The sequence below is a fragment of the Panulirus ornatus genome, chromosome 19 (genome assembly GCF_036320965.1).
Source record: "Panulirus ornatus isolate Po-2019 chromosome 19, ASM3632096v1, whole genome shotgun sequence".
Taxonomy (NCBI): Eukaryota; Metazoa; Arthropoda; class Malacostraca; order Decapoda; family Palinuridae; genus Panulirus; species Panulirus ornatus.
This window is the reverse complement of record NC_092242.1, coordinates 16,086,126-16,147,073: the sequence shown is the minus strand read 5'-3', so window position 1 is coordinate 16,147,073 and position 60,948 is coordinate 16,086,126. Positions and strand designations below refer to the sequence as shown.

Genomic DNA, 60,948 nt, shown 5'->3' with positions numbered 1-60,948 from the left:
GGGGTGGTTAGGGAGGCGATTGCAAAAGTTTTGGAGAGAGGGGCAAATATGCAGTCTGTTGTGGATGAGAGAGCTTGGAAAGTGAGTCATTTGTTGTTTGCTGATGATACATCGTTGGTGGCTGATTCGGGTTAGAAACTGCAGAGGTTGGTGACTGAGTTTGGTAAAATATGTTAAAAAAGAAATTGAGAGTAAATGTGAATAAGAGCAAGGTTGTTAGGTTCAGTAGGGCTGAGGGACAAGTTAATAGGGAGGCAATTTTGAATGGAGAAAAACTGGAGGAAGTGAAGTGTTTTAGATATCCGGGAGTGGACTTAGCAGCGGACGGAACCATGGAAGTGGAAGTGAGTCACAGGGTGGGGAAGGTGTCTAAGGTTCTGGGAGTGTTGAAGAATGTGAGGAAGGCGAGAAAGTTATTTTGGAAAGCAAAAATAGGGGTTCCAGCAATGTTATAGGGTTGCGAGGCATGGCCTATAGATAGGATTGTGCGGAGGAGGGTGAATGTGATGGAAATGAAATGTTTGAGGATAATATGTGGTGTGAGGTGGTTTGATCAAGTAAGTAATGAAAGGGTAAGAGGGATGTGTGGTAATAAAAAAGGTGTGGTTGAGAGAGTAGAAGAGGGTTTGGACACATGAAGAGAATGAGTGAGGAAAGATTGAGCAAGAGGTGGGAGACCAAACTGGAGGGGGAAGGATGGAGTGAAAGAGATTTTGAGCGATCAGGCCTGAACATAAAGGATGGTGAAAGGTGTGCAAACAATAGTGAATTGGAATGATGTGGTATACTGCGGTCGACGTGCTGTCAATGGATTGAACCAGGGAATGTGAAGAATCTGGGGTAAACCATGGAAAGGTCTGTGGGGCCTGGATGTGGAAAGGGAACAGTGGAAATTCGGTGCATCACACATGAGAGTTATAGTGAGTGTGAACGAATGTGGCCTTTTTTGTCTTTTCCTGGCTCTACCTTGAAGGGGAGGGGGGGAGGTGGGGGGTGTGTGTTTCGTGTGTGGTAGGGTGGCGACAAGAATGGATGAAGGCAGCAAGTGTGGTTTCAGAAGTGGTAGAGGATGTGTGGATCAGGTGTTTGCTTTGAAGAATGTATGTGAGAAATACTTAGAAAAGCAAATGGATTTGTATGCAGCATTTATGGATCTGGAGAAGGCATATGATAGAGTTGATAGAGATGCTCTGTGGAAGGTATTAAGAATATATGGTGTGGGAGGCAAGTTGTTAGAAGCAGTGAAAAGTCTTTATCGAGGATGTAAGGCGTGTGTACGTGTAGGAAGAGAGGAAAGTGATTGGTTCTCAGTGAATGTAGGTTTGCGGCAGGGGTGTGTGATGTCTCCATGGTTGTTTAATTTGTTTATGAATGGGGTTGTTAGGGAGGTGAATGCAAGAGTTTTGGAAAGAGGGGCAAGTATGAAGTCTGTTGGGGATGAGAGAGCTTGGGAAGTGAGTCAGTTGTTGTTCGCTGATGATACAGCGCTGGTGGCTGATTCATGTGAGAAACTGCAGAAGCTGGTGACTGAGTTTGGTAAAGTGTGTGAAAGAAGAAAGTTAAGAGTAAATGTGAATAAGAGCAAGGTTATTAGGTACAGTAGGGTTGAGGGTCAAGTCAATTGGGAGGTAAGTTTGAATGGAGAAAAACTGGAGGAAGTGAAGTGTTTTAGATATCTGGGAGTGGATCTGGCAGCGGATGGAACCATGGAAGCGGAAGTGGATCATAGGGTGGGGGAGGGGGCGAAAATCCTGGGAGCCTTGAAGAATGTGTGGAAGTCGAGAACATTATGTCGGAAAGCAAAAATGGGTATGTTTGAAGGAATAGTGGTTCCAACAATGTTGTAGGGTTGCGAGGCGTGGGCTATGGATAGAGTTGTGCGCAGGAGGGTGGATGTGCTGGAAATGAGATGTTTGAGGACAATGTGTGGTGTGAGGTGGTTTGATCGAGTAAGTAACGTAAGGGTAAGAGAGATGTGTGGAAATAAAAAGAGCGTGGTTGAGAGAGCAGAAGAGGGTGTTTTGAAATGGTTTGGGCACATGGAGAGAATGAGTGAGGAAAGATTGACCAAGAGGATATATGTGTCGGAGGTGGAGGGAACGAGGAGAAGTGGGAGACCAAATTGGAGGTGGAAAGATGGAGTGAAAAAGATTTTGTGTGATCGGGGCCTGAACATGCAGGAGGGTGAAAGGAGGGCAAGGAATAGAGTGAATTGAATCGATGTGGTATACCGGGGTTGACGTGCTGTCAGTGGATTGAATCAGGGCATGTGAAGCGTCTGGGGTAAACCATGGAAAGCTGTGTAGGTATGTATATTTGCGTGTGTGGACGTGTATGTATATACATGTGTATGGGGTGGGTTGGGCCATTTCTTTCGTCTGTTTCCTTGCGCTACCTCGCAAACGCGGGAGACAGCGGCAAAATATATATATATATATATATATATATATATATATATATATATATATATATATATATATTCTTTTCTTTCATACTATTCGCCATTTCCCGCGTTAGCGAGGTAGCGTCATATATATATATATATATATATATATATATATATATATATATATATATATATATATATATATATATGACGCTACCTCGCTAACGCGGGAAATGGCGAATAGTATGAAAGACATATATATATATATATATATATATATATATATATATATATATATATATAAAGGTGAAATCCCACTTCAGCAGGAGTTCATACAATTTTATTTAACTTGTATTTTTTCTATACATGTGGCACTACAACCTCTTCCTACCGATAACCATTGGCAAACCTAAAAATGAAGGTCCTTCTGTGTGCAGACGACCTTACCATCTCATAAAACCCTGACACCACAGTTGCATCATCAACAGGTGTAGCACTACATTATACACGTGGAACAGTGGCTCATCCAGAACAGAATAATGTCCATCTCCACGGAAGTCTTCACTTACTATCTTAATCCCACACAGACATGAGTCCAGATCACACCTTCCACTTTAAATGGACAGTCTCTCTCACTAAGCAAAGCAAGCAAAACTCCAATCATTCTAGGCTTCACATATAACACATGACATCCACTCCCCACACCAATAACCTGAACACAAAAGCAACACGCAAATTAAATGCTCTCAGAACTTTAAATGGCTCCAGATATGGACAAGAAAAAAAAGATTCCTCAACACCATATACAAATGATTCATCCACTCCTCTTTGAACTATGTCTCACCTTCCTGGGTTTTCACCCTCTCAAAAGCCAATAAAACACAGCTGAAGACTACTTGAAATAGTGCACTCCAAACACTGACTGGTTGCTTAATAACTATAAACACTCAATGCCTTCACAACGAAACAAATCACCTCCCAGTGCAGCCCCATCTCGACATGCTCGGCACTTAATGCAACAGCAGCACCAGACCCCTCCCACCCAAAACACTGTTGAACAAACCATCAACCTCAAGTAGAAATGAAAAAAAAAAAGCTTACCCCTTCCCAAGGATCCCCTAATCCGCAACAAATATAACACTAACAAAACACGTACTGTAATCATGCATTCCACCAACCTTCAGGCACCTCAACATGATCCATTCATGTATTGAAACTCTTTGACTAATCAATCAACAACGCAAGTAACCCATATTTTAAGAAATTAAACTGACTTACAGTCCACTCCAGCCACCTGTCGCATATCTTCTCATGAAGGCTTTTATCACCTCTCTTCTTGCCATCAAACACTTCCACTGCTAAAATACTACTCAAAGCAACACAAAAGTATGCAGTTCCACTCTCGTCCACATACAAACCCTATTATTCAGGGTAGTCAATACAAACAAACGTTGATGTACAACAAATGAAATGTGATATACCTTAAATACAGATTGTTACATGTAATCAAAAGCTTGTTTCACGAGTAAACTGTGTTCACTGAAAAGGAAATTTCAGCATATCTAGCAAGAGGACATTATGTTCAGCTTGAGCAACTTTTAAACTACCCATTGGTCCCAAGACCTCACTAATCAGGGCCTTGTAAGTTTCATGTATGATTAGGGGTTTACTTGTTTACAACCTTTCCTTCGTTTCGAATACAGAAGCCACACTGCACTAACTGTGCTGGCTTTTCTTATTTTCCGATTTCGTATCCGACATACAGGGCAACTCAACAGACCAATTAACCTGTTTACATGACTCGTAGGGCATATTTTTTTTCACTCGCTGGTGTGGATCATCTTCGATCTTGTTATCCTCTGGTAAGTTGCGTCCTTTAGTCTCTGGCAGGAGGAGGGAGAGGCCAGCAGCTACTAGCGACGCCAGCCCGAATAATGCGGACGGTGCCCAGACCACCACCTCACCCTGGACAGTGACGGTCAGCGTTAGGAGCAGTGGTGATGATATTCTCTCTCTCTCTCTCTCTCTCTCTCTCTCTCTCTCTCTCTCTCTCTCTCTCTCTCTCTCTCTCTCTCTCTCTCTCTCTGATAAAACAGTATATTCATGTTTAACAGGAAAAGTAAATGCAACATTTTCCAGTTTTCAGTCTTATTTGGCAATAGTGTTTAAGGTCTAGGGGAATAGATGAAAGAACGAGTAACTTGTTCTTTATATTTGCAGTGATCTTTAATGACTAAATAAAACACACACACACGCACGTATACACACACGGGCTTCCATGGTGTTATAGGTTAGCGTTTTGTGACTGATTCACACACAGGCGAACCCGAGGTTCACATCTTGGCGCAGCAGCCCAACCACAGGTGGTCCCACCTGTCCACCCTTCCTTCAGAGCTGGTCGAATTATAGGTACCTTCTCTGTATTGGTGCGTGTGTGTGTGTGTGTGTGTGTGTGTGTGTGAGAGAGAGAGAGAGAGAGAGAGAGAGAGAGAGAGAGAGAGAGAGAGAGAGAGAGAGAGAGAGAGAGAGAGAGAGAGAGAGAGAGAGAGAGAGAGAGAGATGGTACTCACTATATACATAGATAGCAGTCGGGGCAACATGAGTGTAAAGCACTCCTTGTAACACACAGAATTATCACAAATAGTAATCACACATACACACACGTATATCAAGGAGAGACATGAAAACCACACACACGCCCAGGACATGAGGACCGTCACATATGACTGTGTAGGTCAAAAGAGATTGCTAAACAAGGGGACATGACTAAATGCAAAGCAAGTAAGGTGCATATAAGCACATTGAGGGTGTATGTCTTCAGCAAAAGAATTGTGAATGCGTAGAACAAGGTAAACGAATAGAAAGATGGTGTAGTAGCGCAAAATTTAAAAGCCTAAAAAAAAATGGTTTTAATTAGAGTGAGTGTTAAATTCTCTCCCCGTGTGTACAAATCGATAATAAAACACACACACACACACACACGCTGCAAAATACAAATCACAGTTACTCATTCATCACAAAAAAAGTAAGTAAGCGATACTTTACCAAGATATCATTGATGTAGGAAGAGGAGAGACTGCCGACCCTGGCCAAGACGCTAGCCTGACCGATGGCCAAGGAGCGGTACTTGGTGGGGAAAAGCTCGGCCGTAAACACCCAGACCAACTGGAAGGCAGCCGTGATGGTTATCTTCCCACACAGGGAGAGGAACATCATCGTTGCTATTGGTGCTAGGGAGAAATAAAGCAAATACGTTAGTCAAATAATCTTTTGATGATTCTACAAATCGATCGGTCAGTCCAGATTTAGACCAATCAATTTACTTGGTCAACCATTCAGCTGGCATCCAAGTGTCCATTCTGTACTATACAAGTAAATTTCAAACAGAAGATCAAAGAAATAAATCGCCGACAGTCACATATAGGTGACCTGAACATCTAACCTTTTGTAAACCACTTACAGATTTCGTATCTATCTCATTCTCACTGTCTATACGATATATCTACCATATATCACAAAGTAAACAAAAAGGATAAGAAGTTATTGGAAAGGTATTATCATCCACCGAAAAAAAACATCCAATCACGAGTAGGGGATGCTATCAAACTACCTACCAAGAGGAATAGCTAATCATAACTCACCTTTGGGGAAGTTGACCTAACACTTACTACTGGATGTAATCAATTTCCTATCCATAAATAGGGAAAGGTGATTCAACACCCACCACTAGAGAAGTTAACTCACTACACATCAGTGGGGCTTGTTGATTAAAAGCCTATCATAAGGATGTTTTTGTGCCACCCTTCATTAAGGAAATCCGAGACAGTCTTCTTAAAAAAGGGGGAAACTGATTCATCTACCTCCTTTAGGGGTAGCTCATCAATACTTACGAAAGAGTAAGTCTACTAAACACCTATCACGTGGAGAAACTGACCCAACACCTACTACAAGGTATGTACTTATCCACCATTAAGGAATGTTGATTCACCAACAGACACCAGAAGCTTACGTATCCCCTTGTCACTAAGAGAAGCTGTCTTACGTAAACCTGCCACTCATCACCTACCACTAAGAGAAGTTGTCTCGCCATCTACTACTTAGAAGAGCTTTCTTATCACCTCCATTAAGAAAAGTTGTCTTGCCACATACCACTTAAGAGGAGCTGCGTCGCCATCTACCACTGCGAGAAACTTTCTCACCACTCACCATTAACAGATGTCTCGTCAGCTACCACTAACAGAAGACCCCCAAAGCCTCCTGCAACGGAAGGCTGACACCTACCCTCAGGAAGGAAGAGGATGACGGTGGTCAGAAGCAGTATGGCGAGGGCGCTGACGAGATACAGGAACGAAAGGGTCTTGACTCGACCCAGGAAGATGATGACTGGCCAAAGGAGCAAGTATGACGGAACTTCCAGAAGCCCTCCAAGGAAGGTGTAGATGTAGGGATCGGCACTGAGGAGCACAGATCACATTTAATGGGTTACCAGCAGACAAACAGCGTACAGGCTTCTCTCTATGCAGAAATCTTCCTATAGATCAACAAATTGTGTTTGCTCGTTTTTTCCTACGGGAGCACATTTAAACTATCATACCTATGATTCAGCGGTGAGGAAAATTTCCTGGCATCTTGTCCTGATGTTCCTTACGTCAGATATCATTCATCTTTTTTCTTACCATACTTTCCTTGTTTGCCTAGCACTAATTTATTAGGGCAACCATTCACAATCTGTCAATGACAAGTAATGAAAAGATAAACGAGGTTGGAGTCAGTACTGTTGTCGTAGGAACTTACCAGGAGATGGCACCTGTACGGTCGTGGTGACGTACCTGAGGTTTGTTGAATTCAGGGCAATGCCATAGTACACCATGGCGACGCTGAACCAGCAGTAGAAGACCACAAGTGTTCCTCTGGCGCAGTTCGCGCGTGGGAGCCACGAACTGCCTAAACACACTCATCGCCCAATTGAGGAGCGTCCCCTGCCCTTCCTTCTTTTGGCTGACACCCTAAAAATGTAAAGAATTAATATTATGATTCCAAGATCACAGCTAGAATCACCAAATTCACTTGCCAAAGTAATGGAATTACATACCCTCCAAATTGCCAAACTGACTCCCCAAAGCACGAAATCAACCTCCAAAAAGTCTCACTATAGTGAACTAAAACATCTAGATACTGCCAAATTCTAAGGAAAGAATTCTTCCTGAAGAATAAAAGCTTGCCATTCTGCAATAGCACAGGCTGTTCGTAATCTGGATGTCTGCTGACATTTACTAATAATCGAAAAGTACAGTCAATATTTCCGAGTTTAAATGACTGCAAACTTCTGGACTGTACAAATTCTATTAGGAGAGACTGCTGGACCCAATACTTTCCATAGCATCCACGTAAGAGATGTTCTCCTATGATTCTCATAGTATCTGTTGAGAGCCAGGACCCCTTCACGTCAGCGAAGCCTAAGGACGACTTACCTATCTTACACAGTTGTCAGGTGAAGCCTGATGACTCACCATCCCGTACATGAGAGCCAAGTGAAGATTGATTTTCCTTGGTTCCCATCCATCCATGGTATCCAGGTGTGGGAGGATTTATGTATACTTCTCCGTCTATAGCTGTAAGATGTGGGACGACCTACCGTGGGTCGCATCTTCTCCATGGCAACTCGAAGTTCGTGGTCGGAGGGTAACGTCCTGCGGTTGATCCTCGCTCCCCACCGAAGGACCTGAAGCGCTTCATCATATCGACCTTGTAGGATCAGCCAACGAGGAGACTCCGGTAGAAGCCTCGGTGGAAAGAAAGGGGATCTGATGAATCTCCGATCAGAAGAGACAATAATAAACTACTAATTATAGGAATGACAATATTTCCTTAGGGTTATTATGATGTTCTTATCAATGTTGCTCCGTTGCTTACATTGGTGCAGCTTGTGTTTGTGCATATGCAAGTAAAATTTCTTAACAGGAAATGTAAGAACATTTCTCCTTCTTATCAGCATCACCGAAAGTAATGTTTGTCCTCTAATTGGATACATGGTGAATTTCGGTGCTCCTCTATACCTTCAGTAAACATTTTACTAATATGGGTATATTAAACTGACACAAACCTGCTTTGCTGAGAAGTAATGCCGTTCACTAAATCTTATAAACTTGCCTTCCGCAAGAGAATACGTTTCTATGTCTACAAACAGCAAAGCAACTGCGGGAATCCTAATGATTATAGATATCTATTCATCATCAGCAACAGCTGCTAGTAATATTTTCCTAAAATGTAAATAGGTTAATAATTGTCCAGCCGATTACAAGTGTAAAGAAGACTGTGACATTACGTTACGGGAGTGCGATTGCATAAAGCTCGCTAGGAATGTGAAAACTGAAGCAGCAGTTACTACGATGCAGGAGCAGAATAGGTGAAGCAGGAGTTCCGTGGTGTAGCTGCATAGACGTGCATTTACCTCACGATGTTTCCAGCTTCATGGCCGAGAATCTTGCAATAAATCAAGACCAAACGACATATGGTTAACAATGCATCTCATGAGGTTGCTTAGGCTATACTGAACACCGGCGAGGATACTCTTTAGATATTTGTTTCTTCGTGAAAGCTAAAAATTCTTACCAGGAAAATCGTTCAAAGACCTCTGCAGCTGCTAATCTTACTCTGAGTTTCCTTAGAGATTAAAGATAATGGTCTGGTGAGTATGATTACTGTCTGGCTTTCTGACTGATTAGATTTACATACGTAACAGACAATGCTCTTTCAAGTACCGTAAGTGTTCGTTGCCTATTTTACGATAGGAGTGCACGAGTTCGCAAGCAAATGTCTACTGGACTGATGGCCACACGTATGCCGTTGCCTCCGGTATAATGCACTATCTTTAAGCTGTTCATACATGTACGTTTAAAAAGATTATGAGCTTCTGTATTGTGATCTTGGTTATTAATTGTAATGTCCACAAAGACATTTTTTTTTTTGTCCTTCCTGTTGGTAACCAAACCACAACACTTTAACAAGCTTCCAACTTTTTGTTCATTAAAACTGCACCCTCATGGATTACTCTTATAATACAATTCTCAAGATGTCTAAAATACTAAAGGAAATTTAGCCAAATCCGATTCTCAATTAATGTACATTGTATGCAGTGCTGAGAGAACTGTACCAGCAATGAGTAGATCAATATATCTATGTCAGCGGTACACAGACATCACGTAAAATGTTACGCGCTGCTTCTGTCATCACAAACCATACATTTCTCGTCTGATTTTTTTTTCATCATATGGCCTATGCATATGACCTAAAGAATCACCAGAGGAATTTGGCACACCTAAAACCAGTTAAGACTACGTGGATGGGTTTGGAATTTCACGCATATGAATCACCTGGTGAGCCTAGACGACTCACTGGACCAAGACTCACCAATAATGAAGAAAGAGGGAGAGGGCCGGGAGGGTAAGAGCAGCCTGAAGCCACTGCCACCTCTTCACCAGGTAGGCGATGCCCGGCAGCGCCATGTACCCGAAGGCCCACGGCAGCAGGAAGAGTGTCCCGGTCTTCGGCCGCTCCTGAGCCGAACAAGTCTCCATCGCTTCCTCGCAAAGAAAGAAAAGGACGAGGTAAGGACATTTTTGAGAGCTCTTGTTCATGAAGGTAAATAAGTGATGAAAACACAACAGCGATAATAAAGTGAATCAAGATTAGTATTAATATCTTAATAACAATCAGTAAATTGACATGAGTGGATTCGCATAATTTAGATGTAAGCACATTCACTTTTACTTCCAAATAGGGTACCACATGTCCTATGTAATCTCTGTGTAGGAAGATTAATCGAGGAATGTGTGCTGTGGATACAGCCACCGCTCATGCACACAGATACAGGCGGAAATGCAGCCTTTTTCTGACGTAATGAAACGCGATTCTGATGCAGCTCGTCTCGTCTAGCCTGTTACTGTCAGAGACCATCCTCACTTCTATACTCTTCTTCATCAGTGAATGGATTTTGCCTATTACAGCCTACTTGAACGTAATGAAATTAAGGTAAAACTCTTGAGGTTTTTCTTTCTATTCAGAAGAGAATTTGTATCAGACTCTACAGGTGAAGAGATAGGCAACGATAACACCAAACGGGTTCCTCTTCCAACCGTTTTTTTGCAAGTCTTTGAGGGTAAAGGAAACCAGACTTTACGACAATACAACACTGTGGATAGTCTCCTTACAGGCTCTGTACATTACATTATCTATTCTAAGTGAACAGGCTCACAACCCTGTTGTAGTTAGCCCAGTTTATGGACGGCTGATGTGGAACACAAGAGGAAGCTGGTGAACTCACTGATCACAAAGCAGCCCAGGTACATGCTAGAGGTCATTGTGAGGGTGACTACTTTCAGGAAGATGTAGACCTCGACGCTGGGCGAGGCGGGGGTGACGAACCCTGACACTGCCAATAGTAGTGAGCTCCAAAGCACCACCGGCCGGCGACCGAACCTGGTAATATGGCACCACTGTAAACCCAAAAGTGTTTGTGTGTGTGTGTGCCTTTGTAAAACAGTTATAGTCTCGTTCTCGTACTGAATCATACATATAGGGTTACATACAAATGACAAAATTCGTTTGCTTTTATGGAAGATTTAGACACACAGCTAAGATGACAAGCTGTGTATAACAAAAACGAAGGAGAGGGGCAACTGAGGGGCAACTGGCAGTGATTTAGAAAAAATATCATACATGAGCAGCACTCAGTCAAAATATGAAATAAAACTGACGGAAGTGACTGCAGGAAACTATCATGTCGAACGGAGGAAACATGATATTACGAAAAAGTATTCTTTGGCGATTTAGCTCAAACAACTTCAAACAGGAAAAACTACACTTTCATTAGGGATGAGTTACATCGAAACTAAATGGAAGGACACCGGGGGAAGACTCACCTGTCGAGGAGGTACCCAGAGATGAAGTAGCCTAGAAGTTTGCCCACCTGCACTGCCGCCTGCGTGGTGGAGTACAGCACGCGACGCTCACACACGAGGTCCCACTGACAGTCCCCATGGGTCACCAGGGAATCGAAGAGGTCAAGGGTCACCAGGAACGTCACATGCAAACAAAAGGCTTCTCTATAAACCAACAAGAGTGGCACAGGTTAACGACCGTCACAGGTTACCGTAGGGCTAATGAACCGTCCAAGACATTGCACGTCACCAAGGGCGTTACAGATCACAAGCATAAGTGAGCACAGCTCATGAGGTTTGTCAGAGTTCAGCAAAAAATGCGACATTTACCTAGGAATGTCCCCGGTCACAGACTGGCATGCTCCATAAGAGATGCTAAAGGCCACCAGACATGTCAATAGGTTTCCAGGAGCGTATTGATTGGTTCATGGAGATGGTCATAGATCGGCCAGAAGAGAGGCAATATTTCCAAGTCAAGTTTAAAGACCTATAATTCAGTCGAATATCCTAACAAAACATACATCTAAACTATACAGTTTTACTCTATCTTATCAAAGCTTATCTGAAAACATAACTTGGTTGATACCTCAAGGTTACTTATGTTTGGGCTTGTTCCCGTAGGACAGAAGGGACTCCAGTAGTAAAGGACTGCTGTTGGATAAATTACCGGCCAGCACAGATAAGGCACGCTGCCGACATTGGGGGTAGTCAAGTGCCGTATTGCTCAGAATGGCTGCTTGGCGATTCATAATGATCGCCCAAGGTGTTCATGGACGTGCGTCCTGAGGTTTCATCAGTCTCACCAATGCACAAGGCATTACAAGAGCTGCACTTATATTGGTAAGCAAGTGACGACCGCAACCTCAAAGGTGTAACATCCGTGAACAGGAATGATGAATCGTATTTTTTTTTTTTTTTGCGTAAACTACTCATGCTCGTCTATGGATAAATCTCAAGTAATAAAACAGTATCTTATCGGTTGTATAACAGCCCTTACTGGTGAACACGAATGAAAAATATACAATAACCTGAAGTACAGGTGGTGGTTTCACTGAAGGACATGACACCTTGTTTTGTGTTCTAACAATATACACAATGGAATTTAAAAGGAAACCGCTTATACATAAAAGTTATTTTTCAACGATTTTATTTCAGCGTGGAATTCATCAAAAACAAATCGTTTGAAATGCTCGTTTGGTTACTGTTACCACTGAGGCTTCCTTTATAATCGATAGGGATACAAAAGAGTGAATTTCGTGCAAATATCACTAAATGTAGGTTTCTTATATGGAAACGTCATGAAGGAATCCCACAAGTCCTGATGTTAATATCACGAAAGGGGAGAATATCATTTTTCTCATCACTTCCGAGGTAATTTCAACATGTTGAATATATATATATATATATATATATATATATATATATATATATATATATATATATATATATATAAAGACTAGTGTCTGCAGACTTAAAAGTAAACATGTAACGTCTGTAAAAGGTTTAAAATGTGATGGACACTTTCAGCATCCTGACTTCTGGGTGTCAGAAAAATGTATTGGCTAGTGTTGTACTAAGTGGGGAGCCCATCATTACACTACCCGTTTGCTTACACAAAAAGAAATAATCACACGATGACAGAGATGGTAATTCCTTGAACTGAAACTTAACCCATGAACTATGCTTGTATCACTGAATAGGTTGTCAACTCAGATATAGATGGTTTCCTCGCGTGCAATGTTTGTAAACAAAGATTTTACGTCTAATCTTGCCTTCATTCGTCTTCAGTCACTTTACGCTTTGAAAAGAAATTCATATGAAGATACTGCATGCACAATATTTCTTCAAAGGCTCTGATGATGGTACAAGTTACACGGAAACGTAAGCCAATAAAACCACAGATGTTCATCTAAGCCCCTGATGATTCTTTTCCTGTTACAATTGCGTTTTCCAAGCAGCTGATCAACTGCTGATATATATATATATATATATATATATATATATATATATATATATATATATATATATATATATATATATATATATATGGTTTGGTCACATGGAGAGAATGAGTGAGGAAAGATTGACCAAGAGGATATATGTGTCAGAGGTGGAGGGAACGAGAAGTGGGAGACCAAATTGGAGGTGGAAAGATGGAGTGAAAAAGATTTTGAGTGATCGGGGCCTGAACATGCAGGAGGGTGAAAGGCGTGCAAGGAATAGAGTGAACTGGAACGATGTGGTATACCGGGGTCGACGTGCTGTCAATGGATTGAACCAGGGCATGTGAAGCGTCTGGGGTAAACCATGGAAAGTTCTGTGGGGCCTGGATGTGGAAAGGGAACTGTGGTTTCGGTGCATTATTACATGACAGCTAGAGACTGAGTGTGAACGAATAAGGCCTTTGTTGTCTTTTCCTAGCGCTACCTCGCACACATGAGGGGGGGAGGGGGTTGTTATTCCATGTGTGGCGAGGTGGCGATGGGAATAAATAAAAGGCAGACAGTATGAATTATGTACATGTGTATATATGTATATGTCTGTGGGTGTATATATATATGTGTACATTGAGGTGTATAGGTATGTATATTTGCGTGAGTGGACGTGTATGTATATACATGTGTATGTGGGTGGGTTGGGACATTCTTTCGTCTGTTTCCTTGCGCTACCTCGCTAACGCGGGAAACAGCGACAAAGCAAAATAAATAAATATATATATATATATAAAATATATATATATATATATATATAATATATATATATATATATATATATATATATATATATATATATATATAATACAATCCCATGGTCCGTTTCACGAAGGGGGATACAACACGAAGATCCCGACCCCCCCACCTAACCCAGGGTCTCCTGCAGCTTCAGGGTTACGCTACGCTCAGAAACAGGGAAAGGATGGGCGGACTCCTTTATGGTGAATAATTCTTTAACGAGACTGAATTGTCATATGACGGTGATACAGCCTCGCTAAACACGACTTTTCCATTCGGTGTGCAACCTCAAGCGGAAGTAGTTCAGTGGGAAAGTAATGAACTGCAGGTATCTTGGTAACGACTGGGAACCAGACTAACTATGGACTTCAGTAATTAGTGCGTTAATCTCACTTTGTAATGATATACCACTAGATATCGCGTCGTATTATAACTGAATAATAATGAGGGAATATGATACCTTAAAGAGCTCCCGGAACGAGTAATATTTGAAATTCGAGCACTAAACGTCTTCACCATATGGCTATCACCGTTGGGCAGAGCAGTGAACCAGTGTATTTAATTCCAAATAGAAAATTCACCTTCCACACACACTATGCGAATGACAGTGATATACGGGAACATGTTTACCTGTGTGGTGACGGTGGATTCATACTGGCTGAGGTTGAAATCCCTGGAGTAGCACTGTACAACGGAGGTAATGTTTGGCAGAGGCGTCAATCCTGCTTCCACGGCAGCATCGTGACCCAACTCCGCTGCCAGACTGTAGTCGTACTCGTACATCTGGCAATTATCGTGCTCACCCGTCTTGCTGCTGGTAGAAGAGAAAAAGGTAAATGAACACTAGAAAAAGTTTAAAGTTTCTTAAGAAAATAGGTATAAAAAACGCCAAACTCGTAAACTGTTGCTAGGAGAAACTTGTACTTCATAAAAACAAGCGTTTTTCAAAGACTTTGGCAAATGCGCTGTCTCGTCTGTTCAGACGTTACACACTAAATACGTTAATAAATACTACTCATGTATTCAAATAAACCCTAAGTAATGATTGAAATAAGGAATATGAATAATGAAACATGAGATAAAAAAAAGAATAGAAAAAACTAACAAACAGATATAGCTGGTAACTACACGAAACAAATGAGCCGTCTTGTAAAAGGTGAAAAAACCAACTCGAAAAGAGGTTTTGATAAGTCGGGATACTTATTACAGCATGATAACATGGCTGCACATCCGTCGTAGGGAAGGGCTATTACTGAGTTTAATCTCATCTAATGTTCTTCCTGGTGTTCAGTAAAACGAGGACCCATTCAGGATTTTAATCACAAGCTTTTTAGAAAATTTTAATGTTGATTAGTCATACTGGCTCTTTCACTTTTGATGCAAGTTCGTCTGTAAAACGTCTTGTATTTTTGACACTTTTGACTAAGGAGATGTAACCCACTCATGTGCTTATTCAAAGCGTAGACGTATTCACTCCTTCCATTCCCGTCTTAAAATCGATCCCACCAGATACAAGCCATCAGAAATTACACATCTGAAGCATCTGTGAGAGGTACTTTCTTGTTCGCGTTCACGATAACATTCGTCTCCACAACACAACAAACACTGCTTGATTATATCACGTGACTCATCATGTACATTCAATCACGAAAACACTTTACACCTACTTCTTAATACACCTGCACTCACCTCACACTGGCAAACGCATCAATACATCTCTTGACCTGTGATCTCTCCTGGTGGACGTGGCAGGCTTCCTGTGAGATACAGGAGCCCCGCAGAAGGGGTCTCTGGGTCAGGAGAGTAAGTATGTATGAACTCGTGTTCTAACATTTACATATAATTCCAAAATACTTCATGACATGTCAGCGGGATGTAAGGTTTGCAGAGGGGTGAACTGACTTGCACGGTATGGCGAAGCTGAGGATCTGCTCCTCGGTCCAGTTGGCTTCCACCAGGGGCGCTACGTGGCACCAGTGGTCAGGCGTCGCCCCCAGGAACTGATACGACAACGTCTGAAGCGGCGAAATGAAGCTGCCTGTCAAGAAGGAAGGAGCAATGCTATAGGGCAGAACTGGATAGTCATACCGTGCAACAACAATGTAATACATATTATGTTCATTTCTATGAAACTACAAACTATCTTGAAGATTATACGTAAAACTGTTTTAAGGTATTGAGTTACTAACAGGAGACTGATCGTAACAGAAACTCTTTTTCTTTCCTTTTAACCATTTTTCTTTTGTGTCTCATGTAGCATCTCATCCAAAGCTTTCTCAGCCTTCTGAAAGGACGAATATGCTTACTGTGCGCTTCTGCACAACCGACGTCACACATCATAAGCTTATTCTCACGTTCCCGATTTGTCTTCGCACATCTTTTCAAGTACAGATTTTTTTTTTTTTGTCTTTTTCCTGACTGTTTTTGATGATTAAGTTTTACGTTGCAGCACCCACCGATAAGTGCCACAAAATTTATATATAAAATAAATGAATGTCTTGAAATCAGTTGAGCTGAAGGAACGTATTATTAACCCACTTAAACCTCAAGAAACTCGGCCAGTGGTCATAAGGTCGAAGGTCGAGAGCCCACTAGTCCAGGTCGTATATAAAGTCATACTTTCGTTAACACAGAGTCTCTATTTCTTCAGCATGTCAATAGGTCACCGATTATATTCACGTTATGGGAAGTTTGACCTTCAGGTTCCTTTTTCAGTATTCTCATTAATTCTTTACACTGCAGGATGTGCTGGGACAGACGGGTCCTGTAGGAACAGCTGGGGACAGTGTTTGTGAAACAAATGTTCCAATCCACAGGTAGGACGGACGTGCATCAGGGGTTCACTGAAACCACCTTGCCGGGTGTGTCGGCAGGAAAAGCCTTTGATGTCAAGAAGTAGTTCTGGAGAGTGTGTGTGTGTGTGTGAGAGAGAGAGAGAGAGAGAGAGAGAGAGAGAGAGAGAGAGAGAGAGAGAGAGAGAGAGAGAGAGAGAGAGAGAGAGAGAGAGAGAGAGTTTTACACTCGTGTTCTTCCGTCTCTTCAACCTTGTATTGTACCATTTCTTTCCTGTGTGTACGCACATACACAGTGGGAACACCCAGCCCATAATTGCTTATAAAGGTTGCATGGATGCCCATAGCTGCATATAATAAAATCTCAGTAGATATGCTCAACTACTTTGTAGATGATCCTTCCACAAATGTTTTTACGATAAAAAAAAAAGAAAAAGATAAAGCGAATCCACATTTTCATAGGAATATGGGAGGCTGGGGTCTCCTCCTGCCGCCGCTTACGGTTAACTGATGTATGATGAGAGCAACACGTTTGTGCTACCAAACAAGTACGTTATCGTCCCACCTTGTTTACCCAGCCAGTTCAAAGCATGATAATTCATTCCCGAACCAGCGTGCTAACAAGCTTATGTACGACGAGGCCAGTCTAATGCCCCTGGGGTGTATAATAGGCCATAGTACTAATAATCAACGTATAGCCAAATCCTGTTGTTTTTACAAAGTATTCCGAGTAATTCAGCACTTAAGGAAATGCACTATTGAGCCAATGCACTACTAATGTACTCCACTACCAGACCAGCATACAAGTCAGTGCATTAGTGCACCAGTGTAGTCACCAAGTGAGTATACTAACACAAGAAACAGACGGTGAGGATGAGTGCGTTCCATCGGCCTCGTGTGCCCACCAAATGCAGCAGGTCCTCGAAAGTGGCCTCGTTCCCGAGGTCATCCACTGACTCAGGGCTTCCTCTTCCTCCTCCTCTTTCTCCAAGTAACATCGTATTCTCATTCACTTCATCTTCGATTTCTTTCTTACATTCTCTTACTTCACTGACAGTCTCTCTCTCGCCTCCTTCCTTTTCCTCCTTCGCCGATGTCTTCCACCAGGTTTGCGCTGGTGTCACCATCGTGGACTGGTTAGCGGTACAGTGACGGGACACGTGATGAATTGCACTGGAAATAACAAATTACAAGAAGAGATTACATTAATCAACCACTGATGCAAAATTACAGGAATTAAAGAAAAAAAAATGGTAAGAAAGCTTTACCTTTATGTTGTCCTTAGTCTTAAATTCCCCAGGGGTTCTGTCTGATACAAGGTTTCGCCTTATGACTACCTGTCCTCTAATTCCTTGGATCCTGGATGATAAACGATCATAATTACAAATTTCTTTCTCACAAAACGTTCATCAAGAAATCTAGGTACCTTTTACACTGCCAAGGTTTGGCACGTTTGTCTTTTTAAGTGCTTTTTTTTAAAAGACAAGGTTTTTCTACTTAAAACAAACATATAGATTCTTCTTCTTATCCTACTTCTTCACATCTCTAGCCTTTCCTTATGGCCTGGCTCCCCATTACAGATTAATTTAGACCGTGACAAAATAAAACGAGAGTGGAGGGAGGAGACGCCTTGAAAATGTCTGCAATTTCTTGTCGAGAAAGAGACGGAATGGAAGAAAGATCACCTCCACGAGAGGTGTACTTGCTCAGGGTTAGGAAATGTTAGCCGCCTATGAGGGCCCCACAAGTGTTGGTTTAGTTTGGTGTCCGCCGATGTTGTTGTTGATCTAAGACATCGATCGATCTCCTTGCGGGGATGACATCTTATCTACAGAAGTTTGTGGATGATACCAAAGTCATGTTTAGAGTAAACAGCCTCTAGGGAAAGCAGCGACTGGAAGTGGGACCTGGATAAACTGCAACGGTATTCGAACCAATCAAATAGATACAAATACCTGACTATGGAGAGAAAAACAGGATATAATATGTCGAATTGGTTATGTTTACAGGGAGCAGAAATGATGGTATATATGAAAAAATAACAACTAAAGCAAAAGTGTTATGAAAGACTATCACATCTGACTTGTTAGCACTCAGGGGCACGTCAGCAGGGGTTGTAACGACAGTTTATCTGTATGTCAGCATTAGGATAGCATTCAAGTGTGTGTAGACAAGGATATGATTCAGATTTCCATATTGTGCTGTACATAAGCACCCGAATAGAAAACTCTGGTGCGTTTGTCTTATCTCCTCAACTTATACGACGTAAGGGAGAGTGCATCTTAATGCTACAGAGGTAGATACTGAGACGGAGAGATGTAAAGAAAGACCTGAATCTGCCATCCATAAAGAAAATGAGGGATTTGTGATGATATAGTAATTACTTCTAAGGTTGTGAATGGTTTCAATGCTGATCAAAAAAGGAAAAATACCAAATCAAGTAAGAATGCATGATGAAGATCTGAGATTAAGACATGGGGCTTAATAATTTCTATATCACTCTTACTAATTACAATAGGTAATTACCAAATAGATACAGATATACAAAACACACACACACACACATACACACACACATATGCGAGCGTAAAATTCCCTTCCCCCCCTACAGTACAGATATAGACACCAAATCGTAACGTACACCCACCAACAACAAACACACACACACAGACACACTCAAAAACAACAACAACAAAAAACGCAAACAGAAAACAGAGTTTGTCGCATACTCCAAAACTCTGATCAATGCCAATGTTTTCAGAACATATTAAACCTCTGCATGCTGTCCAAAACACAATCTCATAAGTCACTTTATTCCAATCAGTCACTGCTCTCACACCACACATCTTGACTAACCAAAGTCTTGCTTCATTTCATGCTATGGTTTCTAAACGTTCTGGTTTTGTGTTTGTGAAAAAAGTATCCGAATATCTACGTCATCCAACTGGTTTAAAAAAATCTGTTTTGAGTTTGTGAAAAAAGTATCCGAATATCTACGTCATCCAACTGGTTTAAAAAAAATCTGTTTTGTGTTTGTGAAAAAAGTATCCGAATATCTACGTCATCCAACTGGTTTAAAAACTCTAAGTTTTAAGATCAGTTCACGCTTTAATCTTCTCTTTTCCATGTGGGACAAATCCAAGGCCTCTATCCTTTCTCCTAATTCTAGTACCATCTTTTTTGGCCTCCTGGTATCTTGTCTTGTCATTTCTCTGTGCTTCCTCAAGTGCCATGACCGAGCTTCAGCAACCTATTCTAGTATTAGCCTAATGTGGGATAATGATCAGCTTGCTGAGTACTGCCTCCTACCGAATTTTGATGATTCTAGAGAAGGTAATATTAATTTCTTGTTATATTTCTTTTTTCTTCCTAGCAATGAAGAATTCTTGAGGCTCATCTTTCGAGTGCTTGAACTAGACGTCAGTAAGCATATGCCTTGGTTTGGTGCACTCATACACGCGCCCTGTATTCATTCCTCAACTTAAATTTGTACTGTATTCATTCCTCAACTTAAATTTGTAAAGAATATTACGAGGTTAGAGACAGAACAACTCACGAACGTATAGATATCTTGGGATACTGCCTTCTTATCATATTCTCTGCCTCCAGTCCTTCCCATGATGATTAGGTTATCTAAAGTTAACTAAATTCAATCTCAACTGTTAGTATAGTCCTCACTACATCCTTCTCTCTCTCTCTCTCTCTCTCTCTCTCTCTCTCTCTCTCTCTCTCTCTCTCTCTCTCTCTCTCTCTCTCTCTCCCGTGTCCTTTCAAAAAGCTTGAAAATAAGTTTACAAAATGTAATACCAGGAGAAACATGGAACACTCCCGGACTGACCATGATTGGAGTCAGTCCCAGATGAAACTCAGATAGTTTAGCAACACGAGAGGGTGTGGCGGCAGGGTAAAACCATGATGATTAACGAGCCAGACACGCGATGAGCGCCTTGCGTTAGTCTTCACCTTATGGCAAGATCCCGCCTTTGCTACTCGTAGGTAGTCTCTCTCTCTCTCTCTCTCTCTCTCTCTCTCTCTGGATGTCTCTCTTCTTATTTTCCTTTCTTGAAATTTGATTTAGGAAAAACCGGTTGAGGGATACTGAATGAACTATCGTGTTTGCGAAGGACATTCAAGTATGGTAGTGACTGGGGTGTATAGTGTTCGCTACCCTGAGTTAGTTTATCTAATGCCTAGTCGAAAATCGATGACTTCCAGTTTCCTTCCTTGTAGGTATGAAACTGTAGCGACGCTGGGAAAGCGTCGCTCCAATGTCCTTACGACAGAAAATATAGTTTACGCGGGCTTCCGTCATATCAAACTGGCGCGAAGGACCCGGGTGCCTTGTGCAGCCACACTCCATAGACTCCTTGCAAAGCCTCTTTAGCTTCATAGGTCAAGATGGTGTGATCAACACGTCGCCGAACAGCCCCCTTCTTCTACTAACCGATAACTCACAACTCACAAGATATCAGTCGATGGGCTACAGGCATCAAAAGGGCACACATCGGCCTAAAGATATTCTGAACTATGAGACAGACAGAGAGAGGCCAGGCTTCGTTTTTCTCTGGAACAACATCAGTGTGGAACTTCGACAACGCGTCATCCCTCCTGCAAAAGACCCATGCGACCTAGGCAACGACTCGTCACTCCCTCAGAAGCAATACCATATGACCTCGGAATCACAATTTACGGGACCTCGTCAGCATCTTCTTCCTCCTGTAACATACCACGAGACCAGCCACCCACCCTATGGCAGCACAACAGGGGATTCCTACCTTCCTTCTACCTCTGCTCCTGCACAAGCAATAGCTGTTCCCTCATGTGCTGCACTTCCTCGTCCCCATGAATACTATTGTGTTATCCGTGTTGCTGCATCCCTCTCTCAATTCTCATGTTCCAGTGGAGATTAGACAAACACTTCTGAAATTATTACCCGGCTTGTCCAGCAAGAAGGAAAAGTTAAGTCCGCAGATGTAGGCTTGGATAACCTCCGTCTTCACAAGGGCAGAGGAAGGTAATGAAAGAACTCACTAATATCTTACGTTCATATAGTGAAGGTAACGCAAGAAAGATTCATCTTTCTCGCATATGGCGAGCATCTGCTTCCAGAGAAGAAGAGAGACATGAGCTCCTTTCTCCGATGGAGGCACCCAATTAGCGAATCGATGGGGAAGGGCTTCTTAAGAGTGGAAGAAATTCTACGTTTTTTGGTTTGGTGAGCCATCATGGATCCATGATTTAAGAATAGAATCTCCACCTCTACCCTGCCAGTGACAGCCATGATCATCCTGTACTACCATAGACAAGAAATACAGCAATATCTGGTAGGACTAAGCCCAAACAACTAACCAATCAACGAATCAATTTGTCTGCAGAGTATTTTGGTTTTCCGTATAGAAATGATAAAGCCAAGACGATCACAAAATGTGTTTATCATGCTATGTAGAATGGCCTACGTTCCACGAAAGGTTTTGATGTGTACAAGGATGATGTCAACGTAATTGACTGCGATATTCCTCGAGACTTTCTTATATCGAGCTTGAGAGGCATCAACTGGCGCATTAAACAAAGTGGTACTCAGTATTCTACGCTGAGGAATGCCAACGTGCACAGATATCACTTCCAACCTTCAGCTCTGAAACAATGCAGTGCACTTTCTCTGTGTGATAACGAAGTATATCATGCAAAACCTATCTCTATTCTAGCTTCATTTAATATGATTTGCATAGTACCAATAACAAATACAGCTTACACCATGTGTATCTATTCCCCCCCCGAGTCCCCATTTACTGGTAGCTGAACTGTGGCACAGTTGTGTATACGTTTACCACATCTGAAACCATTCGGATCAGGAGACGTTTCTGACTTTATGTAATAATCTGATGATTCTCAGCCTCGCATGAGTTTTCCTCACACAAATAAACAAATAAGTAAATAATAGATAAAGTAGAAATCAGTTTGATATTATTTCTAGTTAAACATACCTCTCAAAGACTTAAAAGTCAAAATACAGTAATGGATTAAAACACATAGAGTAATGGATGAGAGCTTGCAAACACAGATAACTCAATTATGAAATGGACTCAAAGCGAAAGACAGTGTTACATATATATCAGTGTTATGTGTACCTGTACTGTCGATCTGTTGGATGGTTGGCTGTTTGACTGTTGTAGGGAGGAGTCGCCCGCCTTTCATCAACACTATCTGGATTCCGTCGTCCTATCCAAAGCCACCTTAACTGGTGCTTACTGAGATAGGAATACTCGTGGCTCCCAAACATTCATATGGCTATCTCCCTTACTCCAACCTTTTGGGAAAACATTTCGTACGGTGTGATCCGTGAGACTGCCGTAAGGTGTATAAATTAACCGAATATACATTCCAGTGTTATATAAATGTTTCGATTTATATACTAAACTATAGCTATCTGATATTCATAGCTGAGAGATGAACACATATCATGATCGGAAAACAATGTGTTTGGCACCTCTATAACTGTCTGATCAATGAATCATTTAATGTTTCTTAATTGTATCTGAAGAATATTTGCCCTATCTAGGTTTTGACGTATTTGGCAGAATGACCCTTTAACTGTTGACAGCCATAAGAATTCGATCGTTGACACGACTGTGCAACCCTCGAACAATAAGGTCCATGAGCACAGTGGCAAGACCCTTGACTCGACGGTATCGCTCTCAGAGAATGATGGTTCGACCTTGAGGTGTAATAGCCCATCATACCTCTGAGTCGAACTGCTGCGCTCATGAAAGGTACACCTCGTACTCGAGGTACCGTACCGTCGTGTTCACGGGGGTTAACCGCTAAAATAATCAATCGCTAGATATCGAAAGAATGTAATCTGAGAACAACTGAGTAAGAATATCTATCGAGGCAATATTACATCGCTGACGGGAACTCCAGCTGAGCCAACGGGAGCTTTTGGGGGGTCGTTCATACGTAAACATCACAGACGCACGCGACAATTGCCTCGAAAATTGCTTCGCAGTGGATCAATGCTATTACCGTGTTCTCTGAAAAGTTCAGACTCGTGCGGTGTAATTTGTGGTGAGGGTGTGGTAGGTACTGGCTTATTACTTCAATTTGGCTTGAGTGAATCCCTGATAACCATCACGCCATGAGGGCTGCTGTAAGGGGATAATGTCTGTAGCTGGGGCATACTTATACCAGCGACCGTCATTCGCAGCTCACTGAGTGACAGCTTCCTCTCCCTGTCTAGGGCCGCGGTCTTCTGAGCTCCCTTGTGTCTGCTGCTTGTCTTTGATCACCACTGTTTGTTGAGCTGTGGTGTCTGTTGCTTATCCTCTGACCGAAGCTACGAACTGGTGAACTGCTATGGCTTGCGATTATCTATGGCTTTAGCCTCACTCTGGTAAGATGCCGTGTCTGCTGTTTATCTTCTAACCCAATCCACAGTCTAGTGAGCCGGGAAGTTGGTTCTATTCGCTAGGGTGTGTGGTTATATGTCAAGGTGTAGGTGGTCTGGTTCTTGGGTGAGAACTAGATTGTTATTGCCTGTAGAATGTCTAGTATCAAAATGGGGGTTATTAAAATACACACATACATTCGTACATATTTCATATATATATATATATATATATATATATATATATATATATATATATATATATATGCAGTGTATACGTCTACGCATAGACTGTACAGCCCGACAGCATTCACGTGGTGGGTGCCCGTCGTTAGCCTAAAAGCTATGAGCATTTTATGAGAATTCATGATATTTCTTTGAAATCTCACAAACGCCCTGAAATATTCTGACAGAAAACTGTTTCAAATCGTCAGCTCACTGGAATACGTGTGGAGGTCAACTACCAAGTGCACAAGGCCTCCGTAGGCGGGAAACACACGACGATGGTCACACATGGTTCCTTCTGGCTACTCACGGCTGCCGTTCTTCTGTCCTATGCCAGCCCCTCTTTTGTACCGAAAGGTCTGTGAAGAGCCATTCTTGTGTTACTGATATGACGTTTAGGAAGGAAGTATATTTGACAAATAAGATAGTCTGGGTGCAACTGTGGCACGTTTTCTTCCCTGGTAAGGCCTCTCCCTCGCTCCATTAACCATTTGAACATGTGGTACGACCCATGAGCATAACGGTATGACCCTTGGGCACGGTGGTACGACCCGTGAGCATAGCGTTACGACCCTTGAGCACGGTGGTACGACCCGTGGATACGACTGTTTCGTCTCTGACCTGGTTCTTCAGGGTGAAATCCAAATCCAAGGTGTTTCATAACCAAGGGTGGTGCCATCTTGCTCATGAGGCTGCGGCATGAGGAACCAGCACTGGTAGGTAGGTAGGTAGGTAGCAGTAGTGTAGGTACATATCATTCTCTGTCATCCAATAATTTTTAAGTGTACTTCTACAGATGCCAGTAAGGTTTCTCGTGAAGGAGTCATTGCACACTCCATGCTCAGTGAACGGACCAGTGTAAAAAAAACTTTTAAGACACTGATACTTACAATATCTGGTTGGGATAGATTCATATTTTTCCTTCCGTAAGACTTTATCAGTTGATCGCATCATAGAGTCATCTGGACCGTTCCAGGGATAATGGCAGCGTATTCCGGAGAATTATCCACGCATTCGCTGTCCACCAAGCTGGATCACTGCCACTGATCTCGAAACTTCTAACCAACGATTGCTCTCAAGCTCGATGTGCTGTTCTCTCCACTGTACAGTGAACTGTGTCAGGAGCTCTCTGGTGCCACGGCGACGACCCCTCCCGCACCAGACGCACCTGGTGGCGATCTTCGCACTACGTGGTTCCTCCCAGTGCTCATTCTCACTTTAACGTAGACGAATCATGTGAGCAACTCAGTATCCTAATTACTATTTAGATTTATGAGTATTCATTTATATTTTGCGGTGTTACTTGCAGGGAACGATGAGACGTCGCTGGGGATCTGGCGGGCAGTGCGTGAGGTGTTGGGAGGTTCTCAGCCTGATGGTACCATCATCACCATCACAGATAACACCTTGTCCAACACCATCCCCAAGGTACAGGATGTGTGTGTGTGTGTGTGTGTGTGTGTGTGTGTGTGTGTGTGTGTGTGTGTGACTACCGATTTCCTTTTGATCTGAGGCAATCCCAGTCACTCTTCCCCCTTGACCTTAGCCTCATCCGCTAACATCTTCAAGTATGAGTCTAATCCTTGTGGCAAGTCATAAGGAACACTTAAGCCAGGACTGAGTCCGGCTGCACGCCACTAGTGACCCCCCCCCCCTCCCACCACTAACCTACTTCGAAAGAGCCTCTGTAACATGCGTCCTTCGTTCACTTCCCCAGAGGTAATTTTCCATCCGTCGAAGAAGCCTCCTGCCTGAAGATGTAGCCTCTTTTTACCAGCTTCCACTGTGGCATTTTGTCAGATCCTTTCTGGCGTCGAGATACACGCAATCTATCCAATTTTCTCACATTCACAACCGAAACTCTTCTCTCTTGCACGTCTACCAATCTAGTGCATGATTCAGCAATGCCTGCTTACCATCTACCCTATTCACCTACGTAAATATATACCTGTGTATATCCCTCTTTACCAGACTCCCACCTGCATGAAGTTACAACTCGAGTGGAAAGCCACCGCTGGCGAGGCTGTACCACCACTACAAATACAGTCTCGTTAAAAAAAAAAATTCTCACTGCAAAGGAGTATAACATCTCCCTTTCAGTGGAGGTAGCGCAGCCTTGAGAACTGCAGGAGCATCTGGAAATGAGATCCAGTAGTACTAGTATATACTTCAAATACAAGAACGTCATACCATTGTATCTTTCTCCAGGACGAGCTGATGGAGGCGCGGCGGCGGGGCGCGGCAGTGGTGGAGGCAGTAGTGGAAGATGACCAGCAGAGTAATAACAGTGCGGCTGGGAGCCTGCTGGCCCCTCTGGTCGGCGTGGCCAGGCAGGTATGGGCGTCTCTGGCGCTGGGCCAGAGAGGCTGGATTTTTCTCTAGTCAGGAGGAAACACCTTCATTAATTCTCACTCTCTTTGTTATAGTGACAGTGTTTTTTGATAGCACAGGAAGACAGGAAAATTACCTTAAGGACAATAATTAATTCTTAGAGGATGCCCATTCCTATCACCCCGTTATTTTTTTCATTACAAATTAAGCCGTTTATTTCTTCAGCTGCCTTGGAAAGTGTACTTGATACTGTTTGATGTCAATGAAGAACTCTTCTGGGTGCTCTTGGTTCTCAAAAGCCAGTCATCCCTTTTTAACTCGTAAAGAAAACCTGGTAGAGAATTTCGCTTTACTTTTTTTTTATACATTCCACCTTAGCGAGTGAAATGGCTACTACGTCTTGACTGTCAGGTGCGACGGTCTTCGTGGGAGACGACGGTAGTTGTCGTGAGCGACGACCCGGCTTTTTTAGCTGCCATGGGAAAGTCGGCCCTCAGGAGCCGCCTGCTGGTGTGGTCCACGAGGGTCCTAGCCGTCACCCGCCTCCCTCTTCCTCAGCTCCAGCGCCTCCTCACCGACCACTGGTCCTTCTCGATGATGAATACGGTGGTGATGAACCTTGAGGACTCGAGTGATCCACTTAGGTAATTCGTTCCCACGGTAGAGTCACCAGGACATTTAGTCTTCCACTCAGTGTTGGGGTCAACAGTTCTTGCCAGTGGCAGCTGTGACACCAACCAGTGCAGATGATGATAAGAGCTATTCTTCTACAGCAGCCTTAAGTCAAATATCATATTCCCTCGTCCTTCACACAGATACTCCACTTTGGTAGAACCGAGTGTGTCATGAGCATGTATTGTGCCTTTCTTGGATTGTCCCTTGAAACATCGTATTTTGGTTTGTATATTTTCCTTAAATTCAGTTTGATAATACTGCATTTCGTTTTCTCATTCTATACGTTTTCCATGCATCATCCAGATTTTTCCTTTTTCTTTGAATGTTTAGCTACAGTAATTCTAAAACTGATCTTGTCTAAGACAAGGTTGGTATGGCGCGTTATGTAGCATTTCTTTAATCAGAAAGACAGCCTGAGGATACAGCTCGTCAAGTAACAGTAATATTCTTTTAACTAAAAGAATATTACTGTTACTTGACGAGCTGTATCCTCAGGCTGTCTTTCTGATTAAAGAAATGCTACATAATGCGCCATACCAACCTTGTCTTAGACTAGTTAATGTAAGGATATCTGATATGATATCTTATCACCGTCACTTGTTTTGGTTTTCTTTCGTAAATGTGAAAAATCCATTTCCCGTCTAATCTAAAAGGGATATGCATTGAATATAGAACTCATGTCATACCTATTGAACGACACAGACATCTAACATTAGTAGTGTTCCACCTTTTATGGTGGTCTACGTTGTATTCTATGATTAACCTCTTCTTTCCCAGTAAGCAGCGATATTTCTCAGGGGTCTACAATGTCTCTTGCCTTCTTCCCTACTCATATAAACGACGTTCTTTCCTCAGAAGAATACAACCCAGTTAACTCATCGTCTTTAGCGCTATCTACGTCACACCCTATCAGATCCTGATTGGATTTTCTAATGTGATGCCTTTGATCTAAACCCACTTTTTTTCTAACTCCTTTTCTGCAACTCCAGAGGACTTCCCAATCTCCTTTAAAGACTCTTTTTAAATCAAGCAATCAACACTAAGCACATACCCGGCCTCACCGTGATGTCTGGTTAGTAGTCCAAACTCCCACAGTACACAGCTATGTCTGCCACCGAAAAAAAAATAGTTTTGTGTGGCTACTGTGTGTATTCGTCTCCTCTGAACAGGTACTACGATCATCCCAAAGATATAACCGTTCCTGTATGGCGGGCTGCTCTCACATCATCTCGAACCACTAGCTTTCCCAATGTAAGACGAGCGCTTAACTTAATCTCCTTAAGTCAAGGTTTCGGCCTTCGTTTCCATATCTTATCCATGTTATATCCGTTTCTCATCTTAAGAATTAACTGTCTGCCACTGCAGAGATGGGCCGCTGTCGTAGCTATTTTTTACGCTCATATATTTTCCTACTAATTGCAACCATCGACATTTAAAAATGGTAAGCTTTCCACGTCCTTAAAAAAATAATTCTTCTTTTTATTCCATTTCCTATTTTTATCCACTAACCTCTTTTTTTTTTTATTCAAGAAATGGCTTCGACAGGAGCTTCCATTCATGACCGGAACCTTTGGTATAGTAAAGAAATCGGTCGTCTTTTAGGTGCGGCCTGTACGTGCACCTACCGTACAGTGCTGGAGGAGCTCGGGTGGTGAGGGTGGCTACCTGGACGCCAGGAGGAGGCCTCATGCTCATCTCTGGCCTGACGCTCTTCCCCGAGAAGTTCTCCAAGTGAGTACGTTCCCTCCTCCAGTCATCGTGAATCCCTGAAAAAAATATAACTTGTGAGACAGAGACAATCAGCCCTGCCTGAAACATATGAAGAATTGGAGATTATTGCAATGTGTAAGGAACAATGCTACACACACACACACACACACACACACACACACACACACACACACACACACACACACACACACATTTCACACAAGTCTGTACAGAAAGTGGATTTTTAGGCGGGCATAAGAAAGAAACTACTTCAAAGGAACGAAAACTAATTGAGGATAGGGGAAGAAAGCCAACGTCAAAGCCGCCCTGAGAAGGACTTACTGGTGGGATACTGCATGGCTCAGTCTTAGGGCTGCTGTTATTCATGAACTATAGCATAGCCTTACCAAACGGGATAAAGTTATATCTCAATATGTTTGCTGATGATGCACAATTCTTGAGAGGAATTAGGAATGACAAGGATTACTGTCATCTACACAAGCCTCGGAGTTGGTCTGATTCATGACTGGCAAAGGATAGCTATAGAATATGCGAAGTAATGAAGGTACGAAACAGCGTATAGGGAGGGGGTCTTATCATGACTATCACCTAGCAGGAGTGTGTGGTTGAGAGGAACTGCAGGATCGGTAATTACAAACAACCTCACCAGAACACTATATAAGGAGAAAGTTGAAAACAAAAAGGCAAACACCTTCTTCACTGATTTTATAATTGCATTCAACGGTCAGATCAAACAGCCATGGGGGACATCACACATCCTTAACACAGACCCACCTTCATCTGAAACAGCACATACGCCTTACTACCTGTGAGAGCTCTTTATCAACTTCTGGCAACTTTCCTCCCACATTACCATATATTCAAAGCCTCATGTTCTCTTGCTGGATGCGACAGCTTCTACGGGGCGAGGGTGAACGTCACGGCCCTGCCTTTCCCGCCATACTGGAACGTGGTAGAGGAGGCCGACCCTGCGCAGGATGCCACGGCCACCACCAGGTACTCCGGCACGGACTACCTCATGATCGAGGCTATCGCCCACGCCCTCAACTTTACCATCAACGTCCTGCCCACGGCCAACTGGGGAGAGGTAGGTACGTCACTAGGTTTGTACTGCAATCATGCATCAGTTAGTGGGAAATGGAGTGAGTCGTATACATATACAAGAATACATATGTGTACATAAGCATTCCGAATGTTGAGGAATTAGGGAAAAAACTTTATCTGATTTAATAAGGAATATGTAAAGTTATTATTGACTTACGTATCCATTAATTGCCCTAGACAAAAGATATAAAGTTCATGAGACACATGGGATAAGGTAACAGAGGATCAGCTGCCCTATCATGAAGGAATTGAGTACCTTCCTTATCTCTGTCTAATCTCCCTGAGTGAGTCTTTTACTTTGCCATCCGTGATAACAGACAGCTTATGGTAGTGTTCAGTAACCCTGCTTGTAAAGAAAATACTTTTCTGTATCGGTGTGAAACATTTTTGCTTCTGTGTACTGGATCCCTGTGAACTTTGACCAACGTATATTTGTCTATATTTTTCACTTCTCGTTTTCTATTATGATGTCAGGTGACGGAGCGAGTGGAGGAGCGTCTCTCGTTCGTGGCCACCGTGATCTACGCAGTGTTCCCGCAGCGCCTGGAGCACTACGACTACTCATACATGTTCGAGTACGCCTTCCACGCCTTCAGCATGGCCAGGCCCGCACTCAAGCCCCGCTGGCAGAGTCTCTACTATCCGCTGGCGGACCAAGTGTGGGTCACCATTCTGGTGGTGCTGTGTCTGCTGCCTCTACCGTTCATCTTGGTATGACACACACACACACACACACACACACACACACACACACTCATACAGTCTCTCCAAGAAAACAAAATGTTTCGAACGCATTCCTGTCTTAATTCTCGTAAAGCTACCTTCGGAAGCATAATGGTAGGCTGTTATGTAACGGTTTAGACTTGTGAGGTACGTGTGTTATAAGTTGTTAGGCGTGTGGACGGTACGCAAGTGTAGCTTATCTCTCTCTCTCTCCTTCCCTCCGTCCTGTTGGTGTAACTTTCTCTGTTCTGTATAATTTCGTAGGTAACACTAGTATATGATTTACTATATGTTTGACGATGATTAATGTACCTTTGAATAATCTGTACGCCTTTCTGTATCTCCACATTAATCTGAGAGTTACTGATATCATCCACTATTCTAAAACAGCCTCGAGAGGACCCGGCGATCCGTTGCTGTCTGAGTTCCTTTATATTTCTTCGTGTTTGTAAATCAATATATCTCATTAATCTTAAAGTTTTTCCCGATTGCATCCACGGCAGCGGGTACTGCTCTGACACAGCCTTTCTTTGCCGCAGGTGAGGCGTGTCAGGAGAGACCAAGACACTGGCGGAACTCACAGGTCCAGGGCGGTCTTTCTGGAGATCTTCGGCACGCTGCTGGGGCAGGAGCTCTCCCGTCATCTGTCTCGCGATAGTTCAGAGCGACTGCTCATGGCGACGTGGTTGGTATTCGCCTTCATCGTGGGGACGGCTTACCGCGGCAACCTCACCGCATCCTTGACCGCGCCTAAGTATCCTGCGAGGGTGGAGACCCTGCGGGAGCTCGTAGGGGCAAGAGCAAGGTTAGGTCCTCTGGAAGAACACCGTGAGGCAGGAGAGAATCACACACACACACACACACACACACACACACACACACACACACACACGCGCGCGCGCGCGCGCGCACGAAACATCTCACTCGTCTACCTACTCTCTTACTGACACTCGGTAACACACACACTAGTTCAAAGACTCAGCTGGATAATGTTTAGCATTACCACCCACCATTCTAGCGTACCAGGGATCAAATCCCACGAGCAGCTAAGTCAACTATGTGTCTTCCCCTCTGGGGCTGGTGGATAAGCGATTACCTCGGGGTAAATTAGGGTGTGTGTACATAAATCTATGATCATGGTTCAGACAGATGGGGCAACACGAGTGTAAAATTACATCCACCTTACCTACAGGCAGTATTCACATACAGACACGAGGGATGTAAGAAAATACTGAAGAAAATAATAAGAAAGCAGACAGCATTGTGCAGACATCAGTGCAGGCTCGATTCTTAACAGCAGAAACGAAAACCTAAACAGCTGCTAGAGTCCCTCCACGACCTTGAGGCATCCAAGTGACTGTACGCTTCCATAGACAAGTCTATGTGTCCTTAGCCTCCGGCCACAACACTCACCATACGACTTACAGTACCATAGAGTTGGATCCTTGGACGATAACGTGGCTAACAAGATAACGGGAGATCGTACACCCCAAGATCTGTTGTCCATCTGCCGAGGATACTCGGATATCAATCTAACAAACATATAAACAGTCATAAAAACATACGGAAGGAGATCTACACGTTTGCACAAACTTAACATATGTTCCAATGATATTTCTTCTAGACGGTTGATTGTCGGTCGCCTATGGGCTGTGTGAAGGGGTAATGTCTTACAAACTTTAAGAAAGACAATATCTATCCTTAGAAATTCTGTTATATGATATCCACAAATAATATGATGACGCTGTGGTTAGGGTTTACATAAATCTATCTATCTATACCACATTTCAACGAGTTTGATTTTGGGTTATACCAATACGGATATAGAAATCCTTGAATGTATAATATGCTAAAAGTTACATAGAGTCCGGGTAACTCAGATATGGCCGTGAGAGAAGTTACCAAGCTGTAGGTCGATTTTCCTAACCCAAAGTCTCAATGTATTGGCGACATAGTGGTGTGGAGAACAGACAATGTCCCCCCTGATGGCAGAATGAAATACTAAACCTCATTCTATGGTCTTAAGTGTATTACATTAATGTCATACTACATCTGTATACCTTTAGGGTGACGATGCCTCCGTATGGAGCTCAGTTCCGAGATTTTTTCGAGGAGTCGGAGTCAGCCGACTTCAAGAAGCTGGGCGAACGGGTGGACATCGTCCCTACCACTGTAGATGGACTTAGACAAACCGTCACGAAAAAGTAATTACACGAATACGTACATCTATAGCTGCATCGTGCACTGGCAAATCATACCAATGTACCTTATCACGAATACTAAATATCAAAAGGCATTACATTACCAAAGGTTGAAACCGTGGCTTAATTACGCTTAGTGTGTAATGCTATTAATATATACACTTCATACAGTAAATACGTATCTTGACCACCACCAGGCAGGCACACATGGAAGCGCGCAGATACCTGGAGCTGATGATCGCGGAGAAGTTCACGCGGGCGGACGGCAGCAGCGAACTGTACGTGGCGCGGGAGAGCGTCTTCCCTGGCCTTTCGGCGTGGCCCGTGCCGCATGACGCCCCGTACAAGCACACACTCGACCGCTGCATCATGGCAGTCATGGAGGTCAGTCACAGAAGTACACAGATGCACCAACAAAGGTGCTTGGTGATATGTGATACCAGAGGTCGTAAAAAGTTCGAACTCACACGCAGAGTCTACTATCAACCCATCAACCTTTGAACATTTGTTGAACTTAAAGGTAGATTGTGAACTCTGCAGGTGGGTCCGCTCTTTTGAGACACTTGCTATAACATACAGATATGCGAAATGGCTACTGTGCTTTACAGTCAGTTTTCAGTCAGCCAAAGAAAGAAGAATTGCCGTAGTTAAAGAATAATAAGATAATAACTATATTACAAGATATGTGCATAAAGTGAAAGTGAGAACTAAGGTGCCGTATGACATATAACGAATTTCACGTTGGTGATTTTTTCCATAAAGGGAACTGAAACTAACTTCATCAAAGGAATATTAAAAATAGTTTCGCATATGAATTTGATACGACAAAAGAATGTGGGAGCAAACATACATTACAATGACTGTATGTCGAGTTATCGAGTTATTATGAAAAACTTTGGGTGTTCAATGTTAATTTTTTCACCATGTGTGCCGATGAAAGAGGCCACGCAAGTAGTAAAACAGACGCTTCATAACATTCAAGATGAGGAAATGCTAATATAAAATAACGAACTCTGTGAAACTGGTGTCTGTGCTCAAGATCTTAGGCATTCAAGTTAAACTAGGAAGAGTACGTACAATATATGCCTAATTTCTCTTCCCGTTTAACTGAGGTAGGATCTGCACGAACGTGTTACTTAAACATTTTCTTTGAATGGTATGAAGAAAAAGAAAACGAATACTTTTACAGGGGAAACTCCTCAAAACTTCAAGTAGACCAGTAATTAGACATTCAAAGTGCGATGTCCGTTTCCATTCTGACTAAGTGTATTGGCTATTAATCATAGACACAAGATAATCTTTTTGGTTAAGAACAAACTTAATGATGGGGAACCGGAACAGGTAATTAATGTTAGGAAATATATGAAGGAGTGGAGATTTAAACGGTTACGAGGTTAAGGGGAAAAATTATCCAATCGTCCTACTGATAGTTGCCAACGGCCACACAATGATTATGTGAAACAGTAGCTTACCGATTAACAGTAATGACAGGGCACGCCAAGCAGCTACCACTTGTACACAAAAAATAATGTAATACCTATTGAAGAGGTAAAGTAAACCAACATTACGATGTAGGGAAAGTGACTTGATATTTGGACTATTTTCGATTTAAGTCTCTCAAGTAAGTATGTAGAGATAGAACCTCCCTAGATGTGTTATCAGTAAATCGTATAAGGGCGGATAAATCATTTGCATAAACAGAGCAACTGTCTAGATGAAAGGTGTTTACGGAACCTAAACAGAACTAGTTTCTTAAAGGCAGACTTACTAATTTGTATAACGAACTAGTTTCTTTGAGGTAGACTTATCTATCTGTATACCGTAAGGTTACCAACAGATCTCAGACGTTACAGTGATAACAAGTACGTTCACAGTGTGATGTGGTGGAATTAAAGATACATAACAACAGACAGCACAGTTGTGAGGTGGGTTTAGAGAAGTATAGCTTTTGGAAGCATGTAACTACACGAGGTTCCGTCTATCCCACTGAGATATAGTGTTCAAGTCTTATTCTGTAGATGATATTGTGTCGAGACGAGATGCAGATCGAGCGAGAGAGGGTAAAGAGATTTGAAGAAAGAGAAGGAATGCAATTTTACGTGTTTAGCATACAGGTGTATTTGGTCTTCTGTTGAAGATAGGAAATCGTTTATGAAAGGAAAGATTTTTAATGACTCTCACGGCCTTTCACCTTCATTGTCTTTTCGTAAAGGTACAGGAATGTGTGCTTCCTAATCAAGTCAATGTACGATGGCGTGCTTTGAGGCAAGCGCTGTGCGTCAATGGCCACTCAGTAGCAAGTCACGAAGTAATCATTTTCCTTTTTCTCGTCGTTAGTCTCCGGTCACTGATCAAAGCCCTCTGTATGACCAGACTTTAAATGAAGTATAAGTAAAAAAAAAGTTAACAAAGAGGAAAGTATATTTATCTATCTAAGTTTTGGTGGATGTGGAAAACCTGTCTTTTCACAGAGGGTCAGATCGTACACACAGTACTCAAGATATGTCGTGTCTGGGCAGGAGGATAATGATAAAAAGCGGTTTCAAAAACCTAAACTGATCCGTCAATGTAAGATGCTATTGAAACGAGCCTTCACGGATATCCAAATGATGCCTGTGTATTATTTTCTTGCCTCACCTCTAGGGTGGCTTGTATGAGAAGTGGAGTAGCGACCTGCTGAGTGAGGCACGGCAGGAGAGCCGCATCAGGCAACGGCAGCACCAGCAGCAGCAGGACAGGCTTGGCGAGACGACCGTAGACACACTCTTGTCGGACAACATCGCCAAGGCTCTCACCATTACCCACATGCAAGGTCCACTGCTTCTGCTACTCTTCGGTTTGATTCTAGCGTCGTTCTCCTTCGCCTCTGAAATTCTGGCGTCTCGGTGTCTACTCTCCAAGAAATTCTGACTCAGTCTTTGCGACAACGACCTTCCTACATGATTATGGCACCTGGGCCAACGCTCTGCTCCTACAACAACGCCCAGTACATCGTCAGTCACTCAAGCCGTCCTCACTCGTGGATCAGAGAAGCATCGTCCTGACCTCCTCTTTACTGCTGGTGCAGGCTCGTTGCCACCGCCTGCCTCTCCGGCTTCGTCTCTCTTTCCCTGGATCTTCACCCTCCTCGCCACCAGCACCACTAGCTCTTACACGCTTCATCACCCTACCCTGTAATGTCAGTCAGTCCATACTATACCGAAAGGAATAGAACGCTGTGGCCACAGTCCCCCTATTTTTGATCGTCAGCCTGACCAATGGCATGTTGATTAACCCCCTGCAACATCAACTGAAGCACCGAACCCTTACCATATACATGACGAATTATCCCCGAAGAAGATCACTGAGGACTAGGCTCCTGAGTGAAGTCATGACATTTGTCCCCTGATATATCTCTTGCCCTACCCTTGCCGAATTCACCTTACCCCACGCCCTCCTTAAAACACACACACACACACACACACACACGCACACCTTATCAGTTACAGCTTATTACCGACACTACAGTTGCAGCCTCACCTCCCTGCGATGGCGACTGTACACTGTCTATTTTGTGTACTTGTATTAAACTTTCACTTGAAAAGCTAAACGCAGAGTGTAAATGCCTAATCAATTATGTATAGCTATGGAAACGTTGCCTTCGCTCCCGAAATAAGAAAAGCCGCGTGACATATAAAATATGTGTCAAGAAATGTGAAGAGTTGTGAGAGTGCGACTTTCATTCAAGAAAAAGTAACAACCCTGGTCCTCGAAGGAACCCAGAGGCTATTCATGATTTGAGAAAGAATCTAATATCTAAATTATAAAAGCCTACAAGTCCAAAGCTTTTTAGTTTCACCAACAAGATCGATAACAAGAAAATCCTACTCCTGTTGAGTGGTCATGATATATGTAGAGAGCTCTGATCATATCCAACAGATACAGATGACAAAGAGTTCAGCAAACAACTGAAATTATTACTAGGAGGAAGTGAAGACCTCATCAAACAGATCACTATTCAAAAATCAGTCAACTTTCTTTATCGTTCACTTATAACGCATATGCCAGACCAATTACAAGTTCAATAGGATCAGTAACATACGAATTTTCAAAAGGGTTTTTCAGGATATCATCATCCTTTATAAACACAGTCTCACAGTCATCCGTAATGTTGTAGATCTTGATAACAAACTAAGACCCTTACAAGTTGACTGTGAGATTCAATTTGAGCGTTTCGATCTGAAGTCTCTTTTCACCAGTGTTCCCACTGCCGATACAAAGAATATTCTCCTAGAGGTTATTGGTTCAGGTATTGACGGAATTAGAGAGAGAGAGAGAGAGAGAGAGAGAGAGAGAGAGAGAGAGAGAGAGAGAGAGAGAGAGAGAGAGAGAGAGAGAGAGAGAGAGAGAGAGAGAGAGAGAGAGAGAGAGACAGACAGAGAGAGAGAGAGAGAGAGAGAGACAGACAGAGAGAGAGAGAGAGAGAGAGAGAGAGAGAGAGAGAGAGAGAGAGAGAGAGAGAGAGAGAGAGAGAGAGAGAGAGAGAGAGAGAGAGAGAGAGAGAGAGAGAGAGAGACTGTACACCCACAGTTATGTCTCGAGAATCAACTGGAAGTCCCACAAAAAAGTAAGTCACTGGACATGTGCAGCGGTGATAACAGCCTCAGCCACCACAAACTCGAGGTAACAAGCAGCTGCTGACACTGGAAGACAAATTCATGAAAAAAAAGAAGGGGAGCGAGTCTGTTACGTTAGGGATAATGTTGTGTATTAGTATGCATGGTTGGACTACCTGGGGAACACTGCGATACGCTAAAGTCCTGATGCTGCAGGAACGTATGAGCATCTTTGTCTTGCTAAAATGTCTAAAAGGAATCCTTGGAATTAGAGGAAATATTCAGGAAAAGATTATCTGAGATCCCCAAAGTTCGTTGATCTATCAGAGACGTGAGGAAGACCAGATGAAGAGTGGGGATGAAAGAATCAACAAGGGTAACGTAAGAATTCAATCCACCTCTTTCCTATGGCTAGACTTTGGGAACTTGGTCAGAATGACGACATTCGTCTCCCGTGAGAGGAGGAGCCAAGGAGGTGGAAGGCTTTGAGGCAAAGTGACGGCCCGAGGAAGGCGAAAGGGACGTGTTTACGACTATCGTTTGGGAACGCCGAAGTAGAGGATTCTCAGCTATGAACATCGACTGAGGGGATTTTGATAGTATGCCTGGCAATGCTGTGTCACCGTGGGTAATTGGTGGAGAACACTAGTATTAATAAGAAAAGCAGGCAGCACACAGTTTGTGGAGGTTATCACCCGCGGGTGAAACTCAAACCCACGGGTGTTATGCAAGATTTTCCTCGGTAAACCAGAGGAAGGTATCCAGCCATTTTTGTCTTTAAGTTCCCCACTCTCTCTTTTTCTGATCTCGTTTTCTTCCTCGCTACCACTTAATATTTGGGTTTCTAGTTTCTACTCACTGATCGCAATAAGATATTCTTAAAACCTTACAACAGTGACACTGAAAGACAACCACAGCAAAAACGCTTTCCGCATAATTGCTCTCTATTTCTTTTCCTCAAACAATTAGATAAATTTCGCCCCGAGAGGAGTAAACTTGGAAGCACGAAGGATATTTTCAAGTCACGATCATTATGTCTCAGGAAACATTGTTATACTCGGGGGCAAGAGAATTATGTTACTTCCATTCTCGTGGTTTCTCTTTAAATAATCAATACAGAAATAATTGGCTGATCTGTTCAGGTAAAAGCTTTGTGTATTCTCCCCCACACAAGAGTCCAAGAAAGACCCCGGAAGGTCCGCTGCCATCCCATCTGTAGCACTACTGAGTCCTCGAAACTGGGAAGGTGTTATTCATGGCGATGGCTTTCGTATTGGTAGCAGTCAGTGTCTTTGGTGTTCGTTTTTTTATGCTGAAGGCTCCAGTCACGGACGAAAGTCCACATCAAGGCCTGGCCTTCACTAAAATGAAGAGAGAATTATCACTGAAGCGGATACAGAACAAACAAGGGAAAATATTTACCAATTTCTGAGGACGAGAAAAAACGAGCCTTCTGAAATGTGCTTGGTCAAAGTTATTGGGAAAGACATGAGAAGGTAGAGAATTCCAAAGCTCCGACGTGTGGGGAAAGAAGCAGGTATCAAAACGGCCTATCCTTGAGTTGCCGGTGGCCACACAATAATGTGACGCGGCAGCTTACCGAGTATTGGGTGGTCTAACTAGTACATTCAGACCACCAGTACATTCTGAGCCCTTCGCAATCATGATACACGAGGGCTACTAAGCTGTGGGTAGGAAAACTGTCCTTCATACATACTGTATGAAAATCTACTTGTTCTTAGCGATCTGTTTCCAGGCGCCGTGAATATACCCACTGTGACAGACGTGGCTCAGGGACGGTAACAATAACTCATCGTCTCCGCTACGTGGACACCACACTCACTGTCAGCCACCTCTGTGTTCCTAGTTATAGTCATTTTTAGATTCAACCGCTGATTTTTTTTTTCTCTTCACCTTCCAGTTTGGCTCTTGGGGCAATTATTCTTATTTCTGGCCAACAACAAGACTTGAGGGACGATAACTGTGAATCAGGTGCTATCACAACATGTTCCAAGTCATCGAATAATTCAGTTTACAATCACTTCTTAATTGCCTCCCACTTCTTGTTTTTTCCCTTCAAGTGTATGAGAATAATCTCGCATGAATACAATCTACTTTCCAGGGCCTTATATGGCACATGCCTTTCGATGTAAAAAAAAGAGAGGAAAAAAAATATTCAGTGAATGTGGACCTCTGAGAAATACCTGACTTAAAGGAATCACGGTCCTAGATAGACTATCACAAGGCGGCTGGTAATATAATTCATAACAAAACTGATTACTTTTCCTGTCTTCAGTGTCTATTGCAATGACCATGGACTGTTGTGAAGTTTCAGGATGTGTCGTTTTCTGTTCTGTGAGAAACTAGTTAGAGTGTATGTATAATCAATTGATGAAAAGAAAAATCCAATATTTTCGTATTCTATTGATAAGTTTAACATTATCTGAATAACTGTAATGAAGTCAGTTACTTATATTCGATCGAACTATTAAACCTAAGCTCGAAAAGTCACTTCGGATCTTAGAGAAACAGAAATAAGTTATTTAAGAGTGGAAAGAGTTATACTGAAGGGTGAAGCAAACTTACAATAGAGCATGAAGAAGTATTATAGAACCTAGGAAATCATATCCTATAGTTACGAAAAAAAAAGAGTTTTATTCGTGCCCTGAGAATTATATTAAAAATTCAAGGCAGACTGAATAAAGCTCGGTGTTACAATAGCCTCATAAAAGCTATAATGACACCAAAGGAGTCATATAATACCCTAAAAGGATATACTAAAACCAGCAGAACTCTGGTAATCAGGCACAGGGGAATTACTGTTCAGAAAATTCGAAGACTTAATGATATTTTGAACGAGGAAAGTTATCATTGTCTTTTTGTGAATGTCTGAACCATGAAATCTGTGACCCTACAAGCCTTGGCAGTAGAATTACAACACCTATGTTGTTCTAAGCCTTAATAACAGAGGAGAGCTATAATATTCATAACCAGTAGAGCTATAGTATTCCGAGTCAAGAGAGCTATGATATTCAGAGCTAGGAGAGCTATGATATGCTAAGCCTTGAAAGGTATGATATTCAGAGCTAGGAGTGCTACAATATTCAGAGCCAGGAGACTACGATATTCACAGCCAGGAGAGCTATGATATTCAGCGTCATGAGAGGTATGATATTCAGAGCTTGGAGAGCTACAATATTCAGTCAGGAGACTACGATATTCACAGCCAGGAGAGCTATGATATTCATAGCCATGAAAGGTATGATATTCAGAGCTAGGAGAGCTACAATATTCAGAGCTAGGAGAGCTACGATATTCAGAGCCAGGAGAGCTATGATATTGACAGCCATGAGAGGTATGATGTTCAAAGTTACGATATTCAGAGCCAGGAGAGCTACGATATTCAGAGCCAGGAGAACTATGATATTCAGGTCTCGACCCTCACAAGAGGAGGCGCGGCAGATGGCCGTGTTGACCCAAGGAGCCGCGGACAATGCCACTGTGTGTGTGTGTGTCGACGTGAAGAACGGAGCGTCGCCTCAATAGGCAAGCGGGGGTCTTCGAAAGCTTGATGATGTTGGCTCTTCTGACATCACCTTTGATAAGTAGAAAACCAACAGGCAAACATCGGGCGCGTTCGGAAAGGGAATTCCTGAATAGGCGGGCGGTCCAGGTTGGCCAATAGAGACCTGGGGTTAAAATATTTTCCCCACTGGGCTGACGTGGTGGCTTGGGCTCGTAAACCAGACAGAGTGAAGTGGCTCGGACGAGTAAGGTCTAGCTAACAATACTGATATATTCTTCATCAGTTCAACAAACGATGGACATATGTGATTCAATGTCTTGGGAAAAAAATCTACTTGAGGCATGTGTCATTCAAAGCCATTTCCTACTTCCACACACCATCAGTTCGTCATAATACACTACAGGAAGAGTCGTAGATAACTTATCACTCAACGAATGGTCGGTCTGTGGACCGTACTATGTATACAGCGTCTGAAGCTGTGGGAAAGATAATGAGGAGGCTCTGTGACAGGAATGACTCTCAAACACGTAAGGTCTGATGAAACTATTCCCGGTAAAAGCGAACGAAACGACTAACCATTGCATCAAGCTTATCACATCTTCTCTTCAATGAAATGAAGGTCAGGGTAATTCATTTACATATTTCTTTTTTCAAAACTTAAATGAATAATAATGTTAAACAAACATCCACGCAGTAAGCATCTCACGATTTCAATTATCCAAAATCCGCCAGCCCGTCTCCCTTACACTGCTCTGTCTCAAGTCACCTCGATCTTGGGAGAAAATGAAGCCATTGGATTACGTTCTGAAAGTGTGACGGCGGATCAGAGACTTAATTTATTGCTCGCAAAAATCGTCTCGAAGCTGAGGTTTTCTGCCACTCTCCGATGAGGTGGCGGGAGTACAGGTGAAGGTCGTCTACGCCTCCGTCAGTCACTGGGAGCTAATTGCTGAAGCAGGTTGTTCACCACTAGTCGCCAAAAGGCGTCAGTACCCGCCAAGACTCGACATTAGACATTAGTCGTCGCCACCTTGCGCCGTAAGTCCCCGGTAGTCGCCAGTAGTCGCCAGTTGTCCCCGGTAGTCGCCAAAAAGTCATCTGGGAGTCAACAGAAGCGGCCATTACACGCTTGGCTGAGCTTGCTCGCCGAGAGACACGGGTGACGCTGTGGGGTGGCCGCTGAGTGCACGGGGCGGGGTCGGTACGACGGACAGAGACACTGGCCTAGCAAGGACAGGGACAGTGGCTCAGCAAAGACAGAGGCACTGGCCTAGCAAGGACAGGGGCAGTGGCTCAGCAGAGACAGAGACACTGGCTCAGCAAGGACAGGAAAAGTGGCTTAGCAAGGACGCAGACAGTGGCTCAGCAAGGACGGAGACATTGGCTTAGAAAGGACGGAGACAGCGGCTTAGAAAGGACAGAGATAATGGCTCAGCATTAATATAGATAATGGACCAGCAAGGACGGGGACGGTGGCTCGGTACGGACATAGACAGTGGCTAGACAGCGGCTTAGAAAGGACAGAGATAATGGCTCAGCATTAATATAAATAATGGACCAGCAAGGACGGGGACGGTGGCTCGGTACGGACATAGACAGTGGCTCAACAATGACAAGCAGACGCTTTGCAGTGACAGAGACTGGCTCAGGGCTGACAGACAATAGCTCTGTACGGATAGAGACAGACAGTGACTCAGCACGGAAATATACAGTAAGGCGTTCAAGACGGAGCAGATACAACAACTTTAGCGTAAGCAAAAACAGTAGCTCAGTACAGGAGGGTACAGCACTTAAACAAGGCCCTAAAACACTAACTTTGGCAACGGACGATACAGTAGTTCAGCTAAGGCAGACGCAATAGCTCTGTGCGGGATGAAACAATAGCTACAACGGTGGCACCTACAGTAGCTCTTAACGGGATGAAGCAAAAGCTAATGCAGTGACAGATACAATAGCTCAAAAAGATATATGGCTGATACAACAGTTCAGCAATGGGTGGAAATAAGAGAATCAAATATGGCAGACAGATACAACTGCTCAACCAAGGGAGCATTAGATTTGCAAGAGTTTAAACAACAGTCAGGAAATAGAGACAACAATGTAGCTCGTGGCAGAAACAATGCCTCAGTGACGTTTATACTGATTTAGAGCGGGAGGAGAAACAATAGCTCAACCGTGCGCAGGAACAATAGCTCAGTACGAGGCAGATAACAACAGCTCGACATTAGACATAAAACAATAGCTCAGCATGAGGCAGATAACAGTAGCTCGACCGTGGGCAGAAACAATAACTCAGCACGAGGCACGCACTACAATAGCTCAGCACGAGGCAGAAACAATAGCTGAGAACGGGATGGAAACAATAGCTGAGTGCGGCGATGGGGGAGAGGGGAGTCGGGGTCGTCGTGTCACAATGGAGTAGTGTAGATTAATCATTCGTTAATCTCTGTCTCCGCTTCCCTCTGAAGGTCAGGCCCCCGCGCGCGTGAAAGTTAAGGGATGCGCACGAGAGAACGGTCATTGCTGGACGATTTCTTAAATGGAGACAGAGAGAGAGATAGATAGATAGATAGATAGAGAGAGAGAGAGAGAGAGAGAGAGAGAGAGAGAGAGAGAGAGAGAGAGAGAGAGAGAGAGAGAGAGAGAGAGAGAGAGAGAGAGAGAGATACCCACACATTACAAATTACCACCACAGAAATGAACAGATAAACGAATAAAATCAATCTGAAAAGAACAATAAGAACAACGATCTAGATTCATTATGACCGCATAGGTACAACCGAAGGGTCTTTGCATCACTGGGTCTCGTGTGGGTTTACACAGATCCACATTGCTCAGAAGGCCCAACCCTCGCCCTATCCAGTGAACGAGTCACTCTCCAATCATCTCTATCTATTCATGACATATATATATATATATATATATATATATATATATATATATATATATATATATATATATATATATATATATATATATATATATATACAGAGTAATATTGTGGTAGGTGTGAGGAGCAGAAGGCTCCTAGCTGGAGAACAAACACTGTGGACACTAACTGCACGATTTATGATCTCGATGGATTTATGCTCACCCGGGCGGCACACCGGCGGCGCTGCCAGCCACACCTCGGTCAGGGATGCTGCTGCCTGCGCTCCGACTAATCCCGCTCACCTTGCTCTTCTGCTCACAGTTGTATCTTGCTTACTGTCTTTCTTCTCGGCCACGTAGGGGTCGTCTCAATGTATCTGATGACGAACTTGAGCCACGATGTTCCCTGGAGCACCACTTGTTAGTCAGGGGAGCGTGATGACGCCAGTTGTGGCCACAGTTATTGTGAAGTCTTGGGAAGGCCAGGGTAGAGTTTGCCCCCATCGGTCACCTCCTGCCATCTGTCGATCACCGAGGGAACTCCTCCTTCAGGTGGGCCAAGGACTTGTAGTTGTCCAGCCTGGCAAAGTGACGCGTCGTCTGAGCAGATCTCTTGTTCATCATCCGCGTTTGATGATCTTTTTTTCTTTTTTGAAAAGACCAATTTATTATTTCGTTTCTGTCTTGCCTCCGCTCATCCTAAATGTTTTCAGAACATGGTTCTACTTTCCCTGGAACCTCTATCTAATCAGATCTCCCACTATCTTTTGTTCGTAGACAAATCAGCGCAACAAAATCCTGCATACCTGATCTAGAGGTGGTTGTTTATCGTACAATAACACCAACGAACACTTGCTCCGGAGAACTGACAAGGTTTTAATGCACGCTCCCTTATCCATTACTGCACTTTCTGAGACACGTAGGCAGTCTAAATACTGGAGAAACACTTTCCGATTATCCACCTTCAGGGTTGTGCAATCATCCCATTTGGATTTTCTTCAGTCTTCAAGCTGTTCATTTGGTTCATATACAACGACATGGCTTGAAGCGTCAGGTTAATGTGGGAGAGGAAATGAGGTGCAAGGTAGAGAAGTGAGGAATGGAACCAGCGGGACGACAAATGGGGAAGAGACAGGTATTCAGAAGGAATTTATAGAAAGTTGTCGTGTGGATCACATGGTAAGCAGGAGAATATTCAGCGTGCCTGTCTGCCACCTGTAGCTTGTCTCTCACCGTGAGTTATTAAACTTGGTGAAGACAACTTCGCCAAGTAAACATAATTTACTTTCAAACAAACGGCTTTGAAGTGCCTGACGTACAAATGGCACAGGTACTTCAAAACTTTCTCCCTCAACATCTGATTTTAATTTTAGATCTCTGTGTATCTGTGGTACCTAGGACGCATGCATGAGCAGGTAGGTGGCAGCGCCACGGGTCAATGTGGTGGTGGTGGTGGTGGTGCTCTGTTTACAAATATAACGCTGGGGATCCTTGAGTTTTGACGAAGGCCACCGAAAGTACTGTTTCGCAAGGGGAGGATGATTCACTCTCCAGTGCGCGCGCACCTCCCTGGATTAACCTCTATTGACGAAAAGATATAACATAACTCTTATGATGGATAGTGAAGTCTCTAGACCTTTTATATCAACTGAAAATTCCATATGTTGAGTTCCCGTGAGAACTTTTACCACCAGATGTGCCAGAAGGATTCTGAGGACAGAGATAAATGCCGAGAGGGAGGCACTTGGCTGGTCATCTCCTCATGCAAGTCGTTCCCTAATGGAATATTCAGCGCTATTCAAGTCCTCTTGTTCGCTGCTGTGCCTGCTAAATCGTGTCTGGGAGTCGGATCTGGGAGGCTCACTGAGAACAAGGTGTCGGAGACATATCAGGCAGTGGCCAACCAACCATTACGCAGCAACGTGGAGTCGTGGTGGTGGGAGCGGTGGTGCGACTCGAGGGTTAAGTTCATACGAGGCTGTCGCAGACTGTGCATTCAACTCTCGACTTCAGCAGACGCAGGTACAAGCGGCCACCGTCACCAGTCCGTACCCTGAGGTACTACACTCAGGTGTAGATATGAGTGGCTGCTGTCGGTATCTTGTACCACGAGGTACGGGTACAGTCCAATAGCAGATGGTGAGAGGCTAATTATGCCGCTTGCATGCTCGTGTACCGAAGTGAAGGTACGAATAGTTACCGACTCGAGAACAAGTACGAATACCTACTACCGCGTGCCTGCTTGTACCCAGCAAAAATGTTCGCTACTCTGTGTCATGGCTGGGGAATGCACGCACCATCTCGGCACCTGAATGTAAATTTATCCGAATGAAGTTTATTCTCACTGGAAAATGTTTCGACTATGTTCATTATCTATACGCATGGTTAATAATATTCCTTAATCTGTCATCTATTTAACTACGACAGATGTGAAATAAGAAACATTAGCTTAAATGTACCTAAATTGCCGGCTCAGTCGACATGATCATTTATAAGCTCATACGATAATATTCTAAGTACATCTTATCTTATTTTCTTGCTTAAGAGAAACAAATTTTCAGACGTTCTGATATTCTTCGTATGAATTTTATAACAACGGTTTCAATACTACTGCTACAACTACTACTGCTGCTGCTACTACTACTACTAATAATAATAATTGTAACAATAATGCTACAAAGGAATAAAAAAGGAATACAAAGGAATTCACACAGTAAAAGATCACTGGGTCCTTTCGAGCTGGTTTGTGAGAGAGATCAGAAACATGTACATTAGTATGATGTGAGGAGAGAGGCATACAGGCGACTGAAAGACGAATACCAGTAGGTTTTACAGTCAACTAAAGAGGCTTAAAATAATGACAGTCGTGGACACGAAGCGAAGTTTGTATCAAGTGTATCCTTACACGTGCTGCTTACAGACTACTCTAGTTGGTAAAACCTTTCCACGTGTGGACGATTCTGCTGAGGAGGACTTCGCCTCATACAATGCAAAAGGACTGCCCACGAGCGTGCATCTATCACTTCGAGTGAAAATCAAATATATTACTCTGCAGTAGCTGCTTAACCGAGATTGTCAGAGCCCTTGATTTATTTTAGTTTCCTTCACTGAATAAACTCTAAACTTTCTCTTTTTCTGACTCTCTCTCTCTCTCTCTCTCTCTCTCTCTCTCTCACACACACACACACATTTTATATATATATATATATATATATATATATATATATATATATATATATATATATATATATATATATATATATTCTTTCTTTTCCAATCTTAACGAGGTAGCGTCGGGAACAAACGACTGAGCCTTAGAGAATAAACCCATGCCTGACATTTTTTCCTTCTATTTCTGCATTTAGAAAGAGACGATACAGGAGGGAAGGATTTCCAGACCCTCTTTCCCGGCCGTGTTAGTCGCCTTGTACGCTACGCAGTAGATACGTGGGCAGAATTCTTTCTCCCTTGTTGTAAATCAGGCTGTGGAGATTTGACGCTGGTTCCTTCACGAGATGAATAGCAAATACAAACCAAGCACGAGGATTACTCTACGTGTCTTTATCGATTTTTGTACCGTTTGGGTATAACGAAAATCAACCGTTCCTTCGAGGTTTCGATCTCAGAAGGTAAAACAGGTGGTCAGCTGTGAATGATGTTATGTTCTGAAGCAAAAAACGAGATATCAATTCTAATCAGAATAAGAAGAGGAAGAGGAAGAAGGAGAAGAAGAAGAAGATGATGAAGAAGAAGAAGAAGAAGAAGAGGATGGTGGGGTGGCAAGATACTTGTTAAGTGTACTGAGGAACCATTAGAGTGTAGTAAAATTGTAAATGCTTCGTCAAACTAAAGGTACGTAAATTTATCCAATTCTCATTCGTTGGTTCGTAACTGCTTAGATTTACATTTTAGAAAGACATAAAAACGTACCTGAGTTTAATATTTGTAAACATGAAACTGATTGAAAGACGCACAAATAATTTTGCATCACATTTTGACGATTATTTATTTTTTTTTCTTTGCTCTCACTCCACCAATCTTGCAAGTACCTACGAAATCTGCGCAGATCTGACCACTGAAAAAAAGAAGTCTTAAAGATTGAGAAACTAACGAACGACACATTACGGAAAAGGATGCTTTTACAAACTGTTCACGGAAGGTGTTGCTGGTTCATCTCAAATCAGTAGAGACTACCAAGTCCTCAACTATAATTCATGGGTTCGACTCCAACAAAGGAGGATGTTAGCACACTCCAACACTGCGTCTATAGAATGTAATGGTTGACAGACATTCATATCAGTGGGTTACTCACACGTGCGCGGTTATGTGGTGTGCAGTCGTGCTACAAGCGCAGAGGTAGAAGGAGACGCATGTTAAGGGATGAAATTAAGGTGTGACAAAACGCAAAGTCGTCAGAAAATATAAGGCGACTGGTATGTCCTATAACCATTAGTATTGCTGTCACTAGAGAGCCGTCCAGACATATGTACTTAAGTAATCTGATGCAATGGACAGATCGCTTCTCAGCCTTTTGGCTGAGATCAAAGTGAATTTCTTCTCATTTTTTTCTTCACAGTTGTTTAATTCATGCATTACTGTATACATAAGATAGTTTATATATATCCCCCCCCCCCCCCGTCATGTTCTCTGTCTGACATCGCCCCACAAGGGCGGAGGTGAGGCGTGGCTCCTGCAGGTGAGTATATGATCAGGCTGGTTGCGATGGAGACCAACCTGCTTGGGGACGGCCGCCCATGTTATTGACAGTCTACTCCTCCTGTTGCCTTCACACCTCACGTCATGCTCACCAGATCTGATGTCTCTTGAGACCACATCGTAAACCTTGATGGACCCGTCCACAACTCTCAGCTTTAGTTGGCTCTAATACACCAACAGTTGCAATAATTTACTGTTAAACAGGAAAGAAAAAAAAAATACATGATAAAGATTTCCCGTATCTACAACAAATGCGATTTGTTCACGATCATTTATCTATTTATTTTTTTTTTTCCAGACCAATAATTTCAAGGAGCCGAAGAGTCTGGTTAGTATTTATGAGACGTCTCACTCCTGCAGGAAAAGAGCGGGGTCAGAGGGCAGAGTCGGTGAGGCAATAACCAGACGACCTATCACGAACGTCACGTGACGTGCTGTTCAGTGTCACTCATATGAAGGACTCCCTTCAGACACCTGAGGACAACGTTAAGACAGGAATAATGGCTCAGGTGCAGACGCCGAGGTCCCAGTTCACACACACACACACACACACGTCACGATCTAGAGTCGTGATGACATTGTTATGGAACAACTGAGGACTGAATGCCTTCAAGACCAATGGCAGAGCTGAGCGAGGGGTCTCTTACTAGAAACCTCTCAACACTGTACATGGTGCACCTTCCTTCTCGTGCATGAGGCGTACTTCCCTCCTCTCGCATGGGGGCACCCTTCTGGAGTATGAAGCACCTTACTCCATATTCACGAGGCTTCTCCCTCCCTGGTGTGCAAGGCAACCCTCCTTCCTTGCAACACAGACCACTTCCCACTCTTGTGCTTGGGGCACCTCCGTCCCTGTGTGCAGGGCAACCTTCCCTCCCAATTCACGGAGCACTTCCCTCTCCTTGTGCACGGGGCACCTGAACTCACTCACCGCATCCCTTGTATTATCTTTGAACTGCTCCCAAGACATTCTCTTTGTTCTGGGTTTTCTATCCCGACTATCAGAGAGAAGAGATGGGTGGATAAAATGAAAAAAAAAAAAAGACAATGACTGGTGACAGGTTTACAACAGTACCCCCTGCCAGTGGTACCTCTTAGACTCGATTTACCCCTTTACCAGGCAGTACCCCCTACCTGTGGTCACTCATACCGGCGAAACCAGTTATCTTGGCCATTTAAAAGCGCTATGTGCAAGAGGTGGGGCGGTAGATGCAATGCAGTAAGTAAAACAATATCAGCGTCCCTCTCAATGGCTCTCTATTAGGCAATCCGATCCGATTTATAAAGGGGATTCCATTTTCTTTTTTTCTTTCCTTAACGGAAATTCATTACAACAGATAAAGAGGCAACACAGATGTACGATACTTATCTGGAGGCGTGTGTCCCCGCACAGAGAAATTTACCAGCAATAACTGCGACTTGTTTGACATGAGCGAAATTGAATTAAAAACAATGTGAAGAACACGTTAGACAAGGATAGCGTATAAAGATGAGGAAGAAGAAGAAGGGGAAGACAAATAATATATACATATATATATATATATATATATATATATATATATATATATATATATATATATATATATATATATATATATATATATATATATATGTATGTGTGTGTGTGTGTGTGTGTGTGTGTGTGTGTACAAAATCTCAACAGACACGTGATCTTATAAATGCTAAAAAAAAATCCACATGGAAGATGTGTTAATACACGAAAGCGCTTAGGACCTCGTGTTTCCTTTTCCATGTGCTTTTTCAGTATATATATATATATATATATATATATATATATATATATATATATATATATATATATATATATATATATATATATATATATATATACTAAGACGACCAGTGGGCTGGAATCTCATCTGCAAAGTCGTTTCCTAGTCGAGGCATGGTCCTGGAACCGAATGGTTTCCTCCTTTAGCTCTGTCTCGTCTAATACGACTCTCAGCAGTCTCAGGGTAACGTACCACGAAGCATCGCGTCTATGGAGAGGTTTAGCCTCGCATGCAAAAGGCTCTTCTCTATACCTCAAGCAGCCCACCTTCCTAAACGGCCAACTAGTCTGTTCTACAACATCTTGTTCGTACACGTCAGTGAGTGCTTTCATCCCAGGTTGGGGAACTGATGAAGAGTAATGGCTGGAGTAGTCGTCGAACACTCCAGTAGAGATCAAGCAAATACCGATTTCGTTTCATGTTTCGTCGCTTGCTCTCAAGAGTGTCGTCGCCCATGTCAGAGAGGAGAACAACGGATGCCAGAGAGAGAGAGAGAGAGAGAGAGAGAGAGAGAGAGAGAGAGAGAGAGAGAGAGAGAGAGAGAGAGAGAGAGAGAGAGAGAGTCTATATCGTGATCACAGGCATGAATCAGAAGATTTGTCCATCCCGACGCCAACCCAACGATAATAATAATAATTAGCAAACAGAACGCTGGGAATTCGACGATGACTTCCCTATGACATGACGTGCCGTCTATGAACGATGCAACGACTCACGGTCGTCCCATTTAGACCTGCGACCCTGACACCCGAGCAGCGTCGTTGAGATAGCAGGTGGGTAGAGAATATAAGACAAGATGGTCTGAGATACGAGGGAGAGATATGGATCCATCGCCTCGCCTGACATTATAATTGGGGATGAGTCTGTCTGACAGAGCACTTCCTGGTGAAGGCTTTTAAATGGACGGATTCGTCTGCGATATGAAATAAAGCTGACTCTTTTTGTTGTCCTGGGGTATCCCACTCTCTTACGCTTCTATCATCCCTTTATCTTCATGTATCACTATCCCCCTCTCTCTCTCTCCCTCCCTCACCTTCCTTGGTTAAGGCCCTCTCACTGTAGAAGTGATCGGACTACCTTTTAAACTCCTTCCCTCGAGGTCATGGCAACGGTAGTTCTCTTGTCATTTTCTGCCTCCTGAAAGGAGGGCCATCTTCCAGTTATTTCCACTCTGCTATCGGCGAGGAGAGCCATCATACCATGCCCCAGAGGAGAGCAGGGTGGGTGGGTTAAATCTTCATTTAATTTGCAACGAGAGTGCTTCATTGCTCCTCTTGTTATATATTCATACCTCGATTATAGGAGAGGGTGTTCACGGCTCAATCTCTATGCATTCATTATCTTTCAGAGTGCAGTCAATGACCTGATTCTTCTTTCTTTTTTTTTTCTTCTTTTCATGCTCTATAATTCTCTGTGTTCTGATGATGCCTATATCATCGAACTCTTTCTCTGAGGCAATAACTCTTTTTAGAGTTCAACTGGTGATGTGGTATTTCATAAGGTATGCAATCTGTCAGAGGAAATTGTAGCAGCATGATATCCTCTTACATTTCTAATTCAATGTTTCGCAATCTAAACGATGTAAAGATTAAGAAAACATATAAAAAATTGTTGAAACATTACAATTAGGATAAGTTCGATATTAGAGGAGCATAGAGACATAAATCATGGAATCGATCAAGATTTGGACAGATTATGGAGTGTTTATAGAAACATATGTAAACATGTTGATCAATGAGAGACCAGATGGCCTGGACTTTGACCTGACCCTTAAAAGTCAAGCTAAAGGCCACACCATCATGCCAAATGGTCGTACTGTTGTGCTCAAGTGTCGCACAATACTCAAAGGTCGTACCGTCGTGCTCAAGGGTTTAAAGGTGTATGCATAGGGTAAATGGGTCATGAGTCAGCTGACTAGAGGAACACAGATGAAGTTCATTATTCTGATGATCAACGACCTGGAGGTTGTGTGTCTGCTTGTGACATGACCTTAAAGAGCCATCTTCAACGCCTGTGGGGTTAATCAGCGGCTGGACACAAACGGATAATAAATGGAGAAAATGCACACGGCCACAAGTCCGTGGGACTAGGTGGACTGGGGTAGGTCTTCGACACTGGTTCACGGTGATGCAAGGGAACTGTTAATTGAGACGTGTTGATAACACAGGATAGGGACGATCGTTCGTGATGATACACAAGGCACGGATGCTACTGATACGTGGCGATACACGGAGCTTGGAAGCTGTCACATGGTCATACATCCAGTGTGGAGACTTACGTGGTGATACAGAGGGTGTTGACGCTAGAGCGTGGTGATATAAGGGACACGGGCAGTGATGTGTGGCTTTGCACTGGACACATTCAATGCTACGTGGCAGTGCAATGGGTAGAATCAATGCTACGTGGCAGTGCAAAAGACATAGCGAATACTATGTGGCAGTGCAAAGGGCACAGTCATTGCTACGAGGCACAGTCATTGCTAAGAGGCAGTGCAAAGGGCACAGTCATTGCTACGAGGCAATGCAAAGGGCACAGTCATTGCTAAGAGGCAGTGCAAAGGGCACAGTCATTGCTACGAGGCACAGTCATTGCTACGAGGCACAGTCATTGCTACGAGGCACAGTCATTGCTACGAGGCACAGTCATTGCTACGAGGCACAGTCATTGCTACGAGGCACAGTCATTGCTACGAGGCACAGTCATTGCTACGAGGCACAGTCATTGCTACGAGGCACAGTCATTGCTACGAGGCACAGTCATTGCTACGAGGCACAGTCATTGCTACGAGGCACAGTCATTGCTACGAGGCACAGTCATTGCTAAGAGGCAGTGCAAAGGGCACAGTCATTGCTAAGAGGCAGTGCAAAGGGCACAGTCATTGCTAAGAGGCAGTGCAAAGGGCACAGTCATTGCTACGAGGCACAGTCATTGCTACGAGGCACAGTCATTGCTAAGAGGCAGTGCAAAGGGCACAGTCATTGCTACGAGGCACAGTCATTGCTAAGAGGCAGTGCAAAGGGCACAGTCATTGCTAAGAGGCAGTGCAAAGGGCACAGTCATTGCTACGAGGCACAGTCATTGCTACGAGGCACAGTCATTGCTAAGAGGCAGTGCAAAGGGCACAGTCATTGCTAAGAGGCAGTGCAAAGGGCACAGTCATTGCTAAGAGGCAGTGCAAAGGGCACAGTCATTGCTACGAGGCACAGTCATTGCTACGAGGCACAGTCATTGCTAAGAGGCAGTGCAAAGGGCACAGTCATTGCTAAGAGGCAGTGCAAAGGGCACAGTCATTGCTACGAGGCACAGTCATTGCTACGAGGCACAGTCATTGCTACGAGGCACAGTCATTGCTACGAGGCACAGTCATTGCTACGAGGCACAGTCATTGCTAAGAGGCAGTGCAAAGGGCACAGTCATTGCTACGAGGCACAGTCATTGCTACGAGGCACAGTCATTGCTACGAGGCACAGTCATTGCTACGAGGCACAGTCATTGCTACGAGGCACAGTCATTGCTACGAGGCACAGTCATTGCTACGAGGCACAGTCATTGCTACGAGGCACAGTCATTGCTACGAGGCACAGTCATTGCTACGAGGCACAGTCATTGCTAAGAGGCAGTGCAAAGGGCACAGTCATTGCTACGAGGCACAGTCATTGCTACGAGGCACAGTCATTGCTACGAGGCACAGTCATTGCTACGAGGCACAGTCATTGCTACGAGGCACAGTCATTGCTACGAGGCACAGTCATTGCTACGAGGCACAGTCATTGCTACGAGGCACAGTCATTGCTAAGAGGCAGTGCAAAGGGCACAGTCATTGCTACGAGGCACAGTCATTGCTACGAGGCACAGTCATTGCTACGAGGCACAGTCATTGCTACGAGGCACAGTCATTGCTACGAGGCACAGTCATTGCTACGAGGCACAGTCATTGCTACGAGGCACAGTCATTGCTACGAGGCACAGTCATTGCTACGAGGCACAGTCATTGCTACGAGGCACAGTCATTGCTACGAGGCACAGTCATTGCTACGAGGCACAGTCATTGCTACGAGGCACAGTCATTGCTACGAGGCACAGTCATTGCTACGAGGCACAGTCATTGCTACGAGGCACAGTCATTGCTACGAGGCACAGTCATTGCTACGAGGCACAGTCATTGCTACGAGGCACAGTCATTGCTACGAGGCACAGTCATTGCTAAGAGGCAGTGCAAAGGGCACAGTCATTGCTACGAGGCACAGTCATTGCTACGAGGCACAGTCATTGCTAAGAGGCACAGTCATTGCTACGAGGCACAGTCATTGCTACGAGGCACAGTCATTGCTACGAGGCACAGTCATTGCTACGAGGCACAGTCATTGCTAAGAGGCAGTGCAAAGGGCACAGTCATTGCTAAGAGGCAGTGCAAAGGGCACAGTCATTGCTAAGAGGCAGTGCAAAGGGCACAGTCATTGCTACGAGGCACAGTCATTGCTAAGAGGCAGTGCAAAGGGCACAGTCATTGCTACGAGGCACAGTCATTGCTAAGAGGCAGTGCAAAGGGCACAGTCATTGCTACGAGGCACAGTCATTGCTAAGAGGCAGTGCAAAGGGCACAGTCATTGCTACGAGGCACAGTCATTGCTACGAGGCACAGTCATTGCTACGAGGCACAGTCATTGCTACGAGGCACAGTCATTGCTACGAGGCACAGTCATTGCTACGAGGCACAGTCATTGCTACGAGGCACAGTCATTGCTACGAGGCACAGTCATTGCTACGAGGCACAGTCATTGCTACGAGGCACAGTCATTGCTACGAGGCACAGTCATTGCTACGAGGCACAGTCATTGCTAAGAGGCAGTGCAAAGGGCACAGTCATTGCTACGAGGCACAGTCATTGCTAAGAGGCAGTGCAAAGGGCACAGTCATTGCTAAGAGGCAGTGCAAAGGGCACAGTCATTGCTACGAGGCACAGTCATTGCTACGAGGCACAGTCATTGCTACGAGGCACAGTCATTGCTACGAGGCACAGTCATTGCTACGAGGCACAGTCATTGCTACGAGGCACAGTCATTGCTACGAGGCACAGTCATTGCTACGAGGCACAGTCATTGCTACGAGGCACAGTCATTGCTACGAGGCACAGTCATTGCTACGAGGCACAGTCATTGCTAAGAGGCAGTGCAAAGGGCACAGTCATTGCTACGAGGCACAGTCATTGCTACGAGGCACAGTCATTGCTACGAGGCACAGTCATTGCTACGAGGCACAGTCATTGCTACGAGGCACAGTCATTGCTACGAGGCACAGTCATTGCTACGAGGCACAGTCATTGCTACGAGGCACAGTCATTGCTACGAGGCACAGTCATTGCTACGAGGCACAGTCATTGCTACGAGGCACAGTCATTGCTACGAGGCACAGTCATTGCTACGAGGCACAGTCATTGCTACGAGGCACAGTCATTGCTACGAGGCACAGTCATTGCTACGAGGCACAGTCATTGCTACGAGGCACAGTCATTGCTACGAGGCACAGTCATTGCTACGAGGCACAGTCATTGCTACGAGGCACAGTCATTGCTACGAGGCACAGTCATTGCTAAGAGGCAGTGCAAAGGGCACAGTCATTGCTACGAGGCACAGTCATTGCTACGAGGCACAGTCATTGCTACGAGGCACAGTCATTGCTACGAGGCACAGTCATTGCTACGAGGCACAGTCATTGCTACGAGGCACAGTCATTGCTACGAGGCACAGTCATTGCTACGAGGCACAGTCATTGCTACGAGGCACAGTCATTGCTACGAGACCTTCTGTCTATCCTCTCTAATTATTCTTTTCCATTATTCTCTCTCTCTCTCTCTCTCTCTCTCTCTCTCTCTCTCTCTCTCTCTCTCTCTCTCTCTGGAGACTAATTTCCATGTGGAAGTGTGTGCAGAGGGTTAGCCCATCGATGAACACTTGAAACATAAAACGAAGAAGTACTAAATCAACTCAAAAAAAAAGAAGAAAGCAAAAGAAGACACGAGACAATAACACATTAGGATTCACTTTTTTTTTTCACAAATAATTTGGATTTGGAAGTACATAAAACTAGAATTTCAGATCCTAATATCCTATAAGTTACTAAATATCAGACAAGATGGAAACACTTTACTAAGAGACTAAAAATTCTAAAGGTCACTCGTGAAGAACACAGAGCTAATAATTTAGGAGTAATTCTAAAATGGAAAGTTAAAATAAGAGGAACACAAAGAAGAAATAACGTTACTTGTGGAATGACGAAAAGAACATTTAACTACGAGAGATAAAAAATATTGAGGATGAAGCTAAACAATACATTCACAAAGACACAAACTTCGATGCACCACTGTATTATGTGGTCATCACCAAGACCAGGAGACTCGTAACAAACGAGTTAAAGAAAAACACCTCACGAGCAAAATCGAGGGAACGCAGGATTTAGGTCATACTGAGAGGTCAAAAGAACTCGAACTTCACGACGCAAAGAGAGGAGAACGTTATGTCATAATCTTTACATGGCAACAAACTAAGGACATAAAAAGCGATGTCCTTGCTTTAAGAGCGTCCCATCACGGAATAAACATAGCAGAAATGAAGTAACAACTTAGGATATACGTAAAGAATATAACGGAAAAGCAAGAGATCACATCCATAAAGATGAAAAGGTTACTCAACGCAATACTAAGTAACATCAGAAATCTCCAAAGGATTAAAACACAGAAACTTTTCAAGAAAGCCTTATTAAATGATCGAAGACGGTTCCAGAGGAGCCCCAAACTAATGATCATACAGTGTATGTGCCAGCATAGAAAAGTGAAGCTAATCAAGTACGATCTCGTCGTAAGCCTCTCTCTCTCTCTCTCTCTCTCTCTCTCTCTCTCTCTCTCTCTCTCTCTCTCTCTCCTTTGTCTTTCCTTTTACCTCCCTGGCTCTCTTTTCTTCTCTTCAGATAAACCAGCTATAACCTCCACCATACAAGTTCAACAGGGAACACCCTACGCGGGGAACAGCTCTCCCGCACCTTGGCTAATGCAGCCCCCGACTCGACTCGCAGACGTGAAGGTATTGTCTTGTGAGACGACCTTCCTCCTCCGTCACTTCACCGATGGTTTACGGTCGCCTACCCTCTCATTATCGGCCAGGGGAAACTGCCCCTAACACTGTCTTCCATTTATGATTATAATAAGTATATTACTTTAAACTTAAACGTTCATTATATACGAGGATTTTCCCTCGGATGATAGATTGCCTGCAACCCAACCCTCGCGGCATAATGAAAGCTAGTTTTGCCAGAGTTGTCAGGTAGATCCATGGTCAGATTACTCCTTTTTTTTTGGTCATCCCACGAGGATCAACGAGGATCTCACACGATACCGGACGGATGAGTGTGGAGAATTAACCAGTTTTAGGTCTAACGTAATCAGGAATTAACGAGAAGTGGTTTGATATTCTACTATTGTGCTTAAGGTGACCCAAGTTGGGTCGTGTGTCATTAATCTGGTCAACGTCGTCGCAAAGAAAATGTTTTTGTTTATAAGACGAACGTGTTGCCGAGCTCTCTTCAGCCGTCGCCCCAGTAATTCCAGGTTACAGACCTTGCCCTCCCCGACACCTCTGATGACTGAGTACTTACCGACGCGATAAATGGAGCGACGGATGCACCCTACAGACCAACTGATTGATCGTGAGCTCATGTTTCACTCACCGATTTCACAGGTTGAGTCGAAATTATGGTTAATTATTATCGAATTATGATCCATAGCCTCAAGCTGGTCTTCTTGGTTGTCTCGGGTTGTTTACTGGGGAGCTTACTAATGCTGGCATTAATGGGATCGAGGCTGAGGGTCTATGGAACGGCCAGGTGTGACATGATGACACTAGTTTGAGACTAATGAATCATGAGGTCCCAGTCAATCCAATGGATAATGATAATATATTCATTTTCTTTCAATTACGTTATTCTTCTTTTTTTTCTGAAGATTACTTAAAAGGGAGTTTATTTCCATCTGATTCAACCTAAACCTTCAAACCTATTTGAAATTAAGAACGAAAGAGATCTTCATGATCCAAATAAATCTTGGGACCCAAATGGAGTTCCGGATCGAAGTGGACTTTGAGATGCAATGAAACTCGGGTCGTATTCAAACCTCACGATCCATTCGAACATCGAGATCCAGTTTCGGGACGCTTCTGAACCTGAATATTCAGACTGAGCCTGACTGAGAATCCTAGAAGCGCCGGAATCCAGTTGACCTTCACATCTGACGAAATCCAGTCGGTACTGATGCGGAAGAGAGACAGAAGAGAGAATAATTGATGAAATAAGGAATCGTTATAAAAGCTTTGCTTCTACAACAAGGAATTTTGTTTCCATAATCCAATACATCGTCAAGCGAACGGTAACTAATGTTCAATTTCGAGTTGACAGTGAAATGTTTATACCCGGGAGTTTTATTAGAATAACATACAGTTTACCAGTGAACTCTACCCAAGGTCTTTGTGCATGTGTGTGTGTGTGTGTGTGTGTGTGTGTGTGTGTGTGTGTGTGTGTGTGTGTGTGTGTGTGTGTGTGTGTGTGTAAAGCGATCTATTACTTCAAAAGAGAACCTTATTATTTACTATTAAGTTGATGAGGAGCACTCACAAAGATAGATTGAGAGAGAGAGAGAGAGAGAGAGAGAGAGAGAGAGAGAGAGAGAGAGAGAGAGAGAGAGAGAGAGAGAGAGAGAGAGAGAGAGAGATGCCCTCACCTCCCGCAAGAAGCAAGAGTTCAGGGATCTTGCTCTGGGTGGGCCTGTGTGGCTTCATCCGGGCGAGGGAGGTTGCGTCGCAGCCTTGAAATACCACGAGAGATACGCCACCGGACTCGAGGCATAGTCCCGCCGTGTAAAGATACATACACACATACACATATCAGCAAACGCTGCCTGCCTTCGTTAACTGGATTCGTGGCATTTTTCCGCTGAGTCGATCTCCACAAAAGACTGAATTTCCCCCTGAACGGTCTTGAAACCCGAAAGAAATCGGAGGGTGACAAATTAAGCCGGACTAACACTGCAGTGGCTGAGATCAAAGGACGTGCACCGGCGGTTGTGGCAACAGTGGAGCAGTGGGGGGCCAACACCCCCCGATGGCGGACGCAGATGTGGTCTCACTCCTGTAAACACGTTTCCTTCACGCTCCTCAAGTTTAATTTAATTGTTCGAATTCCAGAGGCCGAAGGGCCGATCCAGGCCGTCTGGAAGATGACAGAGGAGGGAGGTTTTCCAGCAAGAAAATGGTCATGTCAAAATGGTAAGTGCTAGTGCATTTGAAGTAAGTTGCGCAAGGATCTCCCTCCTCAAAGAGGTGCTTCTATGGGTCGATCGCCATAAGCTTAAAGAATACGTGCGTACGTCAAACGGAAGGCCATACGGCGAAGAAACAAAAGAGGTTCCGTTCGTTGGCAAAATCATACCCCAAACTTTTCTACCTTGGGCGAGCCAGAGAGAGAGAGAGAGAGAGAGAGAGAGAGAGAGAGAGAGAGAGAGAGAGAGAGAGAGAGAGAGAGAGAGAGAGAGAGAGAGAGAGAGAGAGAGAGAGAGAGAGAGAGAGAGAGAGAGAGAGAGAGAGAGAGAGAGAGAGAGAGAGAGAGGGTGGGGATAGAAAGGGAAGAACAAGCAAGAAGTCATAAGTTCGCTTTTGACATTTACTACATTGCTGGGTGAAACGCGAAAATGGTTGGTGGCTTTTGAGGTTGTGGTGGAGATGTGGCGTGGGGTGTGGTCCTTTATTTATGGAAGGACGCGGGCACTCTCTCTCTCTCTCTCTCTCTCTCTCTCTCTCTCTCTCTCTCTCTCTCTCTCTCTCTCTGTAGTATGAAACACATACGCAGAATTTCAAGAAGCAGTTGCTTGAAACAGATTATTGCCTGGTGAGGAGGGACGTATCAAATCCTGTTGCCACGAACGGTGTCGATCACTCATGTCCGTCGCTGTTCTATTGGTTATCATCTATCTACCTTTCCTTCCTATTTCCCTTCCTGTCTACTTCCAGTCAGGTCTGGACAGCTTCACTTTCATTTTCGACTGGGACGAGCACGCCTTCAACCTGGCCATGACAATAGACAGGCGAAGGCCAAACAGGTACGAAACCCCAAAGCCCCGGACTGAAATGATAACCCGACACTTTAGAAATTTTATTGGATTCTTGAAGGTTAACTGCATACGCT

General features: G+C 43.6%; 2 protein-coding genes across 2 annotated transcripts; one reads left to right on the top strand and one right to left on the bottom strand.

The window, feature by feature from the left end:
* Positions 1 to 3,837: 3,837 nt before the first annotated feature.
* On the bottom strand, positions 3,838 to 23,144 carry LOC139755407 (organic cation transporter protein-like). Its single transcript, XM_071673686.1, is given in 12 exon segments — positions 3,838 to 4,351; positions 5,432 to 5,616; positions 6,668 to 6,840; positions 7,216 to 7,384; positions 7,985 to 8,169; positions 9,797 to 9,965; positions 10,710 to 10,864; positions 11,308 to 11,411; positions 14,688 to 14,868; positions 15,960 to 16,095; positions 17,703 to 18,022; positions 22,978 to 23,144. Coding segments are annotated over 12 exon segments (2,178 nt in total). The 5' UTR covers positions 23,130 to 23,144; the 3' UTR covers positions 3,838 to 4,102.
* Positions 23,145 to 23,997: 853 nt separating this feature from the next.
* LOC139755251 (ionotropic receptor 21a-like) lies at positions 23,998 to 37,028 on the top strand. The gene is made up of 12 exons (XM_071673371.1): positions 23,998 to 24,239; positions 24,668 to 24,815; positions 25,768 to 25,886; positions 26,667 to 26,792; positions 27,201 to 27,433; positions 29,067 to 29,195; positions 30,090 to 30,282; positions 30,774 to 31,010; positions 31,562 to 31,827; positions 33,089 to 33,226; positions 33,421 to 33,607; positions 35,867 to 37,028. The coding sequence occupies exons 2-12, from the start codon at positions 24,737 to 24,739 to the stop codon at positions 36,131 to 36,133; spliced, it is 1,974 nt and encodes a 657-aa protein (XP_071529472.1). The 5' UTR covers positions 23,998 to 24,239; positions 24,668 to 24,736; the 3' UTR covers positions 36,134 to 37,028.
* The last annotated feature ends 23,920 nt before the right edge of the window (positions 37,029 to 60,948 follow it).

Coding starts and splice junctions, on each gene's coding strand:
- LOC139755251 (XM_071673371.1), top strand. CDS start 24,737: ATGGTCACACATGGTTCCTTCTGGCTACTCACGGCTGCCGTTCTTCTG. Junction 30,283..30,773: donor CCACGGCCAACTGGGGAGAG/GTAGGTACGTCA, acceptor TTATGATGTCAG/GTGACGGAGCGAGTGGAGGA. Junction 31,011..31,561: donor TGCCTCTACCGTTCATCTTG/GTATGACACACA, acceptor TCTTTGCCGCAG/GTGAGGCGTGTCAGGAGAGA.